This window comes from Xenopus tropicalis, chromosome 5 (assembly GCF_000004195.4).
Source record: "Xenopus tropicalis strain Nigerian chromosome 5, UCB_Xtro_10.0, whole genome shotgun sequence".
NCBI classification, from domain to species: domain Eukaryota; kingdom Metazoa; phylum Chordata; class Amphibia; order Anura; family Pipidae; genus Xenopus; species Xenopus tropicalis.
Genome location: NC_030681.2, coordinates 132,612,666 through 132,684,754, shown reverse-complemented (window position 1 = coordinate 132,684,754; position 72,089 = coordinate 132,612,666). Strand labels below are relative to the sequence as shown.

The window sequence follows — 72,089 nt, the reverse complement described above, 5'->3', positions numbered from 1 at the left end:
ACCTTCCCATGCATTATTCAAAAATGAAGCAATTTTGATAATAACATTCTGTGTGGGACCTTCTTTAAATCAGACCAGTTGACATTATTTACTTTTAAGTGATTCTCCTACAGATGAATGTGAATTAATAAATACGGTTGTTGCCATGTTTACCATTACTTGGAGTTGAGACAGATTGCATCCTTCCAAGAAATGCTATTTCTGTTGACAACATACACATTTCAGTATTGTTCACTATATTTACTTAGGGACTTAATAAAGGACGGCAGTTCAAAACCTTGTTTGTTTTAAAATGGATAAAGCCATTATTTTCTAAAGAATGCTCACAAGGAAGCTAATTTAGGTATAGATAATAAATTGCACCAATGCAGATGAGTTTTGAACAGTTTACTGTCTAGTTATTTGCAGGTGGGTTTGAGCAATGTTCATCCCCAAGCACAGACTGTCATTGTGTTCTGCAACTGGGCTCCCCATACTTTCCTTGCTTGTTCCCTGACACAAAGGGAATCCAGATAGTTTTAATTCTGACTCCCACTGGAGGGAAACCATTTTACTGAGGGGTGCCTGTATGGTCAGGCAGTTTATGTACAGCTGCTTTGTTGCCCAAGACTGTTGGTGGTCAGATGCTATATACAACTTCTTATTCCAGCTATACCACTATACTCTCATACTTACTCACCGTACTCAGGAAGTAACTGCTGTCTGTTACACAAATCACCTTTTCTGGTTAAGAACTACCGGCTCCCAGTTTCTTTCCTATATCTATATATGTTGAAGGTTACAGTTCTGTCGCATCAAACCCTACTTCCAGCACCTTAAAAGGGCTCAGCTGAGAGAGAGGGTCACAATGTAACAGTGTTCTACAGTGCTCCAGCAATTATTGCATTTATAAACCCCCCCCCCGTCCTTCCACCCTTTGCATAAGCTGCTTATCAGATCAACAATCCTTGCAAAAAAAGTGCCCCATGCCCCAGAAGGAAATTCCTACTATATTTAGTTTGTACCATGAAGTCCTTATCAAGTAAAAGCACATGTGAGATCTTGCCCAGTCAGCATAGTCGGTAGCCCTGCTGTGCCAAAAAATGTGTTCTTAGAGAGGGGGCGAAAAGGACAGTTCCAACAATAAAACTACCAGGCTGAGAATCTGTATGTCTCTCTCACTCTCTGTATTGTGTTTATGTTTCTGTAAACATGTTCATTCCTTTTGCACGCTGATTTGCACAAAGCAAAAGTTCTCTACTAACCGAGAAACTGGGTTCAAGTGCATGGCTAGGGCTCATTGCAAATACACCAAAAGTGTTTAAAGCAACTACAGGGTATTTTGATATTTTTCTTGAGCCATGAGTCGCTTTTATTATTATTTCTTTCATCAATATATTCAGAACAATGTACAAAAAAGCAAGGATATGAGTGAGCCACTACAAAGGGCAAGTTAAACAGGACTGCTATAGTGCCCCGGGTGCACTACAGCATCTATCACTCCACATATTGGTCGGGCAGGTCAGTTGGAGGGCCCCATACAGTCCTTCTGGACTGAATCAGCAGCTTTTATTGGCCCATGTATGGCCATGTTAAGCGCAGGGTTTCATTAACACTCTGGGTTGAAGTCACCACCTGTTCAGTTTTGTCCCAGACAGCCCAGTTTTCCTCAGGCCCATTTGGATCAAAACTGCCTGCCAGTTTTCTAAATTAGAAAATCTGGACAGGACACCCCATGAATGAATGACATTCCCTGGCGTCACCCACCTGCCCCTGTGATGTCACCACCCTGCCCTATGCCCTACAGAAAAATATATATATTGTGAGTTGGTCCCTAAGTATGTGCAGTGAATCAGCAGCAAGGAAGATGGGGTGCTACTGGGGCATCTTTAGGGGTACAGATCTTCCCTGCTAAAGGGCTATGGTTGCCTTGGGCTGGTACAGAAGCACAAAACATAACGCACAACATTTCTAGCTTACTTCTTTAGTTAGGCTTTAGTTCTTCTTTAAGTCAGTGCAAAAACCCTTTCCTCCATCCTACAGTGAGGGCTTTCCTGAGAGAGTTCTGTGTAATGGATGCTCTACTGGGAGTTACAGGGTGGTGTAATTACCAGCAGACCCAGACTGGCAATCTGTGGACTCTGGCTAATGCCAGAGGGGATACTGAAAGATGCCAAAGTCAGTCGCTATGTATTGGGCTGGTGGGGGGCTGTTTGGGGCTCTGTGTACTTGGAATGCCAGCGCCCATTGGAGTAACTATAGAGGAAGTAGTCTCCGTGGTCATGGGCAAACCCGGGGGCCTGGACCGTGGTGTCTGCTTCCTCTGCGTCGGTCTAATCACAAAAGTTATTCATGCCCACTGCAATTGTTAGAGCAAGCGAGGAGTACAGTGGTGGCTAGGTACCTGTGCACGCTGGGCCCCCTTAAGATTTCTTTTGCAAGGGGGCCTGGAGCACTCTCGGTAAGCTGCTGCCAGGGCCTATTTTGACTCCTAATCCAGGCCTGCTTGTCATGCCTATAATAGAAAAGGAAAGATTAACCTTTGTGCCAACAAGTGGTGCAGCTTATAAATAGTGTTAATTAATATTTAATTTAATAAAATTAATATTGTTTTATATTTTGTGGCTTGGGACAGCACCCAGTTGAAAATGAGTAGAGGATGAATATTTTTTTTATAACAATATGTGTGTCCATTTAATATCACCTGCCCGCATTCCCAGTAGAAGTGGTTGCCTCCTAACCCCATCAGGGGCAGGACAGTAACATGCAGGTCACTATGGTTCTGTCTCACTGTATAAAGCAACAGGGCTGTCGTTTAATCACATGTTTTAGAAGAGACAAAGAAGTTGAGGAAAACTTGTATTATGAATGGCGTGGGCGAGTCAGTATAGTTACACTTGTTATGCTGGGTCATGTGCTCATTATTCTCCCTGTCTCACCCTCCCTGCACTGTTTATAGCTCAGGCAGAACAGAATGCGAAAGTGATGGCACCAAGGAAATTTCTCTGTGTTTTCCACTTCTGAGAATTTCCTCTGGGTATTGTCTTTTCTACAGCCGGCTACTAGTGTTGCAATCGCTTACTCCTCCTCTAAGAGGGAAGGAGGAGGTGAGAAACCACTAAACATGTAGAGAAGTACATAGGCAGAAGTAAGTAGCCGGCTAGGATCACTCAGGTCTCAGGCAACCATGGCAGCACATAAGGCAATGCTGAGAGTCCTAGTGCTGGGGCTGACTTTGCTATCCTCGGGCCTGTTTTGCTTGGAGCAATCAGAGATTGACTGTGAGTATGACATTCACCTTCTCTATTGGGAGAATGTTAGTAATAAATTGCATAGAAGAAAGTTCAGGTGTAACCTTGTGCATGCCAGCTGATTTGGCACAAGCTTTGAATAGCCTATAACCCCGAATAAATTCTGTGGTATTAGAGTGCCAGCCCTGTAGGTTCCACAATTGGGGGTAAAGCGGTATTTAATCGCTGTGTATTAGCAAGTGAGAACATGTATGGTTACTGATATTAATCTTCTTTGTAGAATGTTGGTCCAGGGACTAGCCCAATTGGCATTTTGTTGTTGGCAAGGATCTTTCACCCCTTTTGAAAGTTTATTTTGCATTCTCCTACATCAGCTAAAAGATACAAGTATAAGTTAGTTAGGATTTAACTGAGCACAGGTGTATCTTGATGGACACTTTAAACCGCAGTGACTAAGTAACTAGTTAGATTTCTCTTGCATAAGCAAAGTAACACAGATGAGTAGCAGTTATAATATAGCATATTAATATATCATTTGCCCTTTTACCAAAAAACCATTTGGACCTAGGGCGTTTGGCCCTGAAATTGAGCCAGTGATTAATACAAGCCCATATGACCCCCATTCTACTGCAACTGCCATGTCGCTTTCTGGTCTGTTCCACTGCATGTAGTGCTAATTTATTGGCCACTGGTCAAGAGCGGCAGAAATGATTGGGACTACTTACTACTAATTATGGAACTATGAAATTAAGTATGGAACACCCCATACTGCAACCAACATACAAACAAGCTGTACCCTTCTATAAAACTGCACTACAAGGATACTTGTAACACCCATATGTAACACCTCAAATTGCTCATAGACAGAGACAGACAATATTGCACCTATGTTCATGCTGATCTGAATAATACGATGCAGAGCAGTTTAGGTAAGATCAAGGCAGAAATGGACCCCAGTTTGATTTTGCTATACAGAACTACTATTGCCTCATATATAAAAAAGTGTCCCCCGTTCTGTATGTTTTTACATTGGCGAGATTTCAGTGTGTCTGGCTGGGGATGCTGGAATTTGCAGATCAGAGCAAACAGCTGCATATGCTCGGGCGAGACGTTTCTCTTTTGAGGGGTGGGAGTTTGTGATTGAGGGTGCTGCATAATGTGAATAATGGGAGTCGTGACCTAATAACAAGAGGAGGAGTCAAAGGGTCACACTTAGGGGCTGATTTACTAACCCACGAATCCGACCCGAATTGGAAAAGTTCCGACTTGAAAACGAACATTTTGCGACTTTTTCGTATGTTTTGCGATTTTTTCGGATTCTGTACGAATTTTTCGTTACCAATACGATTTTTGCGTAAAAACGCGAGTTTTTCGTATCCATTACGAAAGTTGCGTAAAAAGTTGAGCATTTTTCGTAGCGTTAAAACTTACGCGAAAAGTTGCGCATTTTTCGCGTAAGTTTTAACGCTACGCAAAATGCGCAACTTTTTACGCAACTTTCGTAATGGATAGGAAAACTCGCGTTTTTACGCAAAAATCGTATTGGATCCGAAAAATTCGTAAAGAATCCGAAAAAATCGCAAAACATACGAAAAAATCGCAAAGTACCGATCATTACGAAAAAAACGCAATCGGACTCCATTCGACCCGTTCGTGGGTAAGTAAATCAGCCCCCTAGGATTGAGTTATGTTCAGTATACTGTAGTTGTTAGGCTACTGTAGACTTCCCAGAATCCCTAACCTGCTGATTCCATATATCACCAGTAACCCAAACAAACACAATCTTATCCTGCACAGCTGTAGGTTGGCAGTGTTGCTTAGAATTCTGCAATTATTGAAAGCATGAGTTGGTTTTGTCTCTGTGCAGTAGTCTGTAGGCATAATACATTACATATGGGAAATCTTTATTTACAATAGAAAAAAAGTAATAAATAACCTGGGCAAATACTGTAACAGTACAAGCAAAACACCTAAATAAAAGCATTGGACACACAAATGTGAATAAAAGGGAATATTGTGAGATTATTTTAAACTTATTACAGTAAATTACCCCCTTTAGACTATTAATTGTGTTGTATTACAGATCGTAGACCAATTAAAGTCAACATTGAGTGCTGTACGTCTGTTTCCAAGGCCAGGATTCGATATCCAATCATCAGCCACAAGGAACAACCTGCAGCCAATCTCTGTGTCAAAGCTGTTATGTAAGTACGTGGGGTCAATAAACAGGGTATGCTATAAATGCATAAATTGCTCTCTTATGGATGTGTAATATCTGAGCATGTACAGACACCTATTGTTCAGCAAAACCTATAGAAGATCCTGTGTCGCTAGAGCTGGCACCTGGTTGACATTTTTGCCTCTTCTCTCAAATTCAAAGTGAACTTATGTTTACGCTGATTTAAATAATAATATGCAGAGCAGTTTAGGTATCAAGACAGAAACAGACTTTTACTATAATAGACTATTCACTAGAGCTGGCACCTGGTTGACATTTGCCTCTTCTCTCAAATTCAAATTAAGGGATATATCCAATATATAAATCCCTCCAATGAGTTGTTGTATGTTTGTGCCCAGCCCTGTTACCTGCTAGGGTGCCATAAGTAGGCAGGGTGGAATTTCCTAGGTGCCTTTAGTCGAGTAATTTGGGGAGACAAGGAGAAAGACAGGAAGAAAAGTGGCTCTAGTGTGGAATCCTGCACTTTGGAAAATCCCAGGTAGATCTCATAAGAATTACATTTCCTATTGTTCTCCACCCATTTGATGTACAAGTGGAATTTTTTAATTCTAGATTCCGGACTACCAGCCATGGGTCATTTTGCTCTGACCCAAAAGCCAAGTGGGTGCGCAAAAAGGTGGAGAATCTTAAGAGTGGGGAAAGCACAGCACCTCAAAAACCAAAGAAGAAGGGAAGGAAAAATCAGAAGAAGAGGAAGCCTAAACAACCAAGACCTGTAAGTATAAAATCAGGAATAAACTATGTTTATTAATTAATTCCCTCCCACCCATATCCATCAAACCCTCAAGTTCTTTAATCTTATAGCCCCCCCCCCCCCTTTTATCTCAGAGCCTGTTAATGGTCTCAGTCTCTGCACTCCCTGTAGTTATGCATCTCTGTTGCCCAGTATAATAACTGACACAATTAGATTGTATGGAAGGTGGAATGGTGTGCCAGACCTGTATGTAAGGACAATTACCTACCAATAACAAATGCTAACAGTAATTGCAGGTTAACACCAGATAAGCATGTATCTGCCAATCAGTCTGTAGTTCAATCATCCATTTTCTTTCCAGGTACAGCCACTCATACTGCTCTAGGTCCATTTCAATTACACACAGAAAGAGCATTCACTTAAGTTTAGTACATTTTAGTACCGTTACCTTGCATTTAAAACGGTTTCCTTTGCCACCAAGCAGGTATTGTATCACTGTAAACCAGTGGTCCCCTACCAATGGCTCGGGAGCAACATGTTGCTCACCAACCCCTTGGATGTTGCTCTCAGTGGCCTAAAAAAGGTGCTTATTTTTGAATTCCTGGCTTGGAGGCAAATTTTGGTTTCATAAAAACTGCCAAACAGAGTCTCTTGTAGGCTGAAAGTCATACGGGCTACCAAATAACCAATCATAGCCTTTTCATAGCCTTCATTGGGTACTCACAGGTAAATTTTTCATGCTTGTGTTACTCCCCAACTATTTTTACATTTGAGCGTGACTCACAGGTAAAAAGGGTTGGGGAACCCTGCTGTAATCACAGAGAACATTTCTTGGCATTATCAGTTCTATTAAGAAATTGTTTTACTTGCTGGCCCAGTGTGGAGATCCCCATCATATGCACTTTATAATATATAAATTGCCAGATTTGTGACTCATTGTGACCACAATAAACAAGGGGTCCACCCTTGACTTGAAGCTAGGGAGTGGATAACTAAAAAATTACAGAAGATAAGCAATGACTGGAACCCCACAACTGACAGAGTAGATGGTGTCCATTCTGTGGCACATTACAGCAGCTCCTCCACCATTTATTAGAATATCTAGTGTGGAACTGGCTAAATGGGATATGGGAGATGACAGAACCAACCCAGAAGTCAGAAAAGACGTGTTAGATGAAATAATAATGGTGGCAGACTTACATTCAGCAAATGCAACAACCTTACAGCAGGTCATATATTGGCTCCAAACCAGTTACTGTAATTATAACTGTTGATATGAAGCCAGTGGAAAATCTGTACCATATATATATATATATATTAGGCTATTGCAGCACAATAGTTGGTGCGCCGGTGCCCGTAATTGCATGTGGTCTTGTAAAAGTGGACTGATAAAACTAGCGCTCTGGGTGTCCATTAATTTGCATAGCACCTATTTATTTATAAATGCCCTGTAAATTTTTTCCCCCCTAATGACGAGAATCAGGAAACCACCATCAATGACCATGTGTGAAGAAGGAAATTCCCTTTGTGGCATGTTGGTGCTGTCTCACAAACTTCTAATTTAATATATCCAATCATATCTGAATCTAAAATAAGTTTATGATAGCAGCAGAACAGCTCAGTGTAACTTCCTATTTGGTCAGATGTCTCTGAGCCTTTGAAACACAGTCTGCAATAAAGTAATGGCTTCTGTACAGGCAAGGCCTTTATAAGGTGTATTTCTGTGGGGTGAAACTAGCACATTCTGGATACGTTGCTTGGGTTATATGACCTGCATGTGTCCATGTACCATAAGTTGTGACTAAAGAAGCAGATTGGTGTGAGGCAGTGACGCTGGAGAATAGTGGGTATGGGAAATGTAACACTATATGAAATTAAATTGCCATATTCAACTTGTTGTAGTGATAGTGTAGCCAACACTGATAAAATCCATATCCCAAACAGCCAGATTCGCATCATGGTGTTGGTGGGCTTAGCTAAGCCAATCGCGATCCATTCTGACACATTTCTTATATAGAATGTGTATGGACACATTTACATCCTTGGCCTAAACTGGCTAAAGTTTGGTCAAGTTGTTTATGACATGCTATATAGGTTGTTTACAGATAGAAATGCTTGTTTTGCACTTGTTTTGCTGAGTCAATCATCATCACCCTACGCTATCAGTGCACCCCAGATATCACATGTTGTCTCGGAAAGTCCAGACCACCGTTACACAAGAAATCATGCTAACTTGAATATTCTAATGCAGTGATCCCCAACCAGTGGCTCGTGAGCAACATGTTGCTCCCCAACCCCTTGGATGTTGCTCCCAGTGGCATCAAAGCAGGTGCTTACTTTTGAATTTCTGGTTAGGAGGCAAGTTTTTGTTGCATAAAAATCTGGTGTACCGCCAAACAGAGCGTCTTATAGGGGATATAAAATAGCCAATTATAGCTCTTATTGGCACCTCCAAAAATATTTTTCATGCCTGTGTTGCTCTTCAAAACTTTTTCCATTTGAATGTGGTTCACCGGTATAAATGCATGCGTCATAGAATATAAACTGTTACAAACAAGAACACTGGACATTGATTGATCAACTTATTGGGGGTGCAGCTGGAAATCCATCACTGAGGGTTTATAATTAGGTATGATAAGATGTAAAGATCAGAAGATTGATGCACAACATTTGTTTTGTACGTTGGTTTTCCCCACCAGTGTATTAAAGGCTTATCTGGTCCAGGTGGTGTTCTTGCATTTCCTGACCGAGTCTTGGGCCTGACGGGACAGAAAACTATGTACAGCACAATACAATTCTAAAATTGTTATTTTTATGTACATTCAGGTTACTCCCTTTCCCCTGTATTGTACTGATAACAAGCTAACATGAGGCTTATAGAAACTCATGGTACCCTCCACATTATTTTTAGCCTGCTCTACCTCACATATAGCGTCTACTGAGGAGAATAACAAGCCCCATATGGTCTGTGCATACATGTTAGAAATTCGAGTTCAGGTTGTGTTCGGGTCAGACTGGGGAAGTACACACTTCCTCTGTTAGTTATTTCTGGTGCAAATTAGAAACATTTCCCAAGATATGGCTAGAGTTTAAAAACACTGAGGCCACAGTTTCCTCTATATACCCATATGTGTTCATGCTGGGGGGGGCTTGCTTAAAGTGATACTGAGATACTGTTGTTGTTGGTCTTAAGGTATTCTAAAAACTGCTCTTTAAACTATGAATGTACATTAAAGGATACATATAGGTCAGCCAGTCAGTTATAGCTTCTAATGCTAACTGAGTTCTGCTGCACAAATATGGCCGCCCCCTCATAGAGGAACATGGTGGATCAGACAGGTAATGTAAAAGTATCAGGCAAACACCTTTAAGGCAAAGACAATTTTTTGATTGAAAAAAGGTGTAATTTCTGGTATATCTCTTTAAGACACAATATTAAAGAGTCAAGCAGTGAAATCTTTTGTTTAAACACTTTTCTTTGCAAGAACAAAGCTATATAAGGGGCCGAGTGGTTTGCACCTTCGCAGGATATTGCTTCAGACATAAAGTCACAGCCCCACCTTGTTGTTTCTTTTCTAGACTGTGAAACCCTCTTGGTTTCCTCTGACGCCAACAGCAACTGCTCAAGTACGGACTTGAGGAAATGTCCCAGAATGCTGTGCATCTGAAGACTGCCTGCACTCTCACTGAAGGCTTGTGCTGCAAGAGTTGCCTGTTTAAAGCTACGCCAAGATTCTATTTTTGTATTTTTTTTTTTTTACTTTGTGTGCTTTTTACATGTTTGGAGACTATATTTATTGGTCAACTAATAAACTATATATATTTACATAAAAATACCATTCTGGGCCAGTTACAAGTGTTTGTTTTGCACAGGATCTTCCTTTCCTATTAATTATGTAAAATAATTCCAGGGATTAAACAAGAAGACAGTTAATCTGAAAATCATGTACTAATTATACACAAAACTCAGTGGTTAGTGGTGTCACATGTCACTATAATGTACTGTAATAGTTGAGGATATTAGAATCACATTGGAGACTGACATTGACAACTTCTAATACCTTTATATTTTAAAATTGGTAGATATATATTTGCAGGTTTTCAGATATTGTTTTTTCCCTGTGACCATAGCAGATATACTTGGGGGTACCTTCCCAGCTAGTCTCAAGGGTAGAGCTTCCTTACCTCACCATAACAGAAGTATTGAAGGAAAGGTCTCCAGTCTGAACTATAATTCTCAACACTTTAACAAAGAAATCTGGGTGCTGGTGGTTCTTAACCAGGAACAGTAGTTTTATTAATGACATAGCAACACAGAGATATTACCTTTGTAGGCCAAATGTTCATGGCACAATATCCTGTTATACACTGGGTTCTCATGGGCAATACCCACAGCACAAGTGTTTGCCCCCAGTGTACCAGAATCTCACACTAATGTTTTATTAACATTGGAAACAAACATCACTGATGGTGTTGCCGATAGCAAGGGCGACTCCACCCAAACAGCTAAAGCTTTTTAAAAAGTAAACATAATTTCAAAGCAACTTTGCAATACACATCAATTAAAAATATGCAGCATTTTCATGACTTTTAATGTAATAATATGCTTTAGAACAGTTACCAAAGCCTGACCCCTGTTCTCCTGCTGATCTGGCTGACTACTTTGAGAGTCAAACAAAATGTAAGAATAGTCGACTGTCCTCAGCCTGCATCCTCCAGGCAGTACCAGATGTATTGCAAGAAGCCAAAATCTGAAAAGTAACAGAATGCCATTAGTATCTTGTAAAAAAATGTGCTTATAAGAAACAATTTATGCTCCAAGACTTGTTAAGACCTTTTGTATTAACCTTCTTTATTCAGTTTTTTAATCAAAAACAATTCATGCTGTTGTAATTTTGGTTTGATGTTTCCACCTCAAGATGGCATCTGTGTAACTCCCATTATTAACCACTTCAGTTGACTCATGTTATAATTCATTTCTGAGAAATGTCTTGCTACAGAAGCATTAGTGTATGTATCTTTTATAAAATTGTGATTGTTTCCACGGTGTTCCTTGATCCTTTTTTTCACCTGTCTTGCAGTCCGGCTGACATGCTATCCTGTATTGACATTTAAGCAGATATACAGGTATGGGACCTGTTATCCAGAATGCTCGGGACCTGGGGGTTTTTCCAATAAGGGATCTTTTCAAAAGCATTTAAACATTAAATAAACCCAAAAGGGTTGTTTTTCCTCAATTACAGATTAATTACATCTTAGTTGGGAATCAAGTACAAGGTACTGTTTTATTATTACAGAGAAAAGGGAATCATTTAACCATGAAATAAACTCAATAGGGCTGTTCTGCCCCAATAAGGGGTAATTATATCTTAGTTGGGATCAATTACAAGGTACTGTTTTATTATTACAGAGAAAAAGGAATAATTTAACCATTAAATAAACCCGATAGGGCTGTTCTGCCCCCAATAAGGGGTAATTATATCTTAGTTGGGATCAAGTACAAGGTACTGTTTTATTATTACAGAGAAAAGGGAATCATTTAACCATTAAATAAACCCAATAGGGCTGTTCTGCCCCCAATAAGGGTTAATTATATCTTAGTTGGGATCAAGTACAGGTACTGTTTTATTATTACAGAGAAAAGGGAATCATTTAACCATTAAATAAACCCAATAGGGCTGTTCTGCCCCCAATAAGGGGTAATTATATCTTAGTTGGGAATCAATTACAAGGTACTGTTTTATTATTACAGAGAAAAAGGAAGTCATTTTTAGAAATGAAATATTATGGTTAAAATTGAGTCTATGGGAGATGGGCCTTTCTGGAATTTGGTGACAGGTTTCCAGATTTCAGACCCTATACCTGTATAACATGACAGGTTTCCCAAGTACTAATGTAATCCTTTATTTGTATATCTTGTCCCCTATAATAATAGATGCACAACATACACAATTTAAGCAAGAAAAGGTGCCCTTTTAAGGTTTTTCCATAAATACTTGTGTACCTTTCCTTGGGGGATCAATTTTAGATTGACATAAAATGGCTGCTTTTTGTATCTAAATATCAGGGCACAACATAAGTTTCCAGAGTACCTTTTCCTGTCCTATCTAGGCCAATAACTACAGACACTTCAATTTTTTCTATTGTTTTATAGTCTCTATAGGTTTTCTATAATGGTTGCTATGTAAAGGCTGCTAGCAACCTAAAAGAAAGGGTCGGGCAGAACGGAAGGAACTGCCTATATAACAAAAAAAAGAGAAAAACCAGTTCCCCTTTGTTTATACGTATTGTGTTCAGAGTAAAGCTATAGAAAGAATTAACTGTAGATATTGGAATTCAAGCAAGGCAGTCAGTTCATATCGTTTTGGATTTTATTATGTCGGCTGTTATTGGATATAACAGCACAAGCCTCACACCAGTGGCAAAAATAGGGCCCCAGCAATGGCTGGGGGGAACCCACTGCCGCCGGGATTTGAGGGGGCCATCACCGTGCCGCAGCTCCCGGATCGCCGCAGCCCCTACCCGGAAGTGACGTCACGCGTCAGGGCAGACAGGGAGGGACAGAGGGCAGGGAGCGACTGGAGGGAAGGACTGAGGGCAGGGAGGGAGCGACTGGAGGGTAGGATGGAGTGCAGGGAGGGAGCGACTGGAGGGAAGGACTGAGGGCAGGGAGGGAGCGACTGGAGGGTAGGATGGAGTGCAGGGAGGGAGCGACTGGAGGGAAGGACTGAGGGCAGGGAGGGAGCGACTGGAGGGTGGGACGGAGGGCAGGAAGCGAATGGCGGGAAGATAATAAGTTGGTTATTGGAAGGGAGTGAGCTAAAGGTGAGGGGAAGGTAAGGGGAGGTCCCTATAGGGAGGGGCTAAGGGGATGTCCGTATAGGGAGGGGCTAAGGGGAGCGAGAGATTCACGCTGTTGCTGTTGCGCATTGGTTACAGGCGGTAGTACAGTAGTTTAGCAATACAGCAGTGAGAGTTATACAGTATGGTCTGGAACTTTAGTCTGCAGCAGGGGCAGGCAGTGTGAGCGCTAGTATAACCTGACTGAGGCTGACCTCTCTAGCTTGGATTTGGTTTTTATGGGGTGCGACCATGCTTGGCAATATGGGGACAGGGTTACTGTGCTTACACTTACACAGGGTTACTGTGCTTACACTTACACAGGGTTACTGTGCTTACACTTACACAGGGTTACTGTGCTTACACTTACACAGGGTTACTGTGCTTACACTTACACAGGGTTACTGTGCTTACACTTACACAGGGTTACTGTGCTTACACTTACAGGGTTACTGTGCTTACACTTACACAGGGTTACTGTGCTTACACTTACACAGGGTTACTGTGCTTACACTTACACAGGGTTACTGTGCTTACACTTACACAGGGTTACTGTGCTTACACTTACACAGGGTTACTGTGCTTACACTTACACAGGGTTACTGTGCTTACACTTACACAGGGTTACTGTGCTTACACAGGGTTACTGTGCTTACACTTACACAGGGTTACTGTGCTTACACTTACACAGGGTTACTGTGCTTACACTTACACAGGGTTACTGTGCTTACACTTACAGGGTTACTGTGCTTACACTTACACAGGGTTACTGTGCTTACACTTACACAGGGTTACTGTGCTTACACTTACACAGGGTTACTGTGCTTACACTTACACAGGGTTACTGTGCTTACACTTACAGGGTTACTGTGCTTACACTTACACAGGGTTACTGTGCTTACACTTACAGGGTTACTGTGCTTACACTTACACAGGGTTACTGTGCTTACACTTACACAGGGTTACTGTGCTTACACTTACACAGGGTTACTGTGCTTACACTTACAGGGTTACTGTGCTTACACTTACAGGGTTACTGTGCTTACACTTACACAGGGTTACTGTGCTTACACTTACAGGGTTACTGTGATTACACTTACAGGGTTACTGTGCTTACACTTACACAGGGTTACTGTGCTTACACTTACAGGGTTACTGTGCTTACACTTACAGGGTTACTGTGCTTACACTTACAGGGTTACTGTGCTTACACTTACAGGGTTACTGTGCTTACACTTACACAGGGTTACTGTGCTTACACTTACAGGGTTACTGTGCTTACACTTACACAGGGTTACTGTGCTTACACTTACAGGGTTACTGTGCTTACACTTACAGGGTTACTGTGCTTACACTTACAGGGTTACTGTGCTTACACTTACACAGGGTTACTGTGCTTACACTTACACAGGGTTACTGTGCTTACACTTACAGGGTTACTGTGCTTACACTTACACAGGGTTACTGTGCTTACACTTACAGGGTTACTGTGCTTACACTTACAGGGTTACTGTGCTTACACTTACACAGGGTTACTGTGCTTACACTTACAGGGTTACTGTGCTTACACTTACAGCGCTACTGTGCTTACACTTACAGGGTTACTGTGCTTACACTTACACAGGGTTACTGTGCTTACACTTACAGGGTTACTGTGCTTACACTTACTTACACAGGGTTACTGTGCTTACACTTACAGGGTTACTGTGCTTACACTTACACAGGGTTACTGTGCTTACACTTACAGGGTTACTGTGCTTACACTTACACAGGGTTACTGTGCTTACACTTACAGGGTTACTGTGCTTACACTTACACAGGGTTACTGTGCTTACACTTACACAGGGTTACTGTGCTTACACTTACACAGGGTTACTGTGCTTACACTTACACAGGGTTACTGTGCTTACACTTACAGGGTTACTGTGCTTACACTTACACAGGGTTACTGTGCTTACACTTACAGGGTTACTGTGCTTACACTTACACAGGGTTACTAGGTTTAGGCCAATGATCTGGTGGCATAAGGCTGGACATAGGTAGGGCTTGTTTGTATTGGGGTGAGCCACAGTGCCTTCTTCATAACTTATCCTATTGCCTGTTCCTACATAGACTGGGACCATTGTACCTGAAATTTTATTAAGCACTTAGGAGTCCCTTGTCGTTCTAATTGAAGTTCAGTTGGTCTAAATAATTCTATTCAGCACTTAGGAGTCTCTCGTCGTTCTAATTGAAGTTCAGTCGGTCAGCAATTAGGCGAGTCTCTTGTTCTAATTTAAGTTCAAAGCCTAAGTAATTTTATTCAGCAAGTGGGAGTGTCTCTTGCTCTAGTTGAAGTTCAGTCGGTCTACATAATTTTATTCAGCACTTAGAAGTCAGTCGTCGTTCTAATTGAAGTTCAGTCGATCAGCAATTAGGCGAGTCTCTTGTTCTAATTTAAGTTCAAAGCCTAAGTAATTTTATTTAGCAAGTGGGAGTGTCTCTTGCTCTAGTTGAAGTTCAGTCGATCTAAATATTTTTTTACTAACTGCTAAGGAGTATCACTTTTAATAATTGAAGTTCAATCTAAATAATTTTTGTTAAGCACTTAGGAGTACCTAATTTTACCTAAGAAAACTGGAAAAACTTATTGACTCGAGTATAAGCCTAGGGTGGGAAATGCAGCCACTACTGCTAAGTTTGAATAATCAAATTATTTAATAAAAGGACACTCACAAGTGCTAACATGACTACCATATTAATAAACACAAGGTATGGGCTGGAAAATTAGGCGAATCCAACATAAGATAACCATATGCAAGGTTGTACAGGTTAATATCTCATTTAATTTTACATACATGTTGAAATTGTGATGTGTAAATTCCCTTTGGCGTGCCGCTCTCCCCCCCCCCCCCCCCGTGCGCCGCCCCAGGTCTCACACATGAAAACAAAATTGATGTGGACAGTCGATTGCAAGATATATTTTATTTTTTATCAGACTCAAGTAAGATAAACTTGGTTATATGTAATAATAAGGCCCCATTTTGTGGAGGCAGTAGTAGGCTACTCAATTAGAGCTGTAAGGCACAGGCTGGGAAAGTAGTCAGTGGGGTATACTGTACAATGTTCCTAGGAACTGGCTGCATAGAGAGAAGGTGTATCACTGGCAGCATTCAAATGAATACAGAATAAATACTTTCATGCTTCCAGAGCTGGTGCAAAGCATAAGTAGGTGGGAGGTACCTTGTTTGGGGCAGAGGGTGCATTACTGTCCCAACTGCAATCCCTTCGGCGCAACACCCCCCCCCCCCCGTGTGCCCACACACGTCGCATGTTGCGCAGGTGGCGAGTTACCATTACCTAAAAGAATCGCGCGTGCAGTTACACACGGACACTCCTTGTGCGAGCAAGGATCAGCGACTTTGGACAAATGCAAACTTACTATGTACTCGAGTATAAGTCGAGGGTTACTTTTGGGGCACATTTTTAGTGCTGAAAAACTCGGCTTATACTCGAGTATATACGGTAATCAAAATAGTTCTAATTGAAGTTCAGTCGGTCTAAATAGTTCTGTTCAGCACTTAGGAGTCTCTCTTGTGGTTCTAACTGAAGTTCAGTTGGTCTAAATATTTTTTTATTAACTACTTAGGAGTATCACTTGTAGTAATTGAAGTTCAATCTAAATAATTTTTATTAAGCACTTGGAGCATCACTCGTTTTGACATTACAATCAGAGTAGTTTGTATTAGGTGCTCCACTTGTTCTCATCGACAGGTCAGTGTAAATTAGTGGTGCGCGTAAAAGAAAACTAAGCAAGAACAAGTGAAAAAAATAGTGAAGATAGATATTTTATTTCAGAAATCTGTCTCAAACCAACCTTCAGATCAGGCAGCTTCTTCTGTACAAGACAATGTTAAAGAAAAAATATGTGAAGGTGGCTGTAGCTCCGAAATAGTTCAGGAGATGCTGGTTAGTGACACAATCACAGTAGACTCTAAAAGAGTAGCAGAAAGAAGTGAAACTACTGATTATTCAGACAAAAAAGGAGATGCCCAAGAATAATAAGCTATTCAATAGAGACATGGGTCTGTTTCCAGACAAACTAGATAATATTATTCTCAGGCAAACCTTGTAGACCTCAAGGGCCATTTCCAAAAGATTCAAAAACAAATCAATCATTTAGCAGTGACTATTATACCCAACAAAAAGCAGGACAGAAAATGGCTTTCAGTTATATTTAACTCTGCCAGTGACAACCAGTGCAACAGAAAGATCAATTTCAAAACCTTTAAAAACATACATAGGCATACAATGACCGATTCTAGATTAAGTGCACTAGCTATATTAAGCATTGAACATGAAACATGTAGAAAACTTAAAGAGATACTGACACCAGAAATTAAAACTTTTTTACATCTATCATAACATTGTCTTTGCATGAGCTTTATAATTTTGCCAAAAAAGTATTTCCTGATGCTTTTCCATTCCTTATCTGATCCCCCATGTTCTTATGTGAGGGGGCGGCCATATTTGTGCAGCAGGAGTCCATTAGTATTAGAAGCTGTAACTGACAGGTTAGGAAGGGACAGTCAGGTTGGCAAAACAGTCGGGTTTAGGAACTTCAAACAACAATTACTTACAAAAGCAGCCCTAACAGTGAAAAAAGATCAACATGACCTATAGGTGACTTTTTATGTAGATTCATAAATTGAAAAGTCATTTTTTCGTGTCAGTATCACATTTACTAAAATTTTTTTGGGCTTTGAAAGTCAAATAAACTCAACATGGTATAAATTTGAATTAAACTTGATCATTGCTGTATTTATAAAATGTCACGATAATGCTTGAATCGTTCGTACGAAAATTTCGAGTTTTAACATATGTTCGTTTCCATAAATCCTCTTTTTTTTCCCCAAACAGGAATTGCTCCAGCAGCCATTTTAGGAGCACTGGCACTCATTTTTTGGCAAACAATAGTGTGTTTAAATTTCACTTGAAACTGGGTAAAATAGAATGCAACGATGGGATTAACTTCCCCTTGAAAACAAACAGGTAATAGAAAACAGTTCGTAAATCTCGAACGCTCGAATCTCAAAACCCATTTGTAAATCTCGAAATTATCTAGAAGAAAAAATTCAACTTTATCTCAAAATTGCTTAGTAAATGGGCCTCTTAATCTAGATTTCGTTGTGGAACAGTTCATGACTTTGAAACAATGACATTTGGGTAAACCATGATCACTGGTGCTTTTCATTTCTCAATCAAAAGTGTCCAGTTTCAGACTGACATTTCTAAAATCTTATCTTTTTTTAACTTGTTCATTTTCATATTTCTTTAGAATTGGATTAATATTAATGATACAATTCTTCAGCCCTTTAATTTGTTTTACTTTTCCATAAATTCCATATTTGTTATTACTTCAAAAAGAAAAAATGTATATTTAATATCATTGACTAATATAAATGGTGGGGGCATTAATAGTATGTCAGGCAGTAATAATACTTATATTATATATAGATAAAAAGGTGACTGATATACGGAAAGGTTAATGATCACATATGTTGGTCAAGGAAGAGGAAATAAAATCAGCTGCAGTAACTGGAGTAAGGGTGGATATACAGTAGTAGAAGAATCAGAGATTGCCAGTGCTCCTAGAGCATAAAGATCAAGCAAACTTGTGTTTTATGTTTCCCATAATTAAATAGGTCTTCATATTCATATCAGTCAGTGATGAGTAGCCGCCATGTACAGTAGCAGTTACATTGTTCTACAGGAAGAGTAGGAGCTGTTATAACAAATCTGTGGATTTTGGCAAATGCCAGAGGCGCTGCGGTAAGATGCCATAGACAGTCTCTATTTATTGGGCTGGTGGGGGCTGTATACTTAAACACCAGGGCCTATTATGAATCCCATTCCCGTTCCAAGTGTCTGCAGATACCTGTACTATAGAAGTCACTGTTTTCTGTTAGAGCCTGTGTAAGAGGAAGGCTAATCCAGCAGGGGGCAGCATATCCAAAACTATAGAGGATGGGACACCAAAACATCAGCAACTTTTGGCTTTGGCACAATATGAAAGCCTTTCTCTTGTTATATAACATGAACAAAGGGCAGCAGGGCAATGTATGTATTTCTTATTGTTGCAATAGCCACATTAGTCAATACTCATTTTTCACCACCAGGTGTCTCAGGATATGACATTTCATTTAATAAACTTTGTGCTACTCTGAGTTACTTTAGTTTCAATATGCCAGGCATTGACTGAAGAGCTGGCATATGGACTAAGATTTTCGGTAGGCCCCTGGCACCCCCTCCGACACTGCCTACAAAGCACACACACATATAATTAATACTGTATATATCATTAACAAGGTTAACAGAAAGCAAAACACTTTGCTGTGGTGTTCATGTTATTTACAAAGTTGCTTTACCATATCATTCTATGGGAAGCAGACTATGGTACAAGGGCAAGCCCCTTCCCACCCAGGCTTAGGTTACTGGCACATGAGAAGATTTGTTGTTTGTGGTAAATCTGCCCTACCATGGGCCTTCCACTTGCCTAAGCTTCAGCTTAAGAGTGGGAAAATGCCTTATTTTGAAAATTTCCTTGTTTATTCTTTTTTTTATTTGTTTTACTAGATGTTTAAACATACCTGTCTTATCATTGTGATGTTAAAATAATGAAAACCCCATATTTACAGTGGAGGAAATAATTATTTGACCCCTCACTGATTTTGTAAGTTTGTCCAATGACAAAGAAATGAAAAGTCTCAGAACAGTATCATTTCAATGGTAGGTTTATTTTAACAGTGGCAGATAGCACATCAAAAGGAAAATCGAAAAAATAACTTTAAATAAAAGATAGCAACTGATTTGCATTTCATTGAGTGAAATAAGTTTTTGAACCCCTACCAACCATTAAGAGTTCTGGCTCCCACAGAGTGGTTAGACACTTCTACTCAATTAGTCAACCTCATCAAGGACACCTGTCTTAACTAGTCACCTGTATAAAAGACACCTGTCCACAGAATCAATCAATCAAGCAGACTCCAAACTCTCCAACATGGGAAAGACCAAAGAGCTGTCCAAGGATGTCAGAGACAAAATTGTAGACCTGCACAAGGCTGGAATGGGCTACAAAACCATTAGCAAGAAGCTGGGAGAGAAGGTGACAACTGTTGGTGCGATTGTTCGAAAATGGAAGGAGCACAAAATGACCATCAATCGACCTCGCTCTGGGGCTCCACGCAAGATCTCACCTCGTGGGGTGTCAATGATTCTGAGAAAGGTGAAAAAGCATCCTAGAACTACACGGGAGGAGTTAGTTAATGACCTCAAATTAGCAGGGACCACAGTCACCAAGAAAACCATTGGAAACACATTACACCGCAATGGATTAAAATCCTGCAGGGCTCGCAAGGTCCCCCTGCTCAAGAAGGCACATGTGCAGGCCCGTCTGAAGTTTGCCAATGAACACCTGAATGATTCTGTGAGTGACTGGGAGAAGGTGCTGTGGTCTGATGAGACCAAAATAGAGCTCTTTGGCATTAACTCAACTCGCTGTGTTTGGAGGAAGAAAAATGCTGCCTATGACCCCCAAAACACCGTCCCCACCGTCAAGCATGGGGGTGGAAACATTTTGCTTTGGGGGTGTTTTTCTGCTAAGGGCACAGGACAACTTATTCGCATTAACGGGAAAATGGACGGAGCCATGTATCGTGAAATCCTGAACGACAACCTCCTTCCCTCTGCCAGGAAACTGAAAATGGGTCGTGGATGGGTGTTCCAGCACGACAATGACCCAAAACATACAGCAAAGGCAACAAAGGAGTGGCTCAAGAAGAAGCACATTAAGGTCATGGAGTGGCCTAGTCAGTCTCCGGACCTTAATCCAATAGAAAACCTATGGAGGGAGCTCAAGCTCAGAGTTGCACAGAGACAGCCTCGAAACCTTAGGGATTTAGAGATGATCTGCAAAGAGGAGTGGACCAACATTCCTCCTAAAATGTGCGCAAACTTGGTCATCAATTACAAGAAACGTTTGACCTCTGTGCTTGCAAAGAAGGGTTTTTCCACTAAGTATTAAGTCTTTTTTTGTTATAGGGTTCAAAAACTTATTTCACTCAATGAAATGCAAATCAGTTGCTATCTTTTATTTAAAGTTATTTTTTCGATTTTCCTTTTGATGTGCTATCTGCCACTGTTAAAATAAACCTACCATTGAAATGATACTGTTCTGAGACTTTTCATTTCTTTGTCATTGGACAAACTTACAAAATCAGTGAGGGGTCAAATAATTATTTCCTCCACTGTATGTCTAGTAATAATTTTCCATTCATCCGTTTCAGCCACTAGATGGCAGTATCCTCCAATGGTTGTTAATACAGTTTGAAATTTTGCACTGCGTGGGAAATGATTATGCAGCTGCTCTTCCCACCCAAACCTAGCCATTCTCCTCTATTCACAACTATTGATGGCATGACCGTTAAGCCTGTTAATTCAGGATTACCCAACCACTTAGATTTTAAGCTTATATCATTTCATATCAGCAATGTAACTGTCAGGCAGCACTGTATTCATTAGGGTTGTAAGACATGGGGGGTCCTCCTCCCCCCTACCTGTCCCCTATGTTGCAGTTATTCAGACATGCACATTGAGGGACAGAGGACACAGGCTGCACTAGGGCCCCTTCTTACTGCCTGCCCTCTGGTCAGCTAACAAAGCCAGACTGGGTGTTTATTTCCCCCAGTCTTTGTAAATGACCCCATATGCCTCAATGATATGAATAGTTTGAACAAGAAAAGGACAAAACAGCAATAGACAGATGTTCTTTTCATTCTCTGTATGGACATCCACTTTAATATGGCAATATAGATGGAATCCTAGTGGGTGAAGGACCAGAGTTAGAGGTGAAGTGCTCCTGCCACCTGTGGCCCTCCAGCTTTTGTTCAACTATAAATTCTACTATCCTAAATCTTTCCTTTATATCTACAGTATATTTTCCCCCCTTATGGGTGGGGGGCCAGGATGTTAGATAAAGCATTAGACAAAGCATAGATGAAACCATTTTACAAATGCCCTCTCTGCCCTGCCCCAAATCTACCTAGTAGCTGTGTTATTGATCTGGTTGTTCCAGTTCATGTTACTGCGATACTAAATGTTCTGTTGCATCACACACTGTTGTGTAGTTATTGTGTTTCACTGGCAGGAGCCTGGATTCCCATGTCTAGGCAGTGGTACATCCGGGATAGAAACACTTTAACTGTTCATTAACAACAAACTCTCAGCAATTTCTCCTATTTTCTTTCCCCACCAAGTTTACTTTACTCTGTGCTGCTCTGTATGCTCAATCTCCCTCTATAAACAGCACTATAAAGTGCAAGGCCGCGGGCTGCTGTCAGAGGGGAAGTATCTATTGGCAGGACACAGAGCAGTTACATAATTGTGGTTATTCTTTCCGTATAATAAATGTGACCACTTCAAAGGAACAGTAAAGGCTGGTGCGTGGTTACAGAAGTGAGTGTAGCGATGGGTCTGTTATTAATGTGGCTCAGAAATCAAATACAATCTGGTCACAGTGGACCATAATACAGAGACTGATATTTAAAATTGTGGCCAGATGCTGGGCAGGGTGCAAAGCAAAAGAGTTTTTTTGCACTTTGCCCATATGTGCAGGTCTTAGAGCTTCTCCCATAAACACAGAGCTGCCAACACTTGGTTGCATTGTATTTAAGCTGTTGTATGACAATCTGGAGGAGGTACATGGGAATCCCCTTGCGCATCATTTAGACAAACAGAATAGGGAGAGTCAGTAGGTACAAGGCTGCTTTGTGCCCACAGCACTGCAATTTGCACCTTGCACTTGTTTCCAAATAGAAATATCATCATGGGAAAACCATGTATTTTTCAACACACATCAGTTAACAGAGCTTCTCTAGCAGAATCCTGCATTGTAATCCATTTGAATCAAAAATGCAAACGTTTTTTTTTATATTTAATTTTGAAATTTCACATGGGGGCAAGCCATATTCTTCATTTCCCAGGGTGCCACAGCCATGTGACCTGTTCTCTGATAAACATCAGTCACACTTTACTGCTGAGCTGCAAGTTGGAGTGATATCCCCCCCTCCCAGCAGCCAATCAGCAGAACCATGGGAAGGTAAGAAGATAGCAGCTCCCAGTAGATATTACAATAGCACTCAACAGTAAGAAATCCAAGTCCGACTTGGGACTCCTCCAGTTACATGGGAGCAATGTTTCGCCCTCGTGCATCCAGAACACTGATGAGGTGTGCTTTAGAGTCTAACTGTATAGTTTAGGCAAGCAGAAAAGTTTAGGATGTACATTGTATAATAAAAAGAAGATGATGCCAAACACAACCACAACTTAAGCCAACACCAAATAGCAATGCATTCTATGAAAAGTTTTTTCTTATATGATTGCTAATTGTATTTTCAAGTGCCAATATATTGTGCATGTATACATTGGGGTGCATGTATACACTGGGGTGCATCCATCAAAAATGAAATATTACATATAAATAATGACTGATACATGAGTAAAAGAAGGCCCTGTTCAATAGAGCTTATACCGTATATACTCGAGTATAAGCTGATCCGAATATAAGCCGAGGTACCTAATTTTACCTAAGAAAACTGGAAAAGCTTATTGACTCGAGTATAAGCCTAGCGTGGGAAATTATTTTACTATGGGGCTAGGATAAATACATAAACAGCATGGAGTTGGAGAGAGAAAAGTTTGCCTCATAGTTTTTATTGTTTAACCTTTTATTATTATTATTTTTTTAACTGTCAGTTTGGGAAGGCTAAGGAAGCTGCCATACTGAGTATCAATCCGCACATCACTACCTCTCATATAATATCACATAGTACATATTCACTGCCAGTCTTACTGTCCACTACCATTTTCCTTTCACTTCATAAGGAAATGCTTGGCAGAATAACAGATTGAAATTTGCAACATCACATTACAAGAAGGCATTAACAAAGATTTGGAAGCCCTGCCATTTGGGAAGTACTTGCCATAATGCTGTGCACTCCCCTGTACGCGCTCCCGTCCTGCTGTCTTCGCTCCTCTGCGTGCGCTCCCAGCGTTTAATCGTGTGCTTCAATCCTACGCTGTGTGCGCTCCCTTGGTATCAGTGATTCATTCCAACGAGCGTGCTTCAATCTAACTCATGTCCCTTTCGATGCAGACGCGTATGCACGTACGCAAGCAAACACGCACGCGTCTGCTGAAACCTAGAAACAGCCATCAGCACGCGCGCGCGTTTGCAAACGTGCGTGTTTGCTTGCGTATGTGCATACGCGTCTGCATCGAAAGGGACCTGAGTTAGATTGAAGCACGCTCGTTGGAATGAATCACTGATACCAAGGGAGCGCACACAGCGTAGGATTGAAGCGCACGATTAAACGCTGGGAGCGCACGCAGAGGAGCGAAGACAGCAGGACGGGAGCGCGTACAGGGGAGTGCACAGCATTATGGCAAGTACTTCCCAAATGGCAGGGCTTCCCAAATATATATACTCGAGTATTAGCCGAGGGTGACTTTTTCAGCACATTTTTGGTGCTAAAAAACTTGGCTTATACTCGAGTATATACGGTAATTTAAAAGGAAGTATGACACACAAAAGGGCCTCATTTACTATGCAGAGGGAAGGACACAGGCACAAATCAGTATGTTTTTGAAACTTTGCTATTTGCTTTGTGGTCAAGGATCTTAATGTGCAGCTCTTTGTGCTGCAAAATTAAATGCAAGAACCTGCACTTCCTCCATGAATACAGTGTTGGCTCCTTGGCAGCACTGTATTCCTAAGCCTAATATTGTGGCATTTATATTCTATATATACAGTATAGTGTGTTGGTCCCTAAGCTCAGGTAAGTGACAGCAGCACAGAGTATGTGCAGGGAATCAGCAGAAAAGAAGATGGGGGGCTACTGGGGCATCTTTGGGGGCACAGACCTTCCCTGCCAAAAGGCTGTTGGTGTCTTGGGCTGGTACAGAAGCCCAAAACATAATGTACAACATTACTAAGCTACTTCTTTATTTAGGCTTTAGTTCTCCTTTAAAGTTTCTCGGCAACAAAAATCTATGCCTTAGAATTAAAAACCATTAGTCCTTAGTAAGTTAAAAAAGCATTAAGGCCTTAGTTACTTAACATTTATGGAACAGACGGGACAGATATGGTTTGCTTCCCCCCCTGTACTCTACTTGTGTATATTTATTCAGTATTGGTCTTTCTACTAAATCATGTCTATTGGTGCCAGATCGAGTTGGAGAGGACTACATTAACACTTCAGTTGAGTCCTCATCCACTAGGATTTTCCAACCTGCCAGATCAGTGCACCAGAGGTCACCCCTTTAGATTAGGGGAACGGAGTTTCCATTTGAAGCAGCGTAGGTGGTTTTTCACAGTGAGGGCAGTGAGGTTGGGGAATGCCCTTCCTAGTGATGTGGTAATGGCAGATTCTGTTAATGCCTTTAAGAGGGGCCTGGATGAGTTCTTGATCAATCAGAATATCCAAGGCTATTGTGATACTAATATCTACAGTTAGTATTAGTGGTTGTATATATATAGTTTATGTATGTGAGTGTATAGATTGGTAGGTGTGGGTTGTGAGTGCTGGGTTTACTTGGATGGGTTGAACTTGATGGACACTGGTCTTTTTTCAACCCTATGTAACTAACTAACTAACTAACCTGAAATTTCAGTTAGTATGTTTGGATTTACAGTGGAACTCCACCCCAAAAGAATAGGGATAGGGCTATGGGAAGCTTCCTGCCAACATTCACAGGGAAAGAGAAAGCGCCCCTTAAATAAATTTGCTATTTGGACTATGTAGGTCATACGTTTAATTGACACCCATTAATGTCCCTCATGACTAAAGGCACTGAAAATATAGTTATTATAAACAAGTATATAAAAGCTATGCAAGTGATATAGCTGCAGTTCGAAATGTAATAGGAGTATGAATATATTATTTTGTATAATGTCTATGATGTATGAAACATTTTGTGTAGGTGATATGCAGAAAATCTTCTCAGTGTGTTGAAGAATGCTGATAGTTTCAGGGCTACCTTCCTGCTACCTTTGGGCTTGGGTAGGAACCATTCTAGTAACACATAGGGATGTGCAAAGCCTTTAAAATATATATGGGGCTCATCTTATGGCGGCTTTAATATGTTTAGAGCAGGCTGAACCTGTTTGCAGTGAGGAGCAAGTTTCCAACAGACAAAAGAGGATAACTGTCCAGAGGATTGGACTGTTACTGCATTAGAGACTTCTTTGTTCTGACAGTAATTTTGGACTTGTATGGTTTATACTCATATGATCCAGTGTGGCCTGTTAGAAGCTAAACAGGCTTTTGCAAAAGTAGATGTTTAAAACTGTGTATACATCATGTGTAAGTGGTTTGTCTCCTGATTAATGATACAAGCCCACTTTATCTTTATTTTGATACCCAAACAACATGCCCATGCAAGCATCTGATTTTTTGCTGTGTTACAATGCCTATAGTCAAGTTTGCACTAAATAGTCTCAGACTACTCTACATAGCTGGTTGGCCACATTGATAGGTTAGAAAACTATAAATAGATGTATTTTATATAACATGCAATTAATTAAAAATATCCCCCTACTCAAATATCCCCTCTGTCTTTTTCCAAGAACAGACTGCAGCCTTGTAGTCAATTTACCATGTGGTCTCTGCAAGTGAATTGTCAGGCAACTCTCTTACTTCCTGTGGTCTAAGATGCTGATGTAGTCATTGTAACCTACTTTGGGCTCAGAACTGAATCTAGATATCACTAGATACACTTTGCCAGGTATGTAGACAACCAGCAGCCTTCCCTCAGATCTAGAGGTTGAACATTCCAGCTCTCACCATAAGTGGGCAATAGATTGCGACCTTTCTGTACTCCTGGGGCCCTAGGAAAAAAAAAATACTTAACTATTAAAAAAGGATATTCAGCCTGTATGTAACTCCTGGCAGCATAAAGGGCTCAGTTGGTGTTAGGTGTTGTAGTTCAATAAGTTGATTGGAGCACAGACTGGATCTTGCTGACAAAAATAGAAATATCTAACAATTATTACACAAAGAATAATAACTTCACTTTTACTGTTACTTAAGACATTTTTCAAGACCAAAGGACATCTATAAGGTTGAGAAACCCAAGCATGTTGCCTTAACTTTGTCCTACAATGGACATGTTTGGTCAGTTATATAATGTGATATTTTTTCACAAACTTAAAGCACATTAATTGCCTGGGTCTGGGCCTCCTAGGGCCGACCAGAGAAGCTGGCATCTAGGGTCCACTCTTAATCGGGCGGAGACAGTAAGAAAACATATTTAGGTTTATGGTGGAAATAAGAAAAGGCAGATGGGAATTGTCTTATATTGGGGCCTACTAGGGTCTGGGCCCACCGGAAGATTCTTTTGTATGCTGAGCACATTCATAAGGAAATATTTAACCTTCTGATGGAAAATTTCCTGGTGGTAAAGTTAGATCAAGAAGAACATAAAAGATGAAATGTGCAACAATCAAATATAAACACAAACATCAATGCATTGCGTATTATAGTGATGATGATTATGATGAAAGATCCAGTTCAAAATTATTTGGGCCACATTTACTAACTACAAGCATTATTGAGCCATATATTAAGCAGTTATGCAATTAAGTTTTATTGTGCCTACTGAACCCTGCCACTCCTATAAAGTGTAGCCCTAGGAAACCCTATATTTTACACCTGCCAGCTAAATACTAAAGGGCCCTCTGCAACCTTGAAATCACACACAACTGAGGGGTATAAAGCCTGGCCAACATAATGGCAGCATATTTTGTGACAGGAATGACAGAATTCCGTCATTACAAAGGGAAGGGGTTGTAAAGTAATAGGTTTTGCTGCTAAAAGTCTAGTGCATCAGGAGGACCCTAAAATAATCAGAATATCTTCCTTCATTATGAAGAGTTTTTAAGAAAAGTTCTGCAAAAGCCTTAGAGAGGAAGTCGTGCATTTCTAATCTTATCGTCTTCCTGTCACAATAACCTTTCTTAGTCATCTGGAGGCTGCAAACCAGACGCTTGGTTGACATTAGATGACATTAGGTTAGGAACACAAAGCAGTATTTATTTCCTTTGCATTACCACAGTGTTCTTTGCAACACGTTACAGAAAATTATGCATCAGAAATGTTCCTTGCTGGAAACAACAGTAGCGCAGTTATGCAGCTAAATAATGCTCTCTGGAACCTAGACAAGTGCCTACGTGTTTAAGGTTTTAAGACTTACAGTAGATTGCCAGCATTCCTTCTGAGGAAATTCACATGGCAACCATAAAGCTCAGACTTACTCTATGATTTCTGGAAAGGGGCAAATGTGCAATAACTGTCATCTCTCACCAACAACCCCAGTTTTTTGGAGGACTACAACATATGGGTGTCATAGTGTGACATCATATATACAATTAGAGGTATCAACACTACAAGTACAATTAACACTGAGAGTTGTGAATGCAGGTACTACAAGCACATTTTACTATGAGAGGAAATGAGTTCTGGCACCCAAAGTAAATTACATGCAGAGGTTGCGGGGTACCCCAAGGACATTATATACAGAGAGAAGCAGTGGGTAGGCCAGGAGCACTGTGCAACCTGTTACAGGAGGGAAAGACATGCAGTGACTGCATTGGTAGTGTTGAAAATGCAAATATCTCTCACTGCATTGATGCCTTTTCTGCTGCTTAGACAGCAATATTATAGTGGGGCAGTTGTACAATCCCAATGCATCAGCATTACTGCTAGTCGATCCAGAAGAAGGAGAAAAAAACATCTAAAGACTCTCCAATTTGCTTAAAAAAAATCCTTCCAGACCCTTAACTTGGTATTTTCTTCCTTGATAAAAAGCCATGCCTTCTTGGAGCTGATAACATACACATGTAGTTATGGCTCGCCTTGTTATCCAATGGCCTCTTCTCCATTCTGTTCCCTTTCTGTCTGTTATTTTACTTTTGCTCTTGCTCTTTACTTTTTTTCCACTTAACTTTCAAGGCTACTTCAGGTTTCTTTTTTTTTATCTTTTTGTCAAAGCCATGTACTGTTGTCTAACATTCTGAGTTTCAGTGATGCCTGGTTGCTAGAGTAACTTAGTGAGAGTTCCTGAAACTCCAAAGTGGAAATCCGTAGAACAGGAAACTGAATTGTTTAAAAAAATGGAGACTAATGACAAATTGTCTTGGGAAATCAATGCCTAATAACAACTACATGTCCTCTACGCAGCATGCCACTTTGCACCCATATTGCACCCACTGCTAGTACTTGAAAATGCATTCGGGTCCAGCTGCCAGGCCCCATGGAGTGTATCAGGTTTGGAATTTCCTAGCGTCCGGTTATCCCCATACTTTCATACACAGGGGTGCACAAAATGTAATTCATCTGGATATTAAATTCTTGGCCCATTACCTGGGAAAAGCTACAGTAAGTTAAATGGTGGCAATGTGCTCTGTAAATTTTCTACCCAGGCTGGTGTTGTTTTTTCTAAAAAGGAGTGTGGGTCTAACTCCCTACCAGTGATCCTGCCTTTCCTTGTCCTTTATGTTCCAGTGCCCCTTTTTTTCCCAGTAATGACTGGGCCCCCTTAACCAATGTTATAATTTAAGCAGGAAAGCTATTCATACTTCTTCCTGTTGATTGAGTTGGATTTGTTTATATGTATGTATAAAAAGCGTTACTAGGCTATACAGCACTGTACAAATTTACAATACAGAAAAGTACACCCAGGATGGGCAAACAATAGATGAACTGACATGTAGTATAGACACAGTAGCAACGTAGAGCTTATGCTATATGTATTAGTTATACTGTTTTGTATTTGTGTAGACTCCCAGTCTACCAGTTTATAGGCCATTAGTTTATACCATTACAGAAATATAAAAATCCCTGCTAGAATATACACCAAACGAGCATTAACTTTCAGTTTCACCCTAAGTGCCATCAAAGGCCCCCCACATATTTAGGAACCCCCGGCTTCAATGCTGGGGCCCTATTTTTAATGTCTGTTTTTTAAAAATCTGGGAAAATTTTCAGTGTGAACCTCTTTAATCAAATCTCTATAACAATTAATACATTTTGCCTTGTTCATTTTATTCATAGGATTCTTGTATATGAAGAAGAAACAGTTCATTCATTTCTATATATTTCAATACAGTATATCTGATTAAGAAATAAGACAGCTAATAAAAGCCACACCATGTTTCTATTAATAAATCTGCATGCTTCCCCTTTTAAATTTAGAACATTTTAATGCAACATATATTGCTTGTTATGAGTACTTCCAAACTCCCTACACTGTCCTTCCCCATATACGTATTGCTCAGTAACTGTTGCATCATTTTCCTTGTAGAAAACTTTTGCTTGAATATGTAACTAGCTTGAATGTCTAACCACCATTTCCTGTGAAAGTAAATAATAATAACTTATTAACCTTGATGTTTTCTATTAAATATGTGAAACATTTGATTTTCAGTTAAATGAATATGTTTATTTTGTTTTACACAGGTATTTGTGAGAGCTTTAGACACTTTTTGAGATTTGAGGCAATGTGGATTCTGTCTGTCAGTGGCTTAAAAGCTCCCTGCTTTTCCACTAGAGCCTTTTTGAGCTAAAGGTAGGTGCAATAGGTCTCACTACTCAGTCACATTGTTTGCTGGGGGACTTTATTTTAATTGCATCACAGACTCAAAGTCACTAGACAGTGTAGGACTCACGTACAATGAGGGGCCTTGACGTGGCACGTGAGCTTACATATTTTGGCCAAAGTGTGGTACTAACACCTCATTTTTTGTAAAAATTATTTTTAAAGGCGAACTAAGCCCTGGCAAACTTTCTTTCTCTTTGTGTATAATTAATGGCTTTTTATCGTTTATAGCAGCTGGTCAACTCCAGATTGTGGGTTAGACCGAGCGCTGGCACAATAGTGTGTTTCTAGCAGCTGGTCAACGCTACAGCGTGGGTTAGACCGAGCGCTGGCCATTTCTTTCTGTGGATTCTGTCAGTCATGGCTGAACGTCTGTTGTTTTAGCTACTAGCAGCTTTTTAACACCTTAGGCTTGTATGTCCTAGATTATTGCAGTTCAACAGGTACTACTGTAATGATACAGAATGCTAGTTATCACTATTGTATGTCCCTAGACATAACCCAAACTCCAACATGAGGAATTTCCTTCCTAAAGGGTGTGTGCTTCCCTAGGAGAGAAGTTGTAGGGGAACGTTGGATAATTCCCAACTGGCGATTATGTATTGCATTGTCTTTATTTTATAATATGGTACCACAGATGTATGCAGTGCCTTACAAGATATAAACAGGGGTATTGATATTATATATTATGCAGTGAAAATAAATACTCATGGGCTAGGAGTTTCAAACAGTTGGGATGACGTCCCTGTCCTGAAGAGCTTACATTAGTAATGTATCCCTAGATGTAAAGCTTCTACTTTCCTAGAAGTAGAAGGGCAAGTATGGATTTAGAGATGACATGTTTAGTGTTTTAACTCCAGATAGGGCAGTGACTAAATCATAAACATGGGAAAGTGGGGATGTGCAATAAAGAGGCAGAAAAGACTTATCTTTGTGATAAAAGTGACATCTTCAGCCAGATTTACAACAGAGGATATAGACTCCTGTGTAAAATTGTCCTTTACTGGTGAAACTGGGGACAGTAAAAAGTTAATGAACCCTTATAGAGGCATATTGTCCCACAAAACAGCAATTTCATAGAAAAAAAAGCAGTAAAAGTACACCTACTGACTTTAAAGCATGCTTTTTCGTTCATAACGACCATTAAACCAAGCTGCTTTTTTCATGTTTCATCTGTAAACTTCCCTTTAACTGCTTCTATTGTGTGTCCATACCAGTTTTCATGTGTCCTGGTGTTATAACTTGCATACAGCTTAGAACGGTGGTTCCCAAACTGTGGGGCTGTTATTATCTCAGTGGGCATGCTTGGAGCATTGAAAAACCAAAAGGGTGAGATTTGGTTTTAATATGTTTTGGTTGTTCTAGATATTCTTGAAACAATCCTTGACTTAAGTTATATTGGTTTATGTATTTAAATCTTACATGTCCCTATCAAATATATTAGTCATAAATGGGCCCAGGGTCTCCTCCAAATAGATGTGGTAACCTGGAAAGACATATGTGAGCAAATGCATGACATCAACATCTCTGCAAGAGACAGATACATACACGCAAATTTTCTGAACAGAGTTCACAGCTCTATCAAGGTTACCCTGATGTTTGTGTAAAATGCAACTTAGACTAAGGCAATTACTTGCCAAGATCCAACAATTATGTACCTCAATACCCACCTATATGGTCTCCTCCTTGGGACTGCCCAATATATGGGCTTTGGAATTTTATCTTTTAGGACATGCTGAAGGCTTGAACCTCTCTTTCGGCAATAGACTATGTTTCCAATAACTCCTCCACTAAAAAAGGCATCTTCCTAACTTGGAAGTCAATGAAACCCCCTACACTAGGCTTCTTGATCAAACTGGTAGATGAGGCAAAAAGTTACCTATATAGTACATGGGTGCCTAGCAAAATTTGAGAAAAGTTGGAATCATTGGTTGGTTGACCCGCAAACGGGCACTGCAACCCTGTAATAGAGATGTTGCCTCCTCATGTTGAACCTTATTGGCTTTGACATATCTTTATATTTGGAAAGCCCATCTTCTCTCTTATTCTATATAATCTTTTCTGCTTTCTCCAAGCTTTTTCTATCTCTCTATTCTCAGTTACAATCAATAAAGATAAACGTTAATAAAAAAAATAATCTTGCATATGATTAATTTTATTCATTTATTACATAACAATTCTTACTGTTGATAAATTAGACAGGGAATACCCAGAAGGCATGTCTGTGGTTTCACACCTACCTATCAAAAGTTCAAGAGACCTGCCACATCCTACCTTTTGTGAACACAAAATCAAATTTCAAAGTGCTTTGTAATAGGTGTGAAACCATACAGATTCTCCACCAGTGAACAGACATCTTTCCTCTAAGGTAAATCTCAAAATACACTGGAAACTCACTAATATCTTGAGAGAGCAGTTTATTATCATTGAAATCACATTCATTTTTATAGCAGTCGCAGACATTTCCTATTCAATCCAAATACTTCATACTACATGGGAAAAACATTACAGGATGCAGACTGAAACTTTTCAGCAACTTTTTGTCATTCTTACCAATCTGGTACTAGGACAATTAGGAAATAGATTCCTATACAATGTGTTTGTTTATCCAATTGAATGAACAAAATTCGAAATTAGTCCAATAAAATAGAGCCTAGGAGCTCAGCACTAGCAGAGACCAACAATCAAGCACCTTCACTTTGTAAACCTAAAAAAATATTGTTTTGGCTTAAAAATATCATGAAACCCTGATTGCAGTGATGGGACTAAAGGACCCTGACTGGATTAAAATGACATTTCCAATGAAAAGTCTGAATAAGCCAAGTAGCATGTCATCATCTGTCCCTTACTAAATCCTTTTGGCTCTCTTAGTGTGCTCACTTTTCAACAAACTGTAGGGACCCATAAGGTTAACATGTCCCTATGGCTTTAAACCCTACCACTTCCTAGTTTATGCTGTTGCTGGGCAAAGACCCATGTATCCAGTTTATAGTTTTGCATATGTGCCTTATTGGTTTACAGATTGACTCCACCCTTTGCACTCCAATATAGTGTTTAGTAAAAGGGTGGGTCTTCCTCTTCGGCTGCCTGTGATATCTCAGGTGAGTCTGGAATCAGAAAAGGCCCCAGTAAAACCAAAGCCTGCCCTAGAGTGACCATCCACTCGGGGACAGGGACCCTGTGAATGAGGGTTACAGTTACACTCCGTTGAGCACTTTCCAGGAAAGTGAGGTAGTTAGGCAAGGAAGCAAGAGCAGTTTTTGGCTCCATCCAGGAGGTTAGCTGGAAGTACCTTAGCATAGGGCCATGGTCAAGACGCAGGAGACGGGCCAGTACTTAACCCTGATCCACAGTCGGCTATAGGACTCTTTAAAGCTAAAGGTATTCAATCTGAGGACTGAGGTATTTATCCAGACTGCCCTCCATAGTGGTGCCAAGCTGACCAGGTCCTTTACCCTGCTCAGTCTCCCAAAGAGGTGGGATAAACCGGTGGCATCCTCTCTTGCTGTCCTAAGAGTGTACTAGTGCTATAACATATGCATTTGTGAGTATATGAGCTAACCCTGTGTATTAATTGTCTTTGACAATAAACCAAGTTACCATTTGTTTAATCATCAAGAACCTTCTGGCGCCCATTATTTGCTATTTTACTCTGCACACACTCAGTGAGTTGTAGTTGCACTTCACCCAGGGATATTTGCACTTTAGGAAGGCCCATCTGAGGGATTAAGTCCTATGTACCTCATGCTCTAAACCTATCCTAGCTGGCGCTTGTCTGTTTTACAACCAAATAGGGGTTACAAAAGTTGATGGACGCTGTCTGGACCTAGTTTTTACCTATCAATACAATATTTTGAATTTCTCATATTCTGCCTTTCCTCTTTCTTATCACTGTCTTTTCTCTTTTATTTAATTTAATCTCACTGATGTCTCCAATTGTTCATCCCCCCTAATTCCTACAATATGCATAATAAAATAAATAAAAAGCTCCTCACATGCCTACATGACTTCACCAGAGCAGTTCTCTACCCATAGAGTTTATTTGCCCACAATATCAGACATTTCTCTACCCTTTAGAGCAGGGATCCACAACCTTTTTGACCCGTAAACCACATTTAAATGTAAAAAGACTTGGTGAGCAAAAAGTTCCTGGGGGTGCCAAATAAGGGTTGTGATTGGCTATTTGGAAGCCCCTTTTTTGACTGGCAGCCTATAGAAGGTTCTGTTTAGCAACACACCTGGTTTTTATACAAACAAAAAGCTACACCAAGCCCAGAATTAAAAAACAAGTACCTATTTAAAGCCCCTGAGAGCAACGTCCAAAGGGTTGGGGAACAACATGCTGCTCAAGAGCCACTAGTTGGGGATCACTGCTTTAGAGTTTTAAATGTTCCCCAAAAACACTTCCATGAAGGTTACACACTCCCCTAATAAGCTCTAACAGAAACTTTACACAAGTCATCCCTTGCCATAAAACATCAACTTTAACACATCAGATTCTGCCAAACCATTATCTCCTTACTAACAGTCATTCCACTGACAATGTTTCTCCAACATATACTTCTCCCACAGCTGCACATTTTTATCCCTCAAGTCTCATTTATCCCTGCCCCTACAGATTGTATACACTTGCAACATCAATCATTTTGATTATGTACTTTAATATACAGCACTGGGGAATGTGCCGGTGCATTCTAAAACATGTCATTATAACATAACTTATAAATACCTTTGCTATCACTCTTATTAAAGTCAATATCAGTCAAGTTTTATTTAACAGGGTAAATGTAAGCTTATAGAAGTCCTTATAAACAAGAGGAAAGCCATGACTTAAAACAAGCTAAGGGTAAACAGTGAGTGGTGTAGACAGACAATGCTGATAAGAGGCTGGGCATCACAAAGAAATGTAAGTGGTGGATCTGGATTGTAGCTTGTTGGGGAGATGGTTCAACTAAGCCCAGATATGTCTTTTCTATGACACCTTGGAGCATGAATTTCCAAACTGGAGGCTGAGGGAACAGAAGAAGGTACTAAGGGACCTGGAATGTCAAGGCTCCATCAGCTGGCAATCAATAGAATTGATTTAAAAAACAAGCTTATTTCTACTCCTAAGTCCTAATATACATATATCTGGTTGTTTACTATGTTTACTACAATGGAACATTGTAGGACTCTGAAATATGTTGTCTATCTTTAAGTATATTGCAACACACTTTTTGAACTGGGTGTAGGCTACATTTTAGAAAAACATTGTAGGTTGGGAGTATACATGTGTGGAAAGTACCATTGTCAGTGTATATATTTATGTTGTGAGGTTTATGCTGAAGTGGAAGGTTATATTTAATGATAAATGGATGATGATTAAGGTTACTCATCTTGTGGTTGATGTTAAGGTTTCATGGTAAGAGATTTTAGAGAGCCGATATTTATAGTTAATTAAGTACCCCCTGTTGTAAAAAATAAGGATATTTAAAGTCACCCAGGGGTCCCATGACCACATAAAAGCACAAGGCCAACACTGGGTACATTATTTATTGTAATACACAAGTTTCAATGAGTTATGTGACTGAAGTTACATCATTTTAGAACCAATGACATTACTAACCACCATTTATAAGGATATAATTTACAGGATATTCATGGCTCTTGTGTATTATATACATACCGTATATACTCGAGTATAAGCCGATCCGAGTATAAGCCGAGGTACCTAATTTTGCCTAGGAAAACTGGAAAAACTTATTGACTCGAGTATAAGCCTAGGGGAAATGCAGCCTCTACTGCTAAGTTTCAATAATCAAATTATTTAATAAAAGGATACTCATAAGTGCTTACATGACTACCATATTAATAAACATAAGGTATGGGCTGGAAAATGAGGCGCTTTAGATTAGACAAATGTAATAACACAAGAGATTTTCCATCTGGGGAGTAGGAGGCACAAGAACAACTGATTCTATGGAGACCATAAGGGGTTATTTACAAATGCAGTCGCATGTGCAGTCACACTAAAATGGACACAAATATTGGGTGTATATTAAAGTTACTTGAATATATACTCCTTGCACTTCTCTTAAGTGCCATTGCATCCATCCTGCCTCTTCTGATGAGTTGTGCCCAAGCATGTCTATTTACACCGGTGAACCCCCAAGTTACCATCACCCTAAATGGTAACTCTAGGGCTGCCACTGCAAGTTGTGTCAAAAAGCAGTCTTGCACCAATAGAATTAACTCCCTTTTAGAGATGTGCATTGGAAGTAATGGAAGCCCAACTGTAAGTATGTTAGCCATAACTTGGCACACCTCTCTCTTCACTCCTTAAAATTGTGCTTTTCACACTGAACTGCATTTGTAAATGACGTTTTAAATTACCTTTTATTTCTATAAAGAGGAGGCAAAGGTCTTTCTGTCACATCATCCTTATTACTAGAGCTCTTCCACTTCCATCTCCCTGACACGCTGGACTCCATGTGCGCCGAAAGTTTGAGCGGCGCGTAACCATGGAAACCGTACGTTCTATGCATACGGTCTATGCAATCAGTGTTACACTGCTGAAAGCAGGCGCGCGTCCTCCACAGCGGCAAACGACGAGCGAGCGAGCGCACGTCAAGGAGCGCAGAACGTAAACTACCGTATATACCCGAGTATAAGTCGAGGGTGCCTTTTTCAGCACATTATTGGTACTGAAAATCTCGGCTTATACTCGAGTATATACGGTATTTATGTATTACCAGGTTTAGAGCAGGATAGCAAAGGGAATGTAATTATTAATCATTTAGGTTATGTGAGCTGTGTGCATGTTTCAAGCTCAGTATGTGGCCTGCATTAATCCCAATGTTCAGTGGGTCAGTTTCTCCACCCTGTTTTGCTCATACTACAATATGGCCTTTCTACCCATCAATCCTTATGCAACATCATTTTGTTTTTGAATCTACCACAACAAATATCTGTTTTATTAACACGCGTGCAGACAACGTGCAGTTTTATCTTCTTCATTATATTTGGCTATATGTGTTAAGCAATAAATATAAATTTGCAATTATTCTTCATTTCTTAATTTTGTGTTTTTTTTATAATATTTACATATTTTTTTCTTGTGACTTTCTTAAGTTTGGAATTTCAACTACAATCTGGTTAGGGCTCAGCTACCCTAGCAACCAGCAGTTTGGAATCAGAAAGGAAGATAGTAAAGGACCAGAAAATCAATTTTAGCCATAAAAAGCAAGAAAAACAATTACATTTAACCCTTGCAGCTGAACTGCTTTTTTTGTTTGTTGGTATCAGTGACCCCTAACAACCACATAGCATTTTCAGTTGCAGTTTGGAAATAGGAATACAAAGGCCAATAATTCAAAAGCTATGCAAAATAAATAATGAAGACTTTGAAATGCAGTTTGAAAGTTTCATAGAATAGGAATATACAGAACATAATAAAAGTCTATGCAAGGCCACCATCCATTGAGAGGGCAGACAGTACTCCATTCAGGGGCCCAGTGTGTGTGCAAGGGCTGCAACTGCAGCAAAAGGAGTGGTACTTTGTGGCAAAGTACTAAGGTATGGGCATATATGGGTACAGTTTGGGAAGATCAGAGGCGGCACCATTCAGAAATGTGGCGCCCCCATTTCATTTGGCAGCCGAGTCAATATAAATGTGACCTTTTCCTTTAACAATAACTACTGTAAATCAATCTATTTATTCCTTATTAACCTTATTTTAAGGTTTTCCATTGACAGAGCTGATTGGAGTGGAATATGTTATAGAGAAATGGATCCATTTACAGATTAAATGGTAGCCAATACTTGAAATATCTTCGTCAGTTGCTTTACTCTCATTAATTAATACAAACTTTCACAGTCATATTTGAGGGTTGGGAGAGCAGTAGCTCAGTTTAATAGTTGGGCTCTGTAGATAAAAGTGTTGAAAATGCAGTCTTATAATAATAAACACTTAATGACTAAATCATTCTAACGAATGTACACCTGTTTGTGAATATACCAGGGAAGGCGAGCAGGAAATGAAAATGAAGTACTCATTAAATACCTGTTTGTTATTTTCCTTTGTGTGCGTCACTGACCTATTTAATCTTGTGGTTCTACCCACTAGGAAGTTTGAAATCATTGCTCTATAATTATTGTCGCGGTTATTTTTTTTTTTTTTAATGCGCCGACTACGTTCTTGCCATTTTCAAACCCCCCCCCCCAAAATGTACTCTGCTACAATATTTTCCAGTTTGCCTGTTCTAGTGTTCTTAATAATAGAATGGAATCATTTTAAACATTCTGTTGATATCTGTCTTAACTTAGTTGGTCACTAAAGATGGCCCTTCATGCACTGATATAAGTAGGCATTCAACTGATCAGCCTGTGAGCCAAACTGATTGAATCAGTATAATGGATCATACATGGCATGGCCAATATTCTATTGGTCCAATCATTCAGCCAAATAGCCCCAAAGCCTGTTCACTTCACTTCGTCACCTGCTAATACACCATGCACTGGTAGTTTTGGTGCATCGGCAGATTTGATTTAGAAAAAAAAGCATTTCAGAAGCTATTCTACCATTTATATGAGGGCTGTCCAACATAAGGCCCATGGGCTAGATATGGCTTCAAAGAAATGTTTATCATTGATCATTATTTAAATAGAATCTGGACCCCAAGCATGTAAAATAGCGGATGGCTGGCCCACAGCATAGAAACTTTTAGAAATCAACTTATTTAATAAAGTTGCAGTGTAGCCATAGGGGCTGCCATTCAAGTTGAAACTGGGCTAGAGGGCACATGTTTGCATAGCAGAATACAGATACAATGTAGAATAAAATCTTTTTGCTTTTTACAGAGGGAGATAGACAGAAGGCAAATGGCTTACAAGGCTCTCTACAGAATAATAGCTTTTTAAACCTTTATCAGATAAAAAAAAGTACATTTTGGGGGCAAAAAATGTATGTGCAGGATGAACAGATATAAACTTGAAAACAATATATATATATATTTATTTTTTGAAAGTTCTAACAGAGTTTACAGTATATAAATAAGATGCTGTGTAGTAATGGGGACAGTCATTTAAGTTGATTCAGGGACTCATGATTTAGTATATTATCCAGAATAAGGATTAATTATATCTTAGTTGGGATCAAGTACAAGGTACTGTTTTATTATTACAGAGAAAAGGGAATCATTTAACCATGAAATAAACCCAATAGGGCTGTTCTGCCCCCAATAAGGGGTAATTATATCTTAGTTGGGATCAAGTACAAGGTACTGTTTTATTATTACAGAGAAAAGGGAATCATTTAACCATGAAATAAACCCAATAGGGCTGTTCTGCCCCCAATAAGGGGTAATTATATCTTAGTTGGGATCAAGTACAGGTACTGTTTTATTATTACAGAGAAAAGGGAATAATTTAACCATTAAATAAACCCAATAGGGCTGTTCTGCCCCCAATAAGGGGTAATTATATCTTAGTTGGGATCAAGTACAGGTACTGTTTTATTATTACAGAGAAAAGGGAATCATTTAACCATTAAATAAACCCAATAGGGCTGTTCTGCCCCCAATAAGGGGTAATTATATCTTAGTTGGGACCAAGTACAAGGTCCAGTTTTATTATTACAGAGAAAAAGGAAATCAGTTTTAAAAATAAGAATTATTTGCTTATACTGGAGTCTATGGGAGACGGTCTTCCCGTAATTTCTGGATAAAGGATAATAATAAAAACAAAACACAAATACAAGAGTATTGTAGAAATGATACCTATATTGGCTAACAATAAAAATACATTGCAAGCTTTCGAAGCTCTAAGGCCCCTTCATCAGGCAAAATACAAATGAGAACTGAAATGGCACAACATTTATACTGATAGATCAGAGAGAAGTGTTTACAAGCAATAAATTAGGAAGTTACAGATAGATAGAGATAACTTGTGAAGATAGTGAAAGTAATTAAGGTTTATTAGGGTGGGTTGTAAATAGTCCAGGGGTCTGGATTCAGTCAGATCAGATAGTGTGACATTAAACCTGACCCCAAATTAAGGCCCTGTCTTAATGTGTTGAATAACTCCATACATTTGAATTCATAGATCTTCCTTTCTCGTTCAAATCCAAAGTTCCCTTTTAGAATTAACACCTTCATGTCCTGAAGCCTGTGGTCCTGATTGCAGAAGTGTTGTCCCACTGGTGTATCACATGCTTTGGTTTTGATCTTATGTCTGTGATGGTTCATCCTTGTGCGCAGTTTTTGCCCTGTTGCTCCAATGTACATTCCTCCTGTAGGGCACTTAGTACATATGATCAAGTACACCACATTGGAGGAAGCACATGAATAGCAGTCCCGAATGGTGTAGACTTTTTGTGTATTCGGTATTGCAATTTGATCTTTGCACAGGATGTATTTGCAAGTCTCACATCTTTTGCTGTTGCAGGGAAATGTACCTGCTTTAGTTGTTTGGGGAAGAGCACTTCTAACAATCATTTTCCTCAGACTGGGTGGTTGTCTATAGGACAGAAGGGGTAGTTCAGGGAATATCTCCTTTAGTCTGGTATCTGTATGGAGCATGGGCTGCAGGTCCCTGGCTATTTTTCTTATAATGTTCAGCTGTGGGTTGTAGGTGACTACAATTGGTACCCTGTTGATTTCTATTTTTTGTTTGTAATCCAAGAGTGTGTCTCTGGGTATTTGAGTTGCTCTGTGGATCTGATCATCAATAACCTGTGGATGGTAGCCCTGATTAACAAAAGTTTTCCGTAAGGAATGGAGATGTTTATTTCTTTCATCAGGATTTGAGCAAATCCGGTTGTATCTAAGAGCCTGGCTAAAAACAATTGATTTTTTAATGTGATGTGGATGGAAACTGTCCCACCTAAGATATGCTGGACGGCCTGTTGGTTTTTGGTATAGGGATGTCTGTATGATTCCATTCTTGATGTAAATAGTGGTATCCAGGAAATTGATGTGTGAAGAGGAGTGGTTGAGGGTAAGGTTAATCGTGGGATGAAATTGGTTGAATCTTTGGTGGAATGTCAATAGTTCCTTTTCTGATGCTGTCCATATTATAAGTATGTCATCTATATACCGTAAATAGGTCAACGGTCTGGTGTTGCAGGAAGCCAGGAAATTTTCTTCTAAATGGGCCATAAACAAGTTTGCATACTGAGGTGCCATTTTGCTTCCCATAGCACTTCCCATCAGTTGGAGGTATATGGCATCTCCAAATGAGAAGTACTTGTGTGTTAGTATAAATCTGATTAGTTGTAGAGTTGGCATTGTGGACATATGAGATTTTTCAAGGAAATACTGGCAGGCTGCAATACCATCTTCATGTGGGATGTTGGTATAAAGAGACTCCACATCCATGGTAGCTAGGATGGTGCCCTTTGGAAGTGGACCTATGGTAGCCAGTTTGTTTAGAAGGTCAGTAGTGTCCTGTATAAAACTGGGTGTTCTATTGACAATTGGCTTCAGAATGTTTTCTACCCAGCCAGATATGCCCTCAGTTAATTTTCAAATACCAGAGATGATGGGTCGTCCTGGGTTGCCTTCCTTATGTATTTTTGGTAACATGTAAAAAGTACCAATTCTGGGGTTAACTGGCATCAAATCCATTAAGTGTGTTATTTAACACATTAAGACAAGGCCTTAATTTGGGGTCAGGTTTAATGTCACACTATCTGACCTGACTGAATCCAGGCCCCTGGACTATTTACAACCCACCCTAATAAACATTAATTATTATCTTCACAAGTTATCTCTATCTATCTGTAACTTCCTAATTTATTGCTTGTAAACACTTCTCTCTGATCTATCAGTATAAATGTTGTGCCATTTCAGTTCTCATTTGTATTTTGCCTGATGAAGGGGCCTTAGAGCTTCGAAAGCTTGCAATGTATTTTTATTGTTAGCCAATATAGGTATCATTTCTACAATACTCTTGTATTTGTGTTTTGTTTTTATTATTATTTTTGACACTGGCTAACACGGTACTACAGTTTTTGTTTTCTGGATAAAGGAGAAGCCTAAAAATGAATATGGTTAAAAAAAAGCCATATTTTATATACTGAACTTACATAACGTTTCAATATCTTAAAAGCAGCCATGATCCAGGCTTCTACAGTTGTCACAGGGGCTCCCCATCTTGGAAAATGTCTGCAACACTTGTGTGTGTTTTGAGCAGCTGTGTGATCTGCCATGTACTTATAATCTGTATTTCAGAAAATTAAATATATAAACGCTCAGCCTTAGTGCTCACACGGCACGATGCGTCAATCCCCAATAGCCCACCGCTTGGCTTTTTTGGAATATCACGAGAAAAGAGGAGAGCACCTTCACGCAGATGAACTGCTTCAGCCTTTATTCAAAAAAAATAAATAAATAAAGGCTGAAGCAGTTCATCTGTGTGAAGGTGCTCTCCTCTTTTCTTGTGATATTTATAATCTGTATTTATTACTAATCAGCCATGTGACTATTTTAATTATATAGTCAGTATATTGTGTGCCTGTCCCTAAGCTCAGGTAAGTGACAGCAGCACAGAGTATGTGCAGTGAATCAGCAGAAAAGATGGGGGGGCTACTGGGGCATATTTGGGGGCACAGATCATCCCTGCTGTGGGTGCCTTGGGCTCATACAGAAACCCAAAACATAATGTACAATATTTCTGCCCTACTTCTTTAGTTAGGCTTTAGTTCTCTTTTAACCAGGGAGATAAGTAAAGGCACATTCCGTTCAGGGATTTCCACACTGTTATTGAACAGAACATGAGTGTTTAAAGCTGGAACCTCCCGTTGTGCTCTGATGATGTGCAGTATGGGAAGTCGATTGTGTATCAAGCACCTGGCACATTAATGGTACACTAAGTAGTATATTGTGGGTTACAGAATTATGCCTCTGTGTTCGCTTCCCTGCAATAGCCACAGTGTATGACAAGTTATATATTTGTAAAGTTTCTCAAATTGTAAAATGAGTGTTTTTGGCAGTACTTATTTATTTGTTTCCTGCTGGGACAGTATCTTTATCTGCATCTGTAAGTGTCCGCTGGTAACGAGTAGGTGCATTTCTATATTTAGTATCATTGAATCTGATAAGATGCTGCAGTTGGTTATTGAGTAACTAAATGCAGATATGTGTGTTGTGAGGATCTATTTTGAGGGCATTTTAGTACTGATTAAACTATATTTAACAGGTATTTTCTGTTTATAGTATATCTGTGATGAAAGGAAAAACCCCGTATTGAACTGCTTTATTCATTGCTTCGGCACTTTCTCTGACTTTTATTGGACCAGTGTATTTAATATTGCCATCCACTTCAGCATAAGTATGGGCAGCCCTTACTAATTTTGGATAAGACCTGATGTAGATGCTAAAAAGTTGCCTAATTAATATTATTTTAAGCAGCTTTCTAATACATATTTAATGCAGTGGTTTAAATCTTATATGCAAATATAATTTCCATTGAAAAAAGTATGTCTGTCCCTTTCTATTCTCTGCATTCTTTTGCTAAGAATTTCTTTCATTAGGCAAGAATTGATACTTTATACCCCCCTAACTAGTGCTTCATTAATACTTGCAAGCTAGAGAGTGCCACTGGGTACAAGTAGCTTACGATATATGATATACTGATACATGTTATTGCTAGTTGGGTGTGGAGGGATAAGTACACCAACCACATACTATAAGGGTAACTGTAACATGTATGAAATTCTACCTTGAGGACATTGTTGTATTTTCCAAGTCACGTACCAATCTTATGTTACTGCATATAGAAAGCAAAATAGATTTATACATATGTGTAATTACACTAATTATTTTGTTTCCTCTTTATGCAGGGACTTTTGTAGACCTGTACATTAGTAACTACAATAAAAGGAACGAGCAGTGTTGCATGGATATTTGTTGCCTTGCAGCATGTACAGTTTATATGGTTCTGAGGCTAACAAGGTTGATTGCAACTACTGTATGTATTACGCATGCCTACTGACATTCCCTGTATGCATTGTGCTGAGGAATGGAAGTAGAGTTTCACGCTAGGAATCTCATAGGTATCTTAAATCTGCACTCCAGATTAAAGGGGAACTCAGCTTCTAAACCAAATTTCTTACAGAGCCCCACACAACACAAACCCCTGATATACCTATCACTGTAATCTGTTCCTTCAAAAAAGTATGAATAAATACCATTTTTATATGCTGAAATCCAGCTGCAAAACAGTTCATCATCCTGGCAGGAAAGGAGGGACTAAAGTAGATGTTACAACTTCTCCCACAGCTTACAGACGGCATGCACGAACCACATAACCCAATGTAATGTTCCTTTCCTTATTGATTAAGTGCACATGGAATTGTGGGATTGGGAGGATGCAGGCTTAAAGCTGTGTTTGGGTGGAGTTCCCCTTTAAGTGCTATTTGCTGAGACATGTGGGAAGAGGTCCTTGGCCCATAGAGCTTGCCATGCAAGTAGCAATGACCAAAGGAGTAATCACATACAATCAAAACTTCTGCACAGTGCTTAATTTATACTGGTGCTCTAATAGCTTATCTATATTGTAGATGCCTTGCCTATGGGCTTGGGGTCTAAATGTCTGCCGGTTGACTGTGTGAATCTTATATCGGTTTGTGCTTGGTAAATATTCTTCTTGCGTCTTAGGTACCTCATTTTGGACAGCTGACATGAAGGACCCTATCAGTGACATAACTACCGTACAGCAGACCCAGTGGTTGTGGGGGCCCAGGGGCAGAGGGGACCTGGACAAGAGGGACCTAGGCCTCTGTGAAGATGAAACTTTGCTGCACTTCACTTATTTTTGGCAGGAAGCAAACACATAAAGGGGGATATAATGAGGGGATATCTGCGTGCACACCGGGCCCTCTCTTTTGTGGGTGGCCCAGTCGGATCAAGGAATGCCGCTGGACCCCATATCACTTAGAAAAGCATTACTGATTTTACTGCTAATACAACAAATAGGCTGATTTTACATCTAACACCGTAACCAAAATTTCCCCCATCCTTGTCCCACTTAAAGGGGTGTTTCACCTTGATAATACAATTTGCATGTGGCTCTCTCTCCACGAAACAAGCATTTTTCCAATATACATGCGTTGCCAAAAATAAATACCTTATGAGATATCAATTTGTATATATCCAGTGGACTGCTATAAGCCTTTTCAAAGATCTTTCGAGGCAGCGGATTGCCGATATCGCTTTCTCAGTCCTCGTAGTTTGGGTGCTTCCTGCCTCAAGCACTGACTCAGTCCAACCCACCCACCCACCCGGGCCAGAACATTAGTCCCAGATACACAATTTCTGTAACTCTGTTCTGCAAACTATTATTTTCAGATTCTTATTCTATAATAAATATAATGAGTTCCATGACCACCATAAAAGTATCCTCTTGCAAAGTTAGATTTGTGCTGTTGTTATTACCGTATCTCTTTCTGGAAACTCCTTTCTTGTACAGGTTTACAGTTCATTCAGATTTATCGTGGGAAATTTCCTCGTTTGTTTATCTCCTTCCATAATGGCAGAACTTGGATGACCTTCTGTGAGTTCTTTGCTGTATGACATCAGCTCTTGGTTGTTTCCATTGAAGGTGGTTTCCCTCTCTGTCCAAAATATTAACCATTCAGCCATATTCTGGTACCGTACGTAGCAAGTGATAATGTGTGAGGTCACATTCCACCCTGCAAGGTAATCTCCAGTGAGATAGATAATCATTTACTCGTGCTTTAACGTTTGGTTTAATTTATAATACCCAGAAGGATTATTACGTGTTGCAGACAAATCTACTGGAGTTGTAATAGGGATACAAATATGCACTCCGTTTTAGTGTCTGGGAACCTTACACTCAGCGCAGCTAAATATGACTTTACACCATATCCACTGAGAGAAAGATTTGTGTCATATTTGAATGATTTAAAACACATTTCATCTGCAGGCTGTCACAAAACTTCGAAATCCAGCTCATAAATAATAAGGGGGTTATGTAATAAAAGGTACTAAGTTTGCCCAGGAGCCAGTGGCGTAACTTGGGTGGGGGAGATGGGACTGGTCGTGCCGGGCCCTCTCAAAAGTTTTTCTGCAGTAGGCCCGACGCAACCAGTCCCTCCCCCCCACCCAAAAAGACACCACTGGTGATTGTGCACAATGATCCAGGAGACTCCTGTTCCTCCAACGGCTGCTCACACAGATCAGTTGAACATGAATAAACATTTCTGTTGATAATACAAACATTAGTACAAATATGGGCACATTATATTTATGTACAGACATACCCCATAATAAATAAACAAACTTACCTGGCTGCCATGTTAGTTACTAGCCAAGTTGCAGTGGTTTTTCTCTTTGGTGCAGGGTGGGGTGTATAAGGGCTCTGGCACACAGGGAGATTAGTTGCCTTGAGAGGAAACTTCCATGATTTCACTGAAATCGCGCCGCCGCGTATGCCATCCCACCGGCGATTTACATTTTCGCCGGTGGGATGACATTTCGGGGAGATTAGTCGCCCGCCAACAGAGAGATTTGTCGCGGGCGACTAATCTCCCTGTGTGCCAGAGCCCTAATAGATTTAGGAAAACAATGCCACCATATCTATTAGGCTGTCTGATTTATGGCAATTTAAGAATGTAGGTGGTAACTCCTTTGGCTCTGCTAACCTAGGTAAATAAACCAAATCAAAGCTCAGAGGGGGTGGAATGGGTTGGGCCTTTCATGGCATTTTAGCAGCGGTAAAAGGGCCAATTGCCTGTTTCCGTAGCAAATCAGAATTGATACCAGCAGACTAAACAGGAGGGATTTTATTTAACAGTTATAATAGTTGTTTATACCAAATATTTCCCACACGCCAGGTTCCCTAATGATATAAACTGTTTGGTATTTTGGGGAGGCTAAGGCTCTCCCAAGCCTTTATTATTAGAGAGGTCCAGATAAAATCCAGTGGGTCCATGAAAGCCAAAAATTAATGTATTAGTTAAAGTACACTAAAAAACGTACTTGACATATGGAGTGTTGCAATGTTCACACACTTGTATACAATACATTAGGCTGGCATGATAAAAGACATGATGTTGGAAATGTGGTGGCCATTATTTAGGGGTTTTGTGGTTTATTGCCAGTCTATTGAGAAAGCTACATGTTCTGCACTGCTGCCCAGCACTGTAAAAGAACAAAAAGAATACCACTTGTATGTACGGTTTAACTCAATGGTGCCATATTCTGTATGCACAATAATTCCAGCAGCATAGTAAATATTAACTTGTGTAGCTTGTGCTCATTCCTACAGTCATGTCATGTTGTTTTTCCCGGACATTTCCCATGTGCATCAGCTTTTTTAATGTAGAAGTGTTTAAAGGACCAATAATTATTAACTTGGGTGCAGAATGTAATGGAAAAGGGAAGCAGTAAATCTGGAAATTCCGTTTGCTTACGTGCCGCACTTATCTAGAACGGTACATTTTCTAACATTGTATGTGGAAATAATAGGATTACAATAGTTATTAATGGAAAGTGTCAGTGGACATGGATCTTTTATACAGTATCATCTGTGTTTTGCACACAAAAAAAGAAAACCTAAGGGATTTATTGTGCCGTGTTTTGTTATTGTTAGTAACTTTTCTATTACTTAGGGACTAGCCAGTTTCCTTGAAACGTATCTTAGGGATGTCAAATGTTTTAAAACACATCCAATACAGAAAATGATTTCAGTATTTAAAGCTGTAACAGTAGGGGCTGCAGACCCTGCCTACCTTCACAGAGTTTAGAGGGTCCAGTGGGGCCCTAACTGATGTGATATTTTAATATACAATAGTAAAGTGGGCCCAGTTCCTGAAAGGCTCAAATGGGCCCCTTCTATTTAAGAGAAACCATGAGGAAAAGGTCTGCCTGCATATATATTGTTTGAGCCACAGGTACATAATACCTACTGTACCGTCACAGGGGCCATCCTCTTCCACCTCTTTAATACCCCTTTTTCCTTATTGAAACATTTATTGCAGGGGCAAGTACATGCACAACCGCAGCATTTATGCTTCATGCATGAGTTTCAGCCAACAGCTAACTGAATAAGTTCAATGGAACAGTTGTGATTGGATGTCTCTGACTGAACTACCTTAAGGGTTTAAATGCCGGGGAGCTCTCTACCACTCAGTTGAACTGAAGAAGCCACTCAGATAAGTGGTGGCAACTCACTAACGGCCTCTCACCAATAATGGTGGCTAAGATGTGAGGCCCTAAGTTAACCAAATGTTTGAGAATGTTTCTAATGTGAGAGAGCAGCATGGAGTCTGTATCTGAGAGTGTAATGGAGATGACTGAAAGCTGTTGAAAGAACAAATGCAATTGTAGATACTGAGATGGTGGACCAAGTGAAAGGGTACTTGGATACCTTTGGTGTAAAGACAGAAAGAGCTATAAAGGCTCATTTACCAATGTGGGGTATTTTCAGAGTAGATGGCGTCACTTCCAGAGCATCAATTTGGTTGTCATTTAGGACTGCTTTATTTGTGCATTGAGTTAATCCACTTGTGGTAATTCCAGGGTTCCCTTGCATTAACGCACTCACTGGCATACTAGGCACCACTAACCTCTCCTCTTTATAAGCCTCTTCTTTTGATGAAATCTTTCCTCTCCCAACACATTTCTCCTAAAGGGAGTTTGTTATATTATACTGTAAAATAAATATTAAGAATGTGAACATCTTTCCATGAAAATACACTCAAAACTTGTCCTTCTGATTGGACCGGGTCAGGTCCATTATTTCCTATTGGAGTCAGAAGAACTTCTTTTGCAAAAAAAAATGTGAAAATTAGAATATTATACCTGTGGAGAGAAATTCTAATATTCAGTAATTACATCTCTTCAGTTGTGCGTATTCGGTATATGTCTGTAATATAATAGTAATAATAATAATATGTTGCCGTTACTCATCATGCTTTACTTTCTTTTGGAGACTGTAATGGGAATTCATAAAAACTTTTTTTTTTACATTTCTAAATAAAGGCTTTCATAATATTTAAAGATACACAGTGTAGAACAGCTGGTAATATCTTAAAATAAACAAACAAAAAACAGATATACACTGATGCTGTTAGTTCAGTATACATTGCCTTTTCATCCCCTGTAGCAGAGAGTTATGACAAAGACTGACAGAAAGGAAGAGACTTAACATGTTATTTGTGAACACTTTCACTTTAAAGCATGACACCAATTCAGCTTTGATTACCAGTTGCCCCAGGAAGTAAGTGGATATGAGTAGGGCTGTGGGTATTTGGGTAAGCGTGCCTTCCTGCGTGCTTTCCATAGTATCTACTGGATTGGGTCGGAACACAATGTATTTCCTTTATGTCTGCACGTTATCAGATTATTAGACAGACTCTGACTATGGAAAGTAGCAGGGAAAGTCCCTTATTGTCACAAAAGATCTAGGAGGGGTTAATTCATCATAGCCTATATATATCTACCTGTAATCTCCCTCAACAGACTGAACATCAGACAAGTTGACAATCATGTCTCGTGCCAGATACCTGTGTGTGCTGTGCCTGGTGGCCCTTGGACTTTTTTGCCTGACCAGCACTGGAGAAGGTGAGTCGGCAGCTTTGCCATCCTGGTGGGTTATCAGGGGGTCTGCGTGGCTCCTGCTGCATCTCCAGCTACAGGACAATTTTAGGCAGTTAGGTTATGTTTACCCTGCAACCTCCAAAAAAATTCATTTGGTGGAATAATTTGCATTATACTATGTTTACTCATTTGTTTATTCTTTTGCCTCAATATAGTAAATTAATATATCATTTCAGCTATTTTTGTTCTGTTTTGTGTGATTTTTTTGGGGGGCAGTATAAAATCCAGCAGTCATTATTAGTAGAATGTGTGTGTGCATATGTGCAAGTCTAAGTTTAAGCAACCTGCCACATTGTATGGTTAGGGAGTTTTTATGGGGAGTCTGCAACTGGGTTTCAATAACAAATAAATTGTAAGGCAGCGGTTCTCAACCTGTGGGTCGGGACCCCTTTGAGGGTCGAACAACCTTTTCACAGGGGTCGCCTAAGACCATTGGAAAACACATATTTCCAATGGTCTTAGGCAGGGGTGTCAAACTTAATCACATAAGGGGTCCGAAATCTAAAATACAGGCTAAGTTGCGGGCCAAATTTTTTATTAATGTACTTATACTTAAGATACTAAGGGGTATATTTATCACAATGTGTAAAAAGTGGAGTAAGACATTACTGGTGATGTTGCTCATAGCAGCCAATAGATGCTTTGCTACTGTTGAAATCTGATTACAGATTGGTTGCCTTGGGCAACATTACTGGTAATGCTTCACTACACTTTTTACACAGCATGATAAATATACCCCTTATTCTTAAGGTCCCCATACACGGGCAGAATAGCTGGCCAATTTCAGGCCAGATATCAGTCGGCCAGCCCGCTCGATAGCTGGCCAATTTCAGGCCAGATATCGGTCGGCCAGGTTAGAAAATTCGGTGGGATCGGGGACCGCATCGGCTCGTTGATGCGGTCCCCGAACCGACTGCCCCATTGCCGCCTACATAATCCCCAGGGCCAAACGATCGGATTATTTTTTTTTAAACTTCAAGCTCCCCGATATCGCCCACCCGTAGGTGGGTATATCGGGGGAAGATCCGCTCGCTTGGCGATCTCGCCAAGCGAGCGGATCTTACCGTGTATGGGGACCTTTTGTTACTATGTGAGGAAAATGGAAATTGATCAGGCTGGATGGTCAGAGACACTCACCAAGGGCCACATAAAACAGCCAGGTGGGCCGGATGGGACAAAATGGCTGAAACTCCACTGGATTCTGGATGGGGTTTATTTGCATATTGAAAGGAAATGTTGCCCCTAAGTTTGACTTTGGGCTTCAAATTCAAGCTCGATGTTTATTAACTGCATGGCAGTGTGCAAAGTGTAAAATGGGCACAATCCACAATTTATACACTTTGCACCCTGCCCTTTAAAATTGTGCCACCCATCTCTGTGCTGAGACCTGCATACTCCCTAAGAATACATCGGGGCTTGTGTTCAACAGCACTGTGCGTGGGGTCAGGCATGTAGGTGTCCCCCCCTCACAACCCCTACCTAACCCTCTAACTTGTGTGTCATTCAGACACGAATAATATGGGTACCCACGATGGCAGGTGCTAAGGACAGGCCGTACGCTTGGCACACTGTGTTGGATTTTTTTATCTGCTATGAGGTGCAGAGAGCAACTAGACCCTGGATGCAAGTGCTATTTGAATGATCCCCACAGTCTCCTGTTTGTTATACTGGTAATGTAAAGCTCTGTGGTGCTAGCTGGCAATTTATACATAGATATATATTAGTATAATAATTTAATATAGTTGTATATTTTATATCAATATATATTATTAATATAGTTGGAACATGTCTAAAAGTAGCACTGTGTATGCAAAACTAGGGGTATTCTAAAATGTCGAACCAAACTAATTCCAGCCTTAATTAGTTCTGTGTATCACAGCTGTACTTCTTGCACAGGGCAGTTCATATCATGGGAAGTGTAGCATTCACCACAGAAAGCTAAATATGGGGGTGCCAACTGAGAATGCCTTCCTTGCCTAGTCTCATTGGTTACATTAACCATTCCCTTAATTAATCTAGCAGTCCAATCTGTATCCAAATGTCTATCTTAAATAAAAATGGCAATAGCACTGGCGCCACGTATACTAACAGCGGCAAAGATGCTGAGAGCCGCCAGTTAGATTCCCTCTTGAATCAACAGGCAATCACTGTTAAAGTTAAATGGATTGGATCCATGGAGAATTTAAGGGCTTGCTATGGTTCTCCTGGGTTGAATATGACAGAGACCAGTTAGAACCACCACAATTCATAATGGGACTGCATTCCCCTCTCTACATATGCCTGTAATTTGTATGTGGAAATCCAATATATATGGGGTTCTAAAAAAATATTTATTTACATCCTAAGAAACCTTTTTGATTCCCTTTGAGTCAGATCCCCTCAAAGGGGGACCATTCTGGCAAGTCCTGGAACCGAATTTGCCAACAAGTCTACGCTCTACTGTTATTCCTTTACGTGTTGCCTTTAATACTGTACCCTCACCCAATGTGCAAAGCAGTTACAGGAGTAATAAATATGGGAAGCGTAGGAGGTGCTGTAATATAACCCTTTTATTTTATTTTCCAGGCGTCATGTATGATTGCTGCTACACGTACACCAGGAAGCAGCTGCCTTTAAAAATTATTAAAGGTTTTACAATCCAGAATTCCTTTGAAGTGTGCGACATTGATGCAGTGATGTGAGTACTTTTTGGGCTTTGCGCCACCTCCAAGGGACAAGTAAAGGGTTATAAAAGCAAAAAATATTTAGTCTAATAAAAGTGTAATGAATGTTTTATATTAAAGGGGTGGTTCACCTTCAGGTTAACTTTTAGTATGCTATTCACAAATTGTGAATATATATTTGCAAAGAGAAAATCAGCAATATATGTGCACATAATACATGCGCACGGAAGGTATGTTCATGTAAGTCTAAATCTGAACTGAAGTTTTGGGCAACAAAGCCCAATTGATATGTTGTGTTTTTGTTTAAGCAAGTAACATTTGATATATGGAGATCACAGTTTGTTGGGCTAATGACTGGTACTGGTACAGGAACGTCAACTGAGAGGAAATGGCAGGGACTGTACCACCATTCTATTTAGGTGTATTAATTGTATGGCCAGTTTGAATTATTTTGATGCCAGGAACAGGAATGTAACATTGACTCCTTGATTCAGGGGCCAGTCAGTTAACTAATGTTTTTGCTAGATTTGAACAAGCATTTGTTTCACAGACATCACAACACTTTAATAGTAACCCCAGTACCTTTTGAGCAGTTTTGTGGGCGTGGAACATGGTTGTAGATCATATATTATTTTGTATTGCAGCTTTATTACAAGGAAATTCCGAGTCTGTGCAAATCCCAAGGAACAGTGGGTCATTAATGCCACTGATGCAATCAGGTATGTACAAGCAGTATTACTTCTGTAGCAAAATGCTTTCATTTGTATTATACCTCTGTCCATCTCTTCTGATTTCAATGACACACCTAGATCTAAAATACATATTCCATATATTATGCTTTTGGGGGCTGTAAGGAAAACTGAAATGAAAGTCAAGCTGTTTCCTTATCAGTACACAGTATCCATGATGTAGGAAAGGCCTTTGGCCAATAAAGGGGACACTTGCTAGTTCATCAGACTAGAACCTGTTGTTAGTTAATCCTATTGGAGAGGGTGGGACAGCAATGGCAGATATGAAATAACAGTGAGCACACTACACACTATCATGTGTGACCCTCACAGACCCAAATACTAACTTAGTGCAATCTGCATATTCATTTGGCCAAATCACATTGATCGGCCATATCACTCGATCCATTGGTCCACCAATAGGATCACAAGGGAATGAGTCAGTGAATAGCCTACTTTAGGGCCAGATACCCTACATTTCTCTTCTAACAGGACCTAAATAACCCCCTGCAAGTCATTTCCATTCCCTCTTCCTATCTAAATGTTTGAACCCAGATATTCTGGTCCAGTTACTAATCATATCATTCAATTTTATTGCAGCAAAAGAAAAAAGAAAACTCCCCAAATCTCAAAAGAATAAAACAATCCATTAACAAACGGATCTTCATTATTTTATTCAGTGTTTTTTTTTTCATTACTTTTTGCTTGCAAAAAGCTACCTAATCCTGGTTTCATCTGAAACATCTCAATATGCCCCTTATTTAGCCTTCTGATCACATTGCATCATTACTGCCTCTGCTTATTAGAGCAAATGTATATATTTTATTCTCGGCTCACATATAGTATGTATTGTTGCTGTAATATCTGCTTGTATAGCGTTGCAAGGATGTAGCAATTTCTTGTCTGTAAATGTGATACTTTCATTTCTCTATGAGAAAAACAATTACAGATATGGGATCCATTATCCAGAAAGATCTGAATTATGGAAAGCCTGTCTCCCATGGGCTCCATTTTAATCAAATAATTGAGATTTTTTTAACTGATATCCTTTTTCTCTGTAATAATAAAACAGTACCTTGTATTTGATCCCAACTAAGATATAATTACCCCTTATTGGGGGCAGAACAGTCCTATTGGGTTTAATTAATGTTTTATTGATTTTTTAGTAGACTTAAGATATGGAGACCCCCTTATCTGGAGTACCCTTGGTCTCGAGAATTCTGGATAATGGGTCCTATACCTGTACCTTGAAAAGACAGACACATGTTGGGCTATGAGCAAGGCTTTCATTACTCTTGTAAAACCTCTACTCCTGATTTAGTTTTGAGACCTAGGCCTGTGTGTGCCCATCACCACCTCAGTGCTTGAGTGAATATGTTCTTGTCTTTACCCCACTCTGCCACCATATGTAGGTTAGAGGCAGAGTAGGACAGGGGAGTTCCAGAAAGGATAAAGATGTAGCAAGCTGAGTGAAGGAGAGATCACACCAACTTATGAACAAGCCAAACCCATAATACTGGAAGAAGCTAATTGTTATGACAGTGGCATCTCACCTCCAGGCTATCATGTTGTTAAAGAATCTGTTTATCTGTGAACCTTTTATAATAAACCTGACTCTGCTTGAATTTTTTGGAACTCATTTGTTTCTTTGTGCTGGACCAGTGCAAATAATAGAATGTAAGATTCCAAGTATAGAGCACTACTACATGCCACTCTCCCTCAAACTGGCCCTTGCAAGAACAATGGAATTAAAAGATCTCAAAGCTAAACTATAACTCTCAAACACCCTTTCAGAAAAAAATGTTCTTAAACAGGAACAACATTATTTAAAATAATAAATGACGGAGAGGGACATCATAACACAGCAGTTTCACATAGGTACTCACCCCACATGGTGTCCAACCCACACTTGGACCTTACCCACCAAGGAATGGTCACTTGGCAAACTACCTCACTTATTTTTCTTGTTGGGGAACAAACTGCATTTACTAGCTAACCCTGAATAAAAGTTGCCAGTTGCACTCATTTAAAGCCCTCATTCCCAGGTTCCAACTTCCACTAAGGTGTCTGGCCTACCTTAGGGTACAAGCTTTTCCTCAATGAGGCTTCCTGCCCCAGGCCCTCCGGCACATTTAGTGGAGTCTAAAAAGGGAGAACTATGAGATTATATAGATTGGGGCATATGTTTAACACTCATGGGGCAATGGGAATGCCCCCCCCCCCCCCCGGCATAGGTTACAATACAGCAGTCTTTTCACACAGTAAGCAATGTTAACTCTTTACATACCCGATGTTACTTTGAGAGTTAAACTATTTCAAGAGAAGTGAGATGTCACCAGCACCAATCGGCAACAAGACTAGGAGTGAAAGCAGAAACTAAACATGAGATCCCTAAGCCAGTATTGCTGAGGCTCTTTTTGGGTTCACATTTTCCAGTATTATGTCAGGGGCCCACCTACATCATAGCAAGGTTACATATATTTTAAAACATTGTTTTAATAAAGTTCTAGCAAAATCAAACAAATAGCCCCCCAATATTGCCTTGACATCAGAAAGAAAAACAAAATCTCACTATAAAAGTGTTCCCACCATCAATTGTTTTGGGCCCTACTTAGATACATATATTACCAGTTTGCCATCAGTTAACAGTTACATAGTAACCTGAACCTAGAGGGTCCAGTTTCACAGTTTGGAAACTCTACCCTACCCAGTATCAGTTAGTGCTACTTCTTATTGAAACTATTTTTCTAAGCTTGTCACCATTCTCTCATTTCATATAAATAGACAATACAATTCCCCCCCCCCCCCTGCAAGAAGATTATAAAACATGAACACCTCTTCATTTATTCCATCTGATATGTATACTAGAATTACCTCTGGATTTGGCAAAACATTACAAAATACATTCACTTGTCTTGTAAAATAAACCATTCACGTGGGCTGCTGAAGGGAAGCTAACAATATAACCTCATTGTAAGAACCGGCAGAGCGATGTGCCCTGCAGTAGGGCCCAGGCATTCATGTGTGATGGATCAGTCTGGGCAGGAGATATACCTGCCGGCTACATTAAAGGGGAACTCTGGCTTTCAAATTGAAATTTGTTAAATTTAGTAAGGCATACAAGTCTCTACACTTTTGCTGCACACTTATCCAAAACAGCATAAACAATGTCAAACTTTAATCCATCAAGTGACAGTTTTGGGCACAGTAACTTCATGCTGAACTGTACAATATATAGACTATAACCCCAGTTATTGGGGAATCCCTGACATACTATACTGTAGTGCTGTCAGTTTACAGAAACCTTTATCTTTCAGAAATAATATATAATACATCCCTCCTGAGTTACTTCTTTGGCACCTTTCACCCTCTGCACTTGGGACTAGGGGGTGTAATAATAGGTAAACTACAAAATTTATTTGGTGGTGAGGAGGTACCATTATTCTGCAATGCAATTTTCTTAAAAAGGTACCATCCCGACCATTATAAAGTTCATTATTAATGGAAGACATATTCTGTAGAATGGCAATGGGTTCCACACTGTTAATACAGTAGTTATTCCTTCTGTTACCAGGAAACAAGTAGCCTTGCTGTGTTCACGCGCTTCTCTTGGAGCTGTTGGACAGGATTTTCTGTGCCCTTTTGTTTACACTAACCTATCAGCTCTTATTCAGCTCATTTCACATCACGTGAATACCAGCAAAGATAAAGGTTATGCCAAAAAGTGTTACGTGGTGAAGCTGTAGATATTTTTGGGTGGTTATCATAAGATGTAGTAAAGCCATTTGAAAAAAATAAGAGTTTAAATTAAAGGGTTTTCTATCATGCCATTGGAAAAGGGAGCTTATCAGGATCACAATATATATACACTATATACGCCATGTCAGAACATTTATAAGAGATGTTACACAACAGCCTCAGGTTACAGAAAAAATGATTAATAGGTAGTCATTACTTTAGTGGTGTGAGTTGCCCCCTGAAAGGGCCATGTAGTGGGTAATAATTAAAAAGATGCATCTGTGTGTAGGTTATTAGCCCTTTATTAAAGGAAAGGCATCTAATGGTTTGTGTTTCCCTTAAGTTACAAGGATGTATGGTTCTACCCACCTGTTAGGTAAGAATAGTGAATAAAGGCTGGGTACCCATGATAATATAATAATGACCAGATTAATTGAGGGCTACAGAGCAATGCTGACAAAGGGAAGTATACCATTATATATTAATGTCCATGCTTACTACACAGGGACAAGTACTTGCTTGAGACTGAAGAGCTAAAACTTACAGTACAGATAACAAGTAATCAATACTCATATAGCTGGAGTTAAATGAATTTGTATATACAATCAATTAAAGATACTCTTCACTATTCCCTGCTTAGCAATCTGCCTCTTATTATGCAGGTGCCTCAGATTCTAATTGACTTTTAGGACAAACACATTGATGTATGATTCCTTTGCCTAGACAATAGATAAGAGGAAACAGTCATTCAAAATAATCAAGTTCCTAGTGATGCTGTAATGGCAGATTCTGTTAATGCCTATAGGAGAGGCTTGGATGAGTTCTTGTACAAGCATAGTATCTAAGGCTATTGTGATACTACAACCCGGATTCCAAAAAAGTTGGGACACTAAACAAATTGTGAATAAAAACTGAATGCAATGATGTGGAGGTGCCAACTTCTAATATTTTATTCAGAATAGAACATAAATCACGGAACAAAAATTTAAACTGAGAAAATGTACCATTTTAAGGGAAAAATATGTTGATTCAGAATTTCATGGTGTCAACAAATCCCAAAAAAGTTGGGACAAGGCCATTTTCACCACTGTGTGGCATCTCCCCTTCTTCTTACAACACTCAACAGACGTCTGGGGACCGAGGAGACCAGTTTCTCAAGTTTAGGAATAGGAATGCTCTCCCATTCTTGTCTAATACAGGCCTCTAACTGTTCAATGTTCTTGGGCCTTCTTTGTCGCACCTTCCTCTTTATGATGCGCCAAATGTTCTCTATAGGTGAAAGATCTGGACTGCAGACTGGCCATTTCAGTACCCGGATCCTTCTCCTACGCAGCCATGATGCTGTGATTGATGCAGAATGTGGTCTGGCATTATCTTGTTGAAAAATGCAGGGTCTTCCCTGAAAGAGATGACGTCTGGATGGGAGCATATGTTGTTCTAGAACCTGAATATATTTTTCTGCATTGATGCTGCCTTTCCAGACATGCAAGCTGCCCATGCCACACGCACTCATGCAACCCCATACCATCAGAGATGCAGGCTTCTGAACTGAGCGTTGATAACAACTTGGGTTGTCCTTGTCCTCTTTGGTCCGGATGACATGGCGTCCCAGATTTCCAAAAAGAACTTTGAATCGTGACTCGTCTGACCACAGAACAGTCTTTCATTTTGCCACACTCCATTTTAAATGATCCCTGGCCCAGTGAAAACGCCTGAGTTTGTGGATCTTGCTTAGAAATGGCTTCTTCTCCCCATCCTTGCTCCCTTCTGGACAGAAGTCTCGCAACTACTATACGATACAATGAATCTACATATCCCATTAACTGCACCACTAGCACTCCTCAACCACGGGATCCAGGACCTACCCCAAGACCTACAAAAACTCACATTCCACATTATAACCTCAGCCAGACTACTAATTCCCAGACTCTGGAAAACAAGCACTATCCCAACCAAAGAAGACTTAATCTACCTCACGGACTCCAACCTCACCTATGAGCAACATGCAGCACAACAATCGGCGAAAACAACAAATAAAGACAAAACTACTCAACAAATATGGCGCACTTGGACTAAAAAACATACAAGCATCACCTAACCCAACAATCAAAATTAACAAGAGACATGGAATTACATACAACAGACAGTATCCCGCCAATCTCTCACCAGCCAAAAAGGAAAAAAACAAAACAAAAGCAAGAACCACCTCAGCAATAAAGAGACAGTATCACTAAGCATGGACTCCCCCCCCCCTCTCCCCTCACCACTTACCTCTACCATCTCTTTCAAATCTTTAACCCCAATGTTTTTGATATGTACCACATGTAAAGAAAAATAAACAAAAAATTTCAGTTAAAAAAAAAAAAAAAAGAAATGGCTTCTTCTTTGCACTGTAGAGTTTCAGCTGGCAACGGCGGATGGCACGGTGGATTGTGTTCACTGACAATGGTTTCTGGAAGTATTCCTGAGCCCATTCTGTGATTTTCTTTACAGTAGCATTCCTGTTTGTGGTGCAGTGTCGTTTAAGGGCCTGGAGATCACGGGCATCCAGTATGGTTTTGAGATTGTTCCAGATTCTCTGAATCTTCGGATGATTTTATGCACAGTTGATGATGATAGATGCAAAATCTTTGCAATTTTTCGCTGGGTAACACCTTTCTGATATTGCTCCACTATCTTTCTGCACAACATTGTGGGAATTGGTGATCCTCTACCCATCTTGGCTTCTGAGAGACACTGCCACTCTGAGAAGCTCTTTTTATACCCAATCATGTTGCCAATTGACCTAATTAGTGTTATTTGGTCTTCCAGCTCTTCGTAATGCTCAAATTTACTTTTTCCAGCCTCTTATTGCTACTTGTCCCAACTTTTTTGGTATTTGTTGACACCATGAAATTCTGAATCAACATATTTTTCCCTTAAAATGGTACATTTTCTCAGTTTAAACTTTTGTTCCGTGATTTATGTTCTATTCTGAATAAAATATTAGAAGTTGGCACCTCCACATCATTGCATTCAGTTTTTATTCACAATTTGTTTAGTGTCCCAACTTTTTTGGAATCCGGTTTGTAATATCTACAGCTAGTATTGATGTTTGTATATATAGTTTATGTATGTGAGTGTATAGATAGGTCAGTATAGGTTTGTGCGTATTAAGTAATGAATGCCCTATCCTGGATAACAGCAAGTTACATAAGAAATTGTTTTATACAGAGCAGAACACTGGATTACACAGTAAGAGGATACGGTTACAGTAATCAAATTCCGAGAATCTGTAGATGCAGCATTAATAAAAGGCTTTTATACACAGGACTGCAGTTATTTTGCTTGGCCCCTGAATTTCCCAGCTTTAATGGACTATAACAATTGTTATAGACAATTTTAGTAGATGTTGGTAGGCAGACAGCTATGTTATTTAATGAGCCTCATAGGGTGGTGCTAAATAATAGTATATTGGCTACTATAGTGTATTCCAGAACAGTGACAGAATCCCAATTCAGCATTAAACAAAAACCTATAGAACGTTAAATTAATCCTTGATGGGGGTCAAAATTCGGAAAGTGAAAGAGTTACCTCTAATAACCAACCTCTTCTACCTGCCAACCTGCTAGCCTTATCCCTAGTTAGTAGGTCAGGACTCACCCAAGGTCTTTAACTACTGCTTCAGCTTAGGGAATTAGGCAATCTCTGTCATGATAAGGGAGGTGACAGACATTATTCGCCCTACGACAAATCTTTGTTGCCGCGGTTGATTTCTGGAAGTCGCCTGAAGTTGCCTTGAGAGGAAACTTTGAGTGACTTCCGGAAATTGCAGCAATGCACATGCCATCCCACCGGCGATTTACATTCTTGCCGGTGGGATGGCATTTTAGGGAGATTAGTCGCTCGCAGCAACGAAGATTTGTCTCGGGGCCACTAATCTACCTGTCTGTCACCTCCCTAACTCTTAGTACTCACTGACCATTCTGTCAGTTAAACCCTCCCCTACCTGTTAATGCTGCTTTGCTTGACATTTACTTGCCCCAGGTATTTTCTAAATGCTAATTGTTTCAAAGCCTAATGGCTCATACACACAGGTGTTTAAAAATGCCTTTTCCGTTTAGTGGATGTTTGAGCATTCCACTCAATGGCAGTGAAAGGGTTAAAGACCTAAGCCTGAGATCTAAGATCTGTTCGCACAGAACACTTAAATGCTGAAGGTAGATAGAATGGAACATATGAATGTGAATCTACTACCCAGCAATGTATAGAAATATGTTTGTTCACATGATTAGAATGCACAGTATGCCAGTGTATGCCCAGATTAATCATTTACTCCCATGTTTATTCCCATTCCCTCACTGTGATGTAATTGCTGAGCATAATGAGGTTTAGAATAATAATAACATAAGTGCAATACACACACCTCCAAAAATACATCACGTGGAAATTCCTCCACACGAGCCAATGAGATCCTAGAACAATTGTCTTTGCATGAGAGAAAGAAAAAAAAATACAGGTTTAGCCACTCCTGGGAAAACCCATTTTTAATAATTAGCTTTACCATTGTGTCTAGCGGGAATTTCCTTCTGCGAGTGTATAAAGCAGTTTGTAACTGAGCCTTACAAACCAAATCAGCAGCCGGTCTAACTACTACAATGGCTCTTAGCTGGAATCTGCTCCGACTGCATGTCCTGCTCGCTGGGCTTGTATTTATCATTTGTATTTCTCAAGGTAAGTCTCTATGTACTCTGTAGCTCATTTTGTATGAGAGCTGGGAAGAATGGCAGGGCAATACAGACATAAACAGAACCTGAGCAAGAGCTTTTATATAACTGCATAAAGTACATTAATATTAAGACTTAAGCAAACACTGTACTGGATACATTTATATATATATACATATATATATGTACACACACAAATATATATATATGTTAAAACACCAATACAATTGTGTATTTACATAAATCATATATACTGCATGACAGCATATACTATTGCCATATACAGGTACAGGATCTATCAGCTAAATTGCTTTGGACCTGGAGTGTCCCAGAGAAGGGGGTTTTCTGGAATTTGGATTCTAAAAAAAACAAACATTTAAACATGAAAGAATTGGATTGTTTTGTCACCAATATGGATTAAATGCAGTTTAGTTACCATCATATACAAACTACCGTTAATTTTACAGAAAAAAGGAATTATTTTTTTTAACTATTAGGGGGCCGATTTATCAAAATGTGAGTTTAGAGCTTAAAACATAATAACTGACCCACATTCTATTCATTCCTATGGGATTTTTAAATGAATAGAACTTTGGTTACTCCATTTTTGAGAATTCCCCCCCCCCCCTGGTAGTTTCCAGCACGGGATGGACTAGATTTATCTGCTTTGAAGTTTTTGACATTAAACAGAATTGTATATTTATAGTTCAGTAAGTCGCTATTTTTTGAAGGTTTGGGATGTGACAAAATGTATTTTGAAAATGTGTTGAAATCTTCTTTTGTTTTGTGCCATATATTATACAAGATACACGTCCTCTGCCGTCTCTTATAAGCCTTACAGTTTTGACACCTATTTTTTTACTGAGGGTTGACACTTCACTCTTTGTAAAACCAGACCCAATGAAATCCCCATCATTCTTGGCCAATTAGCAATTCCTTTAGAAGCATGCTGCTAGCTCATCTGGGCAACCATGCAGAATGTAGCTGAACTAATGAATAATTAGCCATGCAGCATTGGGATTGTATGTGTTATAGATGTGCTACACACGGTAATATAGCATGTATTGCATTTCCAGCACATTGTACATTGAATATGTCAGATACAAAGACATAGCCCCAACATGAAACAGAACATGCTGGATCACTGGCACTATTAGCATTAGCAGTCAAATGTGCTGTGTAGGCATAAAGGTGATTATTTATTGTGTGTATAGGTGTTATTATGTCAGAACACATTTCCAGATAACACCTTTCTTGTATGGAAGAGCACTGCCTGTCACATTTGTATGCCTGCAGACTAGAATATACTAATTGTCTCTGGTGTACCTCTAATTGCAGCATCTGGGGACTATGATTGCTGTACTTCCTACACACAGAAAAAGATCCCCCAGAAGATTATCAAAGGATTCTACATACAAAGATCAAGCGAGGTCTGCGACATTGATGCAATTGTGTAAGTACTCCTGTCCCACTTTTTTAAATATTCAGCATTGGCATCCACCCCCTTCGGAACAGACCCAAAAAACAAGAATACCATCTTGATGCATGCTGCAGTCCCTATTGGTTTCTATGCAACCTAACATTATGCATCTTTATTTTTATATTGCCATTTTAAGTCCATTTTAATAGGGAGTGGGAAAATGGGGGGAGAACCTGCTTTAATGTGATCAGCTAAATTGAATTGAAGGAATATAATAAAAAGCTGCACTGAGGAAAAAAATGGTCAAATTAAGAGAGAAAATTACTATTTTGTAATGTATCATATTATTGTTCAATAGAATTATATCTGCACGTGGTATTTTACTGCCCCAGTGCTCCATGTGCCTATACCTGGCCCTTGTTGCCTTTCCACTAACCCAGGCTGTGTTGGCACTAGAGATTTTATTGCAGACGCTTTTTATTACCTGAATGGAATTGTATGCACCCGTTTAGCACCCATAATGAGATCAGTCAGGCACAGTGACATACAAGGGAATGAACTTTGTAGTGTAAACACTCATATTCTTTCCTGCAACCTGTAGTAAGGTTCATGTTACACAGGAAAGACAATTTGCTTTGATTTGCACTACTGAGTCATTTATTGAACAGTGCTTAGGCCAGAAATCACGTTATAATGGCTTTATACAAATTTGAAGGGTGCAATTATACATTTGCAAAAATGTTAAAATTTCAGCATTTTTCACCTTCCTATACATAACCGTATAAAGAAAGGCATTAGTTGGGGAGCATTATAGGACTGACTTGTTCCTTTCCGTTTATTCTGCTCCAGGTTTGAAGTTGCATACAAGTCACCTGGAAATCGCAATGTGCTTAAGTCCAAGCTGTGTGCAGACCCCAAGCAAAAGTGGGTTGAAAGCCGCATTGAAGAACTAAAGTAAGTCTGTTTGGAAAGCTGAATATATGCCTTTGATTACTCCATTAGAAGCCAACCAGCTGAACAGAAATGAAGTTATTTGTTATTTTTAGAATTTGTGCAACTCTATGAACCATGCTTCTAAATGATCCTTCCTACAGGGCAAGACTTCAAAACACACTCCTTCCAAGGGGGGGATGTGTCACACAATTAGGAAGGGGGCACACATTTGGCTGTGATCCCTTTGACATGCCTTTTTCCCTATTGGTGGAACCAAAAGAGTTAAAAAAAAGAGACTTTACCTGTGCAGCAGGAACATTCCTTAACCTGCCGAGCTGAGTGCAGACAGAGTTAAATGATTTATCTCTCGTACTTCCTTCTTTGTGCTACAAAGGTCTCAGTACTCTGTGCAAACCTACCTACTTTCTACTTCACTACACATGGATTAGGCAGCTTTTGGCAAGTTGGGCACTCATATTAAAGGGAAAATGAACAAAAACAGCTACTTTTTAAGCATAAATCAGATTTAATTTATTTTTAATGATTTCAGTCATGTGCTCATTGGAAGCGTTATTACATAGCCCATGTTGTTGCTTGTCACATTAAGTGTACTGCAGAGCATTAGGGACAAAGATAAGATTAACAAGTTAAATCTCTGACCGATTCCATGTGACTTGTTACCATACATTTCTAGGCTTGCTTACTGACTTGCTAGGATAATTATAAGTATAATTTTCATTTTTAAAAAGCCTAAATAATCTCTCCTGAGACTAAGAATAACAGATAACTTGGCTCCGTTACAAACATAGGGCCATACAGTAGTTAGTATTGATTGGTCTTATGGTGTACATTAGCAGATATCTAAAATACGCCCAATATGCTTTTCTCCACTTTTAGCCAATTTGAATAAGGCTTATACTAAGCCCACACACTGCAAAAGGCAATTCCTCCATATACAGCAGTATTATGGAGCCTGTGAAATTAAAGTGCAGCATGGCATGGCAGCTAGCAGTAAAGACTATAATGCACCTTATGTATAGTACATGGCTGCTGTACAAAGGGTGCTGTACATACATAGAGTGCAAGAGGCTTCTGTATATGTTGGACTGTCAGTCAGAGAAGGATCAGTGTCCCTGGATACCCACCATCTTCTTAGCAAACCTAGTTAGCACTGACATTAGTGGAGAGGGAAAGGTTTTCTGTGAGTCTTTGAAGAAACCTACCCTGCTAATCATTCATCTGCTGACTTTTCAGGAATAAAGCTTTAAAGATGAAGATCCAGAAGAAGGCACGAAAGTGGAAGAGGATAAAGAAACAAAACAAAATCTGGATCTGAACATCCTGCAATTCGACTACAGCAAGTGACAAAGTCACAGTATTTGGTTTCCTATGAAACTAACAAAAAATGACACTTTTGATTCATATTGCATCATTCCTTGCTTGTCCCTGGAGGAATATGGCAGCTCCTTTGCTGGAGTCATTCTATTGTTGCTCTAAAATTTTCCATTTTGAGGGAAACCCTATCGGTAGCGGGCCAAAGGTGCTTAATGCAGAACCAGACTAAGCACTGGACCCGACGCCACCTACACACTGCAGTTTTGCACTTGTTACAGCTCTTCAGTGCAGACTATGGGGGGAGGCAATTTGTATTTGTATTCCCTTTTAGCTTTCTGATCAGCGTCAATGTATTAAAACAGTGGCACCAATATTAATGCACATTTTTATAACTTTGCTATGGTTTTCTCTATTCTAGTGCCTATTGCCCCATTTTGTTGTTATAGCACTTCTGCCATTTATTACATTTCTCACCATTTTGTGTTTCCAGAAACAATCACTACATCTCTAGAGATAACCTATCCTGTATTTGTTTCGTTTCAAACTCTTTAGTAAACGCAAAGCACTTCATATTTGCTTAACCTCCGTCTTGCATATATTCTGTGTTTTCTATTGTGCCACCCTTTATCCATATATTTCATAATATTTGAGCTTGTACAGTAGCTCTATTTCTAATTAATTAAACCTATCAGTTATTCTCACGTGTCCAGTTATTTCTGTTGAACACTATGCAAAGGTTCCACTAACCTGTAGGCTATGCACATTGACCTATGGAGAGATACTGCAAATAAAAAAATTCCTGCTCTTAATTAAATATGTGGTACTCGAATCTGGGTACTCCTTTCCTCAGGAGACCAAAATACAATGTAGAATACAAGACACTCACATCCAGCAAATATGCAACAATCTTCTCCACACAACATTTCGGAGGACCCTCCCCCATTCTCCAGTGCTCTTACCTGAATGTCCAGTTTAAAAGTCATTTGGGGTGAAATTTTTTATTGCCCTAGACTTTCATGGAACTAGGGCTGACTGCCTCACACACCAACATTTTCCTATATCGGTACTACTTTCATGATCTAACCTGACCAAAGGTTGGGTTTTTAAAGGGTGCTGATAGCTATCCTGACATAATTGTGCTTATGGCAGTTCCCCCAGAGTTTATGTGGGACCTACCTTTTAGTGGGTGTTTTCTTGGTTAAGTTGTGTGGGAACCAGACCCAGTAGAGATTAACTGTCAGAAAACCTAATGATGTATTACCTATGAAGAAGTCCAATAATCAATTCATATAAATATCTGAGTGACTGTAAGGGAAGGCTCCATTGAAAGCATTTTATTGGGCATCTCTATCGTCACTGTTAATGTCCAATGGGAACACTGGGAAACCCCACATTTGGCCTAGACATCAGTGAGACAGCCCCTTTAGCTCCAATGTTATATAGCTGAATTCTATACCTAAGTGTCAAGCAGTCACAATGGCATTTTATATGACCTCAAGGACCATTACAGATTAATTGTGCACCCTGAGTTCCCCACCACATCCTGATGTGTCTAAAGGAAGACTACTTACATGCAGTAGTTATATACAACACAGACTTCTGTAAGGTTTGCTGCTCTTGATACACCTTTTTTCACAGTTGGTGAAGCTTTAGTTTTAATAAATATCTTGAACTCTTGGGAGTAAAAATAGTCAGAAAAAAGCTACATGAGTGTCAGTCTCCATGGCATGTTGCCAGGGTCTGGTGTTACCTACAGGAGGCACATTATAGTGCTAATATATACAGTATGAACAAATATCCCAAAGATAATCACATGGACCAAAATGGTGGTGCCCCGGTTCATTGCACTGGAATCCCACTTGGCACAGTTTCATCACAACATTCTAGGTTTTCCCTAATTGCTGATTTTAAATATTTAGCCTTATCCGCGCTTACCTAATATTATTACCCGCTGTGTAAATTAAACTGAAACACCTCACCAATATTGTGAAATAAGTGAGTAATTAGTAATAAAAAGTGAATAATTAGTAATGAGCAGCTGCCTACCTCCAAACTAATCCCAAATCAAATCAAAACTTATCTTAAACCAGAGTTGGCGCTCTCATAAAACAAATTGCCAAGATATGTGAATTAATTCGAATATTAGATATTTATTAGTGAAATTACAATAAAATCATATACACATGATAATACCTTATAATAAAAATCCAGATAAATTAAATCAATGCCCAATTGCTGATTTTAATAAAAAGCCATGGAAGCTGTCACATTGATCTGGTACTGTGTGTGACTAACTGAAAGAGAAAGAAATATATTATCAATGAATGCCATTGGGATTATGTTACTATGTTACTGCTAAGTAAACATAACACGAACCGTTGAATAGCTGTGAATAAAAGCTGTGTGAAACCTTCAGCCATAGAAATATATCACAGTAAATGACACTGCTATAGCTACGGTCACCATAAAGTAGGCTTTTCTGAACAGAGTCAGTTTTCCATGGCAATGCTTTCATGTTGCAACCCATTCCAGAGAAGGTGTTTAAAGTTTTTGTTGTTTTTTCTTCCCAGGCATAAGATGTTTACCAGTTCCTGTTTGCCGTCGACTGGTGATAGAATATCTCATGTTTCTAGAAATAAAACCTAGAGAGCCAGCAGCAATAGTATATAAACATCATTATAATCTGACACAATCTTTAGCCACTTCCTTGTCCAAGGTTTTCAAGTAGCATTTAAAGGAAAATAAACCAGAATCAAATGAAAAGTTAATTTAAGCTTTGAAAATGTCATACACATATATTTATTGTAATAGGCACAGCAGGACACTATTTGTAAGTGCCATCAATGGACCAGCTCCTTGTTTTCCTCCCCTTTTCTATACCCACTTGTCTTTGCCCACCACTAATTCTTCCAGAGAGGGGTACAGCTGTGGCAGGCCTGGGCCTTAGGTGCCCGATCCTTTTATTCCAGCTGTTATTATGATCAAGGATAATGTATTAAAACATTGTGCTTTCCTGTAGATATGGTTCTAATAACATATAAGCACTTCTAGCATGTATATTACATGTAAATTATATTTATATCTTGTATTCTTTAACAATAGTATGTTATATAATCTCATCCTATACATCATAGTTGAGTTTATATTTCAACAACAGCTGGAAGGGCCTTGGACATCCCTGATACAGGTATGGGATCTCTTATCTGGAATGCTGTTATCTAAAAAGCTCCGAATTACGGGAAGGACATCTTCCATAGACTCCATTTTAATCAAATACAGGTATAGGACCCATTATCCAGAATGCTCGGGACCAAGGGTATTCCGGATAAGGGGTCTTTCCGTAATTTGGATCTCCATACCTTAGGTCTACTAAAAAAACAATAAAACATTAATTAAACCCAGTAGGATTGTTTTGCATCCAATAAGGATTTGTTATATCTTAGTTTGGATCAAGTACAAGGTACTGTTTTATTACTAAAGAGAAAAAGGAAATCCGTTTTAAAATTCTAAATTATTTGATTAAAATGGAGTCAATGGGAGACGGACTTTCCGTAATTCGGAGCTTTCTGGATAACGGGTTTCTGGATAAGGGATCCTATACCTGTAATAATTTTTGAAAATATTTTTTTCTCTGTAGTAATAAAACAGTACCTTGTAATTGATTCCAACTAATAACTTTTATTGGAAGCAAAATAATCCTATTGGGTTTATTTAATGTTTAAATGATTTTTTACTATTCTTAGGGTGCCATTTACTAACATTTGAATTTCTTTTCCCCTATTTTGATTTTTTTACCACTAAAAGTCACCAAAAAAATGGACGCAACCACCAGTCCCAATGGCAAAGGATAATGGGAGCTGTTGTTCCTTTCTATCCCTCGAGTCCCCTGGAAGTATCTAAATTGTGTTTACATCCATGTAATTAATAAACAGAATCTGAAGCATGGCAGGAGCAGGACAGTCTATCAAATAACAACAGTGTCATGCATTTCCCACAGTGTCTGTATGAATTAGTGTAGATCTGTACAACTGTATGTTATCCAAATACAGCTCATAGGGTCCCCTTCCCACAATCCAACAGACTGAACAGTGATTGTAGAATGTGCATTTCAGCAACAGAACCAGAAGATGAAAATGTGAAATACAGTTAAACACAACTTTATTGTGGTTACAGTTTGCCCCTAAAATTACAGAGATCATAACACTATTGTATTTATTATAACACTTGTCCTCCTTGTGTGTACTTTTGTATATTATTATTAACATTTATTTATAAAGCGCCAAAATGTTCTAGGAAACTATGTACAGCGCCCAATTCCGTTTGTTCCAACAATGCAATATAAACACGCAAAACTGATCTTTGTTTCACTTGCCTCAATTAAGGTCAGTGTTCACGACTCCACCATAAGAAAGAGACTGGGCAAAAACGGCCTGCAAGGCAGATTTCCAAGGCGCAAACCACTTTTAAGCAAAAAGAACATTAAGGCTCGTCTCAATTTTGCTAAAAAACATCTCAATGATTGCCAAGACTTTTGGGAAAATATCTTGTGGACTGACGAGACAAAAGTTGAACTTTTTGGAAGGTGCGTGTCCCGTTACATCTGGCGTAAAAGTAACACAGCATTTCAGAAAAAGAACATCATACCAACAGTAAAATATGGTGGCGGTAGTGTGATGGTCTGGGGTTGTTTTGCTGCTTCAGGACCTGGAAGGCTTGCTGTGATAGATGGAACCATGAATTCTACTGTCTACCAAAAAATCCTGAAGGAGAATGTCCGGCCATCTGTTCGTCAACTCAAGCTGAAGCGATCTTGGGTGCTGCAGCAGGACAATGACCCAAAACACACCAGCAAATCCACCTCTGAATGGCTAAAGAAAAACAAAATGAAGACTTTGGAGTGGCCTAGTCAAAGTCCTGACCTGAATCCTATTGAGATGTTGTGGCATGACCTTAAAAAGGCGGTTCATGCTAGAAAACCCTCAAATAAAGCTGAATTACAACAATTCTGCAAAGATGAGTGGGCCAAAATTCCTCCAGAGCGCTGTAAAAGACTCGTTGCAAGTTATCGCAAACGCTTGATTGCAGTTATTGCTGCTAAGGGTGGCCCAACCAGTTATTAGGTTCAGGGGGCAATTACTTTTTCACACAGGGCCATGTAGGTTTGGATTTTTTTTCTCCCTAAATAATAAAAACCCTCATTTAAAAACTGCATTTTGTGTTTACTTGTGTTATCTTTGACTAATAGTTAAATGTGTTTGATGATCAGAAACATTTTGTGTGACAAACATGCAAAAGAATAAGGAAGGGGGCAAATAGTTTTTCACACCACTGTATATATATATATCCCTTCCTAGTGATATAAAACTAGACTCCCGGGTCTCTACAAACCTTACAGTATGCTAGGGGCCCTATCCAGCCAGTGTGACAGTCCCTACTCTGGGCTGATACAGCCATGTGACCAGCATCCTAGTGCGCACGGCAGTGTCAGTTGGCCCAACTGCCGTTATCTCAGATCTGTTCAGGTCTTTCGAGAGTCTGGGTGCGTTTCTTTGGTGCGATTTTTTTTGGCGAATTACGATCGATACGTCTTTGGATTGCATTTGTAGGAGTCTGCGAACAGCAGTTATTAAATAACATCGCCTCCAAACACTGTGGGGTTCATTTAATTCCGATTAAATACCCCATTAGTGTTATTCAGTGCAGGGATTGACAAGGAGGACCAACTGTCAATCCCATCAAACTCTCCAGCAACAACATGGAGAGAAAACCTTCCTGCAGCATTATAAACATCAGCAGCAGTGATTGGGAAGAAAATAGGCAGGTAAGTATTAAATGTAAGAACCACAGCGATGGCGAGGAAGAAAGGAAGAAAAAGAGGATAAAAGTCTCCAGTAACATCAGGAAGAGGAAAAGAAGCAGCAGTAGCCTCACTGATAACAGCAGCGATTGGGGAGTAAATAGTGGAGAAAAGTTTAAAAAGGTAAGTATTAAATGTAAGAACCACAGTGATGGCGAGGAGGAAAGGGAGAAAAAGAGGATAAAACTCTCCAGTAACATCAGGAAGAGGAAAAGAAGCAGCAGTAGCCTCACTGACAACAGCAGCGATTGGGGAGTAAATAGTGGAGAAAAGTTTAAAAAGGTGATTATTAAATGTAAGAACCACAGTGATGGCGAGGAGGAAAGAAAGAAAAAGAGGCAAAAACTCTCCAGTGACATCAGGAAGAGAAAAAGCGGCAGCACAGACAGCAGCGCTGGTAAGTAACTGAAATTA

General features: G+C 39.6%; 4 protein-coding genes across 4 annotated transcripts in view; all 4 read left to right on the top strand.

Annotated features, from left to right (window-relative positions):
• Nucleotides 1-2,966: 2,966 nt before the first annotated feature.
• LOC101733569 (eotaxin-like) lies at nucleotides 2,967-11,212 on the top strand. The gene is made up of 4 exons (XM_004917768.4): nucleotides 2,967-3,260; nucleotides 5,314-5,434; nucleotides 6,022-6,184; nucleotides 9,743-11,212. The coding sequence occupies exons 1-4, from the start codon at nucleotides 3,167-3,169 to the stop codon at nucleotides 9,800-9,802; spliced, it is 438 nt and encodes a 145-aa protein (XP_004917825.1). The 5' UTR covers nucleotides 2,967-3,166; the 3' UTR covers nucleotides 9,803-11,212.
• Nucleotides 11,213-30,648: 19,436 nt separating this feature from the next.
• ccl20 (C-C motif chemokine ligand 20) lies at nucleotides 30,649-55,311 on the top strand. Its single transcript, XM_018094474.2, has 5 exons — nucleotides 30,649-30,664; nucleotides 50,158-50,259; nucleotides 52,861-52,972; nucleotides 53,603-53,677; nucleotides 54,287-55,311. Exons 2-5 carry the CDS (start codon nucleotides 50,184-50,186, stop codon nucleotides 54,324-54,326), a joined length of 303 nt encoding a protein of 100 aa, XP_017949963.1. The 5' UTR covers nucleotides 30,649-30,664; nucleotides 50,158-50,183; the 3' UTR covers nucleotides 54,327-55,311.
• Nucleotides 55,312-62,014: 6,703 nt separating this feature from the next.
• LOC100494455 (C-C motif chemokine 20) lies at nucleotides 62,015-66,515 on the top strand. The gene is made up of 4 exons (XM_002939921.5): nucleotides 62,015-62,137; nucleotides 63,469-63,583; nucleotides 64,400-64,504; nucleotides 65,738-66,515. The coding sequence occupies exons 1-4, from the start codon at nucleotides 62,062-62,064 to the stop codon at nucleotides 65,817-65,819; spliced, it is 378 nt and encodes a 125-aa protein (XP_002939967.1). The 5' UTR covers nucleotides 62,015-62,061; the 3' UTR covers nucleotides 65,820-66,515.
• Nucleotides 66,516-71,573: 5,058 nt separating this feature from the next.
• LOC116410990 (protein kinase C theta type-like) overlaps nucleotides 71,574-72,089 on the top strand; it is an 8,503-nt gene continuing 7,987 nt past the window's right edge. The window contains exon 1 of the mRNA XM_031902750.1: nucleotides 71,574-72,072. Coding sequence (XP_031758610.1) covers nucleotides 71,574-72,072 — 499 coding nt within the window. The remainder of the gene's footprint in view (nucleotides 72,073-72,089) is intronic.

Coding starts and splice junctions, on each gene's coding strand:
- LOC100494455 (XM_002939921.5), top strand. CDS start 62,062: ATGGCTCTTAGCTGGAATCTGCTCCGACTGCATGTCCTGCTCGCTGGG. Junction 62,138..63,468: donor TATCATTTGTATTTCTCAAG/GTAAGTCTCTAT, acceptor CTCTAATTGCAG/CATCTGGGGACTATGATTGC. Junction 63,584..64,399: donor TGCGACATTGATGCAATTGT/GTAAGTACTCCT, acceptor ATTCTGCTCCAG/GTTTGAAGTTGCATACAAGT.
- LOC101733569 (XM_004917768.4), top strand. CDS start 3,167: ATGGCAGCACATAAGGCAATGCTGAGAGTCCTAGTGCTGGGGCTGACT. Junction 5,435..6,021: donor CTCTGTGTCAAAGCTGTTAT/GTAAGTACGTGG, acceptor TTTTAATTCTAG/ATTCCGGACTACCAGCCATG. Junction 6,185..9,742: donor AGCCTAAACAACCAAGACCT/GTAAGTATAAAA, acceptor TTTCTTTTCTAG/ACTGTGAAACCCTCTTGGTT.
- ccl20 (XM_018094474.2), top strand. CDS start 50,184: ATGTCTCGTGCCAGATACCTGTGTGTGCTGTGCCTGGTGGCCCTTGGA. Junction 50,260..52,860: donor CCTGACCAGCACTGGAGAAG/GTGAGTCGGCAG, acceptor TTTATTTTCCAG/GCGTCATGTATGATTGCTGC. Junction 52,973..53,602: donor TGCGACATTGATGCAGTGAT/GTGAGTACTTTT, acceptor TTTGTATTGCAG/CTTTATTACAAGGAAATTCC.